Here is a 72,089-nt window from a genome sequence, read left to right on the forward strand (position 1 = left end):
AGTAAAATTTTATAATATAAAAGAATAAACCTTAATGCTTCATTACACGTTGTTTATTCGAAAATTGCTCTAAAGTTCTATTTTTGTGGGATAATTATTGCAAAATTTTCCCTTCGACGGTATGCATCACACGTTCAGGCCACAGTCTGTAGATCCTTGCTTTTTGGTACCAAATCAGTGTGATACCTGGCTGCGTCATTGTTATAATTATCAGCGACATAATAAGTGTCTTTTTGCACTTAGCGATCGCGGTAAAGCAATATTAATATTATTTCCTCTGTTTTCTCAAAGTAAATATAAGTGCCCATCGTAATTTTCCGTCTGAGGGCGTTGCTACTCCGTATATTAAGCAATGACGTGTATGCAAGATGGTGGTGGTAAGGTCTTATGGGACCAATCCGCTGAGGTCATTGGTCCCTAAGCTTACGCACTACTTAAACTAACTTACGCTAATGACAACACACACAACCATGCCCGAGGGAGGGACCCGAACCTCCGTCGGGGGCAGCAGCGCGGACCGTGACAAGACGCCTAAGACCGCGCTGCTACCCCACGCGGCTCGTATATGCAAGGGACTAGGGTGATATTCGCGTCTTTCCGACGTGCGCGCGGTGAATGCGAAACAGGAATACGGCGACGTTATTACCAAGCGCGTCCGAGCAGAACCAACGTGCTGTTATTCTTTTCTTGGATCCCGAAGAACAAATGCTGGTAGAATGATGAATGTGTGTGGGGCAGCATGTTGTTGGAAACCATCGTCGTGGAATGCTGCACGACGAGGCGTCCTTCTGCTTCAGGATATCCCATGTCTCCATATTGTAACTGTCGTATCGGTGAAGCTGCGGCAAGTCAAGTGGGAGACACTCCAGCACTCGGCCTATAGTCCAGATCTCTTCCCGTGTGATTTTCACGCCTTTGATCCCTTTAATAAGACCTTGAAGGGTCGACGACTCCCGTCGGACGAGAATGTGCATCAGGAGACGGTGTTTTACCAAACGGTTATCCTCAACCTGGTGCGTCTGTGGGACGATTGGCTCATTGCTCACAGCGATTTTAACTGATTGGCATACCGACTCTGGACTGTACGGCCTTCGAGCGGAAACTTTTTATTCTCCCCTTTATATTAATTGTATATCGAGCGGGTTCGCGCCTGAAACGAGTATTTTAGCGTTTTCAGCAGTGAATGTATTGCTTTCTTTTACGTGTAGCGACTGTAATGCTTACTACTATGAACAAATATCCAGGATAAATAAATAAAAATCGACAAAATTTCATTAGGTTCCGGTTCAGTGAGTGTTATTTGTGTTATCATACAAAGCCAATTTTTTTGCAGCTACGAGATTCTGAGTTTCTCAAAAGAATCTTCACGTGTTGCTGGCGACGTATAAATCTAAATATGTTTTTAAATTGTTGTTTATAGTATGCCCAAATTTTGCTTACATTTGGAACGTGCATCCGGTTTTGTGCTCCTTAATTTCTACTTGTATCTCATCTGTGTCTCAAGAGCGTGTCGATTTTGCAGTGTTATATCGCAGTTTTTAATTGATGTGCTGGAATGATATTTTTGCCAGTATTCTTCATGTGACGTTGTTGCATCGGTTCCTCACATGGAACTACAGAACTTTTCTCTATTCTTTGATTTTAGCTGCTGACTGTCAGCTACAACTGTGTTACATTATATGGCTCCAGGAGTAACTGGACATGAAAGAAGGAACAGAGATCAGAGTTAAACATTAAATTACGACGCGTCTTCTTAAATTGAGTATTTCGGATTGGATATGACTGGGGAAAAACAGGGACCGTAGACTTATTTGGAAAACAATCCTGGCATTCGCTTGGAGCCATTTAAGCAAACTACACACCATTTAAAGTATTACAGATAAAGGAGATTTGGACCAGCTCCCTGTGCAGAAGAACCAGTATGTTAACCTCTGGCGCAAATCGCCCCATAACTTGACATCAATGAGGCAGGAACTGAGTCGTCAGAAGAAGGCAGAATTCGTCTCAGATGAGGTACGCCGCGCGGAGTGGCCGCGCGGTTTGAGGCGCCATGTAACGGACTGCGCGGCCCCTTCCGCCGAAGGTTCGAGTCCTCCCTCGGACATGGGTGTTTGTGTTGTTCTTAGCATAAGTTAATGTAAGTAGTGTGTAAGTCTAGGGACCGATGACCTCAGCAGTTTGGTCCCTTAGGAATTCACTCACACATCGCACATCAACATCAGATGAAGTGCGAATAACGGAAAATCCGGATCAGGATACATATTGTTGCTCACCTCCTTGACGGCACAAGATTAGTTTCTTAGATGAGCGAACGGCGCTTAGTGATTGTACACTGCTGGTCACAAAAAAAGCATCTCCATCAAAACTGCAAGTAATAAACGGCTTTTTTGGCATGAACTGTACTACACTCTCGGATATGGAAACCACGAGCTTTCCAGCACAATCACACATCTACATCTACAACTAAATCTATATACTCCGCAAGCCACTGTTAGGTGGATGGCGGAGAGTACCCTGTATCACTACTGATCATTTCCTTTCCTGTTCCACTCGCAAATAGAACGAGGAAAAAAGTACTGTCTATTTGCCTCCGTATGTGCCCTAATTTCTCGTATCTTGTCTTCATGATCCTTACGTGCAGTTTATCTTGACGCCAGTGGAATCGTTCTGCAGTCAGCTCCAAATGCTCTGGCTCTCTAAATTTTCTCAGTTGTGTTTCTCGAAAAGACGGCCGCCCTCCATACATCTATTCCTATTTGCGTTCCCGAAGCATCTCCGTAAAATCTGAGTGTTGCGCGAACCTACCGGCAACATATCTAGCATCCTGTTGGTGAACTGCTTCGATGTCTTCCTTTAATCCAATTTGGTACGGTATCCAAAAACTGGAGCACTACTCAGGAATAGATCGTAATAGCGTCTTCTATGCTGCCATCTTTAAAGATGAACCACACTTTCCTAAAATTCTCCCAATAAACCGAAGTGGTCCATTCCCTTTTCATACCTTCTTCCATTCCATTTCATATCGCTTTGCTACGTTACTCTCAGATATTTAAAGAACGTGACTGTGTCAGGCAGGGCACTACTAATGCCGAATCCGAACATTACGGGTTTGTTTTTCGTACTCATCCGCATTGAAACACATTTTTCTACATTTAGATCTAGCTGCTATTTGTCACAACAACTAGAAGTTTTGTCTAAGTCATCTTTGTATCCTACAAATCACTATAAAAATGGTTCAAAATGGTTCAAATGGCTCTGAGCACTATGGGACCTCGCTTCTGAGGTCATCAGTCCCCTAGAGCTTAGAACTACTTAAACCTAACGAACCTAAGGACATCACACACATCCATGCCCGAGGCAGGGTTCGAACCTGCGACCGTAGCATCACGCGGTTCCAGACTGTAGCGCCTATGTAACCTCCCCACCGTAATTTTAAAGAAAGGACGATGCTAATTAGAAATGCTGATGGACATTGCTCTAAGCGTAACCTGCCCACAATGAAATGTACTGACAATGGCAACAAAAATGTGAAATACGCAATCTGACTCAAATATAAATCCTTCAAAAAATTAAAGTCCATTCAGTGACAAGAAAATTCAATTAAACCGAAATATCGGTCTTTGGCCCTGTGTAAAACAATCAGAATTAAAGTCTTACCTCAGAATAAATCAATGTCACATATCTGCTCTTGTTGTTGCGCACCGCTTGGAGGAACTGCATTGCAAATAATAATATTCTCTTTTTTTTTTGTGATTTTAGTGGAATTTTTCTTCAAAAGAAGTGGAATGAAATGGGAAGTGCAACGAAATCTTGAGTTCAATAAAAAATTAAACTTTTGAGAAAATGCTTTTGAAATAAAAAAATTATTATTGGGAGACTTGTTGGAGAATAATTACAATAAATAAAATTTTTCATTATCTAATGATTATATTAATTAACAGTATACCTTATTCCTCATCTTGACCAGTGTTGCCGACCGCCTACATCACACAACCGCACTGGGCTGCTACTACTGACCGACCGCTCTGCATGACGACTATTAGGGTACTGCTCTCAACTAGACAGAGCTACAGACTCGCAACGACTGCTACTAACAGACTCGCAACGACTACTGACTGCTACTGAGAACCGCTCGCAACACTCGCGCGGTCAAGCGCATACTCTCTGGTCACAGATGCTACAATGCCTCGCCATCGCTGCTATGTTACATACGTGTTTCATAACCCTCCACTGGGGGGGCAAAAATTTGGCAGCGATGGTGAGTCATTTGGACTTGCCAAGCGCGGCAAAATTTTTCTTTAATTAACAAAATTCTACAACTTACAGAGTATTTAAATGTTGTGCACACGCACTAAGTACAAAATATACCAGACAAAGACAAAATGTGAATACAAAACATAGTAGCAAATCAGAAAAATGTATATACAAAATTTTTGACAGATAACAAAGTGCACAGGCACTGAAAAAAATTCTTTAGCATATGCAGAACAAATAAACAGACTGGCAAAAATATTATATTGACAAGTGACATAAGTGTATTCGCATTGGAGTTCAGCGAATCGAAAAATGTATAACCTATGAACATAAATGATGTTACCAAAAAAAAATTTTTTTTTTTTTTTTTTTTTTTTATGTGACAAGAATCAGGATAGGAAAGGGAAGGATTGCATCATGGTTGTAGCACTTTAGATTGCACACAGCTGCTCTGAAAGTCCATATCTTTCCACAGAAGTACAACACCAAGTGACACAACTTGAAGTTCTTTTCCCATCAGAATTTATCAGTGTAGCAAAGACACTGAACTGTCGTAGTAATGTTCCATGTTTTCATTTTGGCAGTACATTAGGTACACCAAACAGTGGGACCATAATAACGTCTTCATTGCTCACGGTAGTGGACAGCATGTCGTGTCAACACCACACTCTTACAAGGCACACCAACGTAGAATTAGTGCAAAAACCAAATATAGTGCTCCATGATCACTAGGATAAACAGGACAAATGGACATTGCAGTAATTCAGGGTAGTCAGCTTATGAGGTGAAGGACATCAAGTCACATAATATTGACAATTACAGACTTAATTAGTAGTTTGTGGCATTCATAGCCCAGTTATTGAACATTTCTGTACCAAGTGTGTAGTATTACAGAAAAATGTTCATTAATTGTTGTACATAGAATCAGTAGCCTTCTTTTCCTGGTTACAAAGCATTATGAAATAATCGCATTCTTTTCAGTTACAGAGTATAATTAAGAATCATTAACCTTCTCCTAATTACAGTTAATTAATCATTTGTCATACCAATAATCATTAGCCTTTTCCTAATTACAGTTAATTAATCATTTGTCGTTAATTAATCATTTGTCTAATTACAGTTAATTAATCATTTGTCTAATTACCGTTAATTAATCATTTGTCGTTAATTCATCATTTGTCTAATTACAGTTAATTAATTGATCATTTGTAATTTCAATATAGTAAGAATTATTAGCCTTAATTAATTACAAAGCATTATTAAACAGTACCATAGTTAATTAATTATGTGTCATTCCAATCTATTAAGAATCATTAGTCTTTTCCTAATTACAAAGCATTATGAAACAGTCACATTCATTTCCAACAACAAAGTATGGCATCGTTAATTAATCATTTGAAATTCCAATATATTAAGAATTATTAGCCTTCTCCTAATTACAAAGCATTATTAAACAGTCACATTCATTTCAAATTACAAAGTATCAACATTGGAAACAAGAGCTAATCAATGGCATAATTAATAACAATTCGTGGAGTGACATTAATTATTGGCACTCAGTGGCCAGCAAGTATTGAATAAAATCATCATTCAGCATTATTCAGATTATTACGAAGTCATTATTAAAAATCAGTTAATTACAGTCATAGCATTAATAATCATGGGCATTACAAGTACTCATTACAATAAACAGTGTTCCTCATTCAGTAGTATTCAGACCATTACAAAGTCATTATTAAAATCAGTTAATTACAGTCAAATCATTAGTAATCACAGGCATTATAAGTGGTAACATTACAATAAACAGTGGCAGTTATTAGCTAGTGACAAAGCATTATTTTGAATATAGTCTCATTAAGAGGTCATTAATCAAGTGACATGCTATTCAGAGTTGATCAGTATTATTCAGAATTATCATAAACTAGTGACATTATGTGGGACTGGTAATACATTTTTTGGTAGCAATGCATTGCGTTGGGATCGATAATTAATTGCTGAGGCATAATACTTTTTGCTTTTGACCTATTGCTGCAAATGAGGATAGGTAACGTCATTCGTCATGAGTCAGCTGTAGCAAGATTATGTAACAAGGCAGTATATGTGATCACATTTATAAATGATAAACACAAATGGGTAAAAATATAAAATGCAAGTACTAGAACAGGTATAATAAGTAACAGGTTTAGTAAGTGTCATGAAAAACTTCTCCTGGAAAAAATACAAAAACGGATTATTGACCTGAAAGAAGAAACGCACACTATGCTGAAAAGTAGTGAACTTCGAATTAACAAGCAGTGAAGTGTGTATAAAAATGTGTTCCATAACTGTCCTTTCCAAAACTTTCAGTCATCCTACTATGCAATGTAACACCTGCTGTCAAAGCAAACCGCAACAAATACTTAAATAACTACGTAGCATAAATACATTACTTCAACATTATTCTCATCTGTAAAGAAAAAAAACTTCATTATCCATATCATCAAAACTTCATTATTATCATCACCTGTAAAGAAAAACTTCATTATTCATAATACCATATCCTTCATCATTATTCATCAGTATTCACTATCATCTGCAAAAAATCACTTCATTACTCATTACATAACTATTCCTTATCTCTAGCATATTTCATCACTAAAACTAAGATGTGTAGTTCTCTCTGACAGCCTGCATCAATCACCTTGTATTCTGAAAGAAAAAATTAGTTAAGACTGCTATTCTGTGATGAGTATAGTATATTCTTGTTAATGTTTGTTAATCCTGATCCATTTACTCTTCCTCATAAAGTTATTGCATCTCCTTTCGTTTATTCCGTAGGTGAAATTCCCATTTATGTTAAATTTATTTCTTAGAATCAACATTCCTTTCTGAAATTGATGAACAAAGATTAATGTCCTGCGTTTAAATCATATACCCCCTAGATAATGACTGGTTTATGGTAACATAATTAACCCTACAGCATAACATGACAGAAAACGTAATATGTTAAAGACGTTGACAGTGTTCAGATGCAAAAATGTACACAGAATAATACAATGCAGTAGCAAAAAAAAATGTGAAACAGTCACGATGTTGAGATGTCATAAGGCAAAAAAAAAAAAATGTCAAAGTCGACTGGTGTGTGTTATATCTTAACTATTTCATAGTCCATACAAACAAAACTGGAGTACAGTCATATACACAAAAAAATGGAAAATGTGCACGGTCTGATGTGTAACGACAAGAAAAGCGACCTGCTAACCTTACCTTGCCGGGCACTTGCCAAGAAAAAATACGATAATCATCAGTAATTAGTCACGTGAAATAATTGCATTAGTAAATGGCATCATAGTGTGTTGAATCATACAGTGGTTTCACTCAATAAACGGTTTAATGTTTGAGATATGGTGATTGCCTTTCGATTTTCTGGTTCTCAAAGTTTCGACGTGTACAACATTGGGGTGAGGGATGCTGCGAATCCGATATGGACCTGCGTATAGAAGTTCAAATTTACTGCACTTACCTTTTAATTTGCTGGATAAATAGTGGGTACGTACTAGTATCTTCTGTCCAACGTGAAAGTCGCGGCGTGTACAAACCTGTTTTTGCTGTCTTCTCCGGCGCTCTGCGGCACGTTTGATGTTCTTCAGCGCAATGTCAATTATTTCGTGGTGTCGTAGGCGACGACTTTTGGGAAATTCTATTAATTCTTTAATTTTATTCGGTGGTTCAACGTTTTTCAGTATAACAGTCGGAGATAGCATAGTGGATTCATTTGGAATGGAATTAATTACATCTTGGAATGAGAGTATGTGTGTATCCCAATCAATATGTCTTTTGTGGCAGTATATTCGGCACAGCTTACCAATTTCCTTCATTAATCTTTCACAAGGGTTCGAAGAAGCGTGGTACTTGGATATATAAATCGGAGAAATGTTTCTGGCTCGTAACATGCGTGTCCATACGCTACTACGAAATTGAGATCCATTGTCAGAAATTACTTTCATTACATGCCCTACATGAGATAGAAAATGTTTTACAAATGCTTTCGAAACAGTTTTAGCAGTAGCTTTGCGTAATGGAGTGAAAGTAACAAATTTTGAAGTGAGCTCAACAGCGACAAAAATGTAGCAAAAACCTCTGTTAGTTCTGGGAATCGGACCAAAAATATCTACTGCGGCCATGTGTCTTAATTTAACAGGTATAATGGGATATAAAGGAGGAATATGTGAAGTGGTGTCTGATTTAGCTTTCTGGCAAATTTTACAAGACGCTAAAACTCGTCGTATACGTTTCTCCATGTTGGCAAAATAACAGTTCTGTCTCAGTATAAGAAAACATTTTCGTGCTCCGTAATGTGCGTAGCTTAAATGAGTGTACCAAATTAATTTGTTAACCAGTTCGTCAGGAATGCATAATAACCAATTGTTGCTGTCAGGATGAGAGCGGCGAAACAGAATGTCATTGCGTACAGTGTAGTGGTTCCTAATCGTAACATTATTCCTATCTTGCCATAGGTGTTTAATTTCTTTCCACACATTGTCTTTACTTTGCTCCTTTGCTATGTCCTGTAATGACGATGAAATAAAGTTTTCAAATGCAACTTGCTGAATGTACATGACACTGAAATTTGTTTTGCAGAAGTTGGTTGCTACGTCTTGCTGATTGTTGCTGAGAGAACGCGATAGTGCGTCTGCTATAACATTTTGTGTACCGGGAATGTGAACTATTGTAAAATTAAATTCTTGTAAATATAGTTTCCATCTACTTAATCTATCATGAGTAAATTTAGCCGAAAGTAAAAATTGTATCGTTCTGTGGTCTGTGTAAACGGTGGTATGTCTGCCATAAAGAAAGTGCCTAAATCTCGTGAAAGCCCATACAACACATAATGTTTCCAATTCTGTAACAGAGTAATTTCGTTCAGCAGATGACAAAATGCGACTTGCAAATGCGATGTTTTTAATTACTGTAGAACCATCTTCTTCATTTTCCTGGAAAACGTGTACGCCTAAAGCGGTGTTAGAACTGTCGGTGGCAATGGAAAAATTTCTAGTAAGATCTGGGTGCGATAATAGTGGAGCATTCAACAAAGCATTTTTCAAATAACATTCTCATGAGCAAAATTCTGCGTGTCAAAAATAATGTTTGCGTTACTGTAATATGCAATCTGTGCTCTATCTGGTTAAAATCTATCGTATGTGTCGTTATTTATTTTACGGGAGGATGCTGTGGCATATCCACTATATGAACTGTTCTGTTATTTCTTACTGACGTGTTACGCTATGGATGACACCTATTGTCTGTTTCATTCATGATTATTCGTTGTTGCTGATGTTGTTGCTGCTAATAAGATCGACTGTTATTAAATGTACGCTGAAAATCGTGCTCATCATTTTTTTTTTTTTTTTACGTCTGTCATGATAGTAATTTCTATACGGCGCATTGCGATAGGAATTAAAATGGTGTGTTGTCTGTACGTAGTTATTTCTTTGCTGCCATGCGTTACTATTTGTTGGAGCTGGGACTATACGTGCACGCGGCGGAACATTAAAGTTTGGTTGACCTTGTAGACTGCATTGTTGGTTACGTATGCTAAGCGGTTGACTTTCATGCTGTTGCGGTGAAAAACATCTATTGTTACTAAAATGTGGTTCCTGTTACTAATAATTTTACACATACTGATGATTACGATTTTATCTGTAATTAAAATTACGGCGGTAATTGTCATTACGGGAGTGCCTACTGAAAATTGTCACATTCGGTAAAATATTTCACATATCCGGTTTTCGTTACTTGTTTCTTAATACTAGGTAGAGCAATAGTTAAAGAGCAGTTTTGATAGATATAAAGGATAGTAGAAGAGAAGGCAGCAGTGCAGAAAACTAAAGATGAAACAGCACTACTACAGCTCGGGGCCCTATGCTCGCTACGGCACATATTCATTAAAGCGTAATGAATCCCCTGAGGTCACTTACGCACTGCAAATAATTTTTAGCTTTTGTGTTATAGGCAACGGCGGTACAAATTCAGAAATAAATTGCTGTCTGCATGCTAATTCTAGTTTCTTCATTACAGGCAATGCTGTTGAAAGTGCAATAATAAATTGTCGCCTCAGGTTCAAAGCTAGTTTCTCCATTACAGATAATAGCGGTGAATGTACAAAGATAAATTGTCGTATACAGTGCAAATCGTGTACCTGTACGCTGTCATTATTAAATTCCTTACATTTTCTTACAAATGCAAATTGCTCGAAATCTACGTTCTCGTCCCTCAGTTTGATAACACGTTCAGGTTTGTGTGTGAATCTGTTCGTCTGTGTCATTTCGGATTTCAAGTTGCGTAGCTTTTCGGATTTTAAGTCGCGTGGCCTTTCGGATTTTAAGTCGCTTAGTTGCTGTAAATTGCTCACATTATACACGCTGCGTGAGTCAGACAAATGTTCGCAAAGTGGCGTCTGCTGTGCTGTGTTATTAACTGAAATATTTTTCATCTCTGTTACTACTTGTTGTAAACTCGATAACTTTCTACGCAACGTGTTATTAGACGAATCGATCTCATTAATTGTCTGCTGTAAATTTTGAAATTCAGGTGTTTGGATAAATGAAACCGGTGCAGTATCGTCTGATTTATTGTCATTAGTATTTTCGATAACATCAATACGACTGGCCAATTCATCACATTTTTCAGTCAGTATTTTAACCTGATCATCGGTTTTAGAATCAGACGCATTAATCTGTTTTTGCAACTTGCGCGTAGTTTCGCTCAGTTTTTTAACATCAGCTTTGATGACATCGCAATCCTGTGTTAGATCTAGTTGTTCGAATCTATCTGTCACTGTTTGAATATTTACTGTGTGTGTATCTGTTTTTGCTTTAAGATCAGAAATTTCATCCTGTAATTCCGCGTTCAATTGTTCTATGGTATTAATTTTGTCGGACACTGTAGTAATATTATTGTCTACATACGTCTTCGCTTTCGCGAATATTTTACGTTTGTCCTCTTGTCTCTGTGCAGTGATTGTTTCCATGACTTGTCGTTTTACTTTGTTTTGATCTTGAATAAATCTGCGGAAACGCGTATTACTGTTCTGTATGTGTTGACTAAAGCGCTCGTTAATCTGAGTGTTCTGCTGTTCGAATTTCGTGTCTATCTTTGCGTCCATAGTGCGCGAAAGTTCTACCGTCATTGCTCTAAACTCGTCCCGTAATTGTGCAGCTTTTTCAGAGCATTGTTTAGCGACTCCGCTAATTTCGTCTCTGAGTGTTTCTGTTGCGACTGTTTGCATTTCTCTTAGTTCTTGCGCAACAGATTTAATTTCTTCGCTATTTTTTTGTGAACACGCCTCAATTTCCGCGCGCAACTGTTCCTTAGTGTCATGACACTGCGCGGCAACAGCTTTAATTTGTTCACTAAGCTGCCTCGAATTGTCGTCAAATTTTTTATTTTGTTGTCTGAGCTGTTCATTAAGTTGTTTGAGATCTTTACTACTGTTGTCTTGTTTTTCGTTCTGTTCACTAAGTTGTTTGCTCATTTGTCGCAACAAAGCCATAATTGGATTCGACTCAAGGTCAGCATTTCTATTCTCTGTGCTGTTCAATAGTGGATCTGGAATTGTTTCACTTTCTGTAACCATTTGGTCATTTTGAAATTTACAAAAAGGTTTGTCAGTCAAATGTAAACTATCAGTCATTATTTCGCAATTAAATAAATCCGCCCTACTTTCACTACACTGATCATTTTCATTCGAAAAATTCGTCTGTACATTACTTGGATTTTCTAAATCGGGTGTGTTAAACTCGGCAGCGCTCATTACCATAGAGCATTCTGCGTCATCAATTGTCGTCAAGTTAACAGACGAGACAATTGAGTTCGTTTGTTCATCATTAAGGTGAAAGTCATCTTTAGTGGTTGGAATGCACTGATTGTTAGTGAACGCAGGATTGTCATCATTACGTTGCGTATCACAATTACTATCGGTCACGTTGTTTAAGTCGGTAATTTCATTCACAATACTTCGCGATACACTATTCACAGTCTTTCGCGGCATTTTTACAATAGTCAAAATTTTTCACAAAACAAATGAGCACAATGCAAAAGCAACACACAAATACAACAAAGCAACAAATTGCCGTTGACCTGTAGAGAGAAAGTCACAAGATTAATAAAAGCGTAGTGCCAAATCCTAATTATATCTAAGCAAATAAGAGCAGATATCTGACTGTTGCTCAAAAGACTCTCAACGAAATACGATCCTGGACTGGGTGTCGCCAAGTGTAACCTCCCCACCGTAATTTTAAAGAAAGGACGATGCTAATTAGAAATGCTGATGGACATTGCTCTAAGCGTAACCTGCCCACAATGAAATGTACTGACAATGGCAACAAAAATGTGAAATACGCAATCTGACTCAAATATAAATCCTTCAAAAAATTAAAGTCCATTCAGTGACAAGAAAATTCAATTAAACCGAAATATCGGTCTTTGGCCCTGTGTAAAACAATCAGAATTAAAGTCTTACCTCAGAATAAATCAATGTCACATATCTGCTCTTGTTGTTGCGCACCGCTTGGAGGAACTGCATTGCAAATAATAATATTCTCTTTTTTTTTTTGTGATTTTAGTGGAATTTTTCTTCAAAAGAAGTGGAATGAAATGGGAAGTGCAACGAAATCTTGAGTTCAATAAAAAATTAAACTTTTGAGAAAATGCTTTTGAAATAAAAAAATTATTATTGGGAGACTTGTTGGAGAATAATTACAATAAATAAAATTTTTCATTATCTAATGATTATATTAATTAACAGTATACCTTATTCCTCATCTTGACCAGTGTTGCCGACCGCCTACATCACACAACCGCACTGGGCTGCTACTACTGACCGACCGCTCTGCATGACGACTATTAGGGTACTGCTCTCAACTAGACAGAGCTACAGACTCGCAACGACTGCTACTAACAGACTCGCAACGACTACTGACTGCTACTGAGAACCGCTCGCAACACTCGCGCGGTCAAGCGCATACTCTCTGGTCACAGATGCTACAATGCCTCGCCATCGCTGCTATGTTACATACGTGTTTCACCTAGAACCGCTCGGTCACCGCGGCCGGCTACAAATCACTCAACTTCTACACCTTCCCGTACAGCACAGCACTGTCAGCAAACAACCGCAGATTGTTGCCCACACTGTATGCCAGAACATTTACATATATCGAATGATGGACGTTCGCCATCGGGGATAACATACTGGGTTCTATTACTTAAGAAATAAGCGACCAACTCACATACCTGGAATCTTATTCCATATGCTCGGATCTTCGTTAACAGTGGGGCACTGTGTCAAATTCTTTACTTAAATTAAGAAAGATGGATTCTGCCCGTTGTCCTTTATCCATAGCCTGCAGTATATCATGTGAGAAAAGGGCAGGCTGAGTTTCGCAAGAGCGACTCTTTCTAAAAACCTTGCAGATTCGTGAACAGACTCTAAAACTGCCAAGGCTGAATCTGGTGGCCAGTAAAGAATCCATCAATTAACTTGGTCTCACGTAGACCTTTTACACGAGATATCTTCCCTGAATACGAGAGTTGGAACTTAAGTAGTGGCAACTATTTATTCACAACCGATGCCAAAGAGTTAGATGTTTGCGTCTGTTACTGTCCTTCAAAGCAGTCACCACCTTTGTGTAGAACCAGTTGCCAGCGATGTGGAAGGCGTAGTATACCGTTAGCAGAGCCTGTTCTGTTGATGGTGCGAATGGAGCGGTCTAAAGTTATGGTGATTCTCGTGTACGACTGTGATGGTCTTATCCTAACGTATTACGTTCCCCCACGGCAGACCTTCAATGCACAATATTACTGTTCGTTTTTGGAGCATCACTTGCGATAAGCTTTGCGAAAGAAGCGGCTACCCTTTCTGCGCAACCCACCCATCATTTTGCATGACAATGCGCGGGCGTATACAGAGCAAGTTTGGCTGCTCTATTCGGTAGATGGGTCTGGGAAGTACTGTACCATCCACCATACTTTGATTTGATTCCGAAGATGAAGGAACCACGTCGTGGCATTCGCTTCAGAACTGTTCCAGAGTTTCGACAGACAGTAAGTAGTTGACAATATTTAAGTTCCAACCCTCGTAATTAAATTTCTACCTCAATAGAGAAAACATTTTTGTCAGTTGCAATTAACTTTTTCTCTCCTGTGGCGAATAACCTGTCTTTCCGATACACATTCCATGACTCGCTAAATATCTCGGAGCTTTCTACTTCGGGTTTCAGCCAGCTCTCGGTCCCAAGAATAATTTGAGAGCGAGAACTTTTCTGGAGACCGGTAAATTCGGAAACTGTGTTACACAGAGTAGCTAAGAGAAACACCATCTACATTCTGTATATAAGGAAAGACTACACAGCGCGTTTCTCATTCACATTTATGTGTTGGTTGTATATGGTAATGAAGGGATATGTCTCGTTTAAGAACACTGATGAGCCAAAACGTTATGATTACCTGCTTAATACTTTGTTTGTCTGTCTTTGGAACGAAATACATCTCTGCTTCTGCGTATCAGGGATCCGACAGTTTGTTGGTAGGTTTGTGGAGATAAGTGGCATTAGATGTCTACGCACAGGTCAAGTAATACGCGTAAATAATGGGCCGCAGATGTGCGTGCGCGGTGATGGCACACGATAGCGACCCACATGGATCCCATAGGATTTACATCAGGTGACTTTGGTCATCGAGACGTAAACGTGAGTTCACTATAATGTTCCTCAAACCACTGTACCATGGTTCTGGCTCCGAGACACGGACAATTATACTGCTGCAAGATGACATCGCCATCGGGGAAGACAAGTATGATGGGATGCAGTTGGTTAGCAGGTGTTAGCGTGTTTTAGATTACTACCTTAGTCCCAAGCAAGCGCAGGAGAATGTCTCCCATAGCACAATACTGCTCCCACCAGCCTGAATCCGTGGCGCGCTGCAAGTTTCGAGCCGCCTTCCACCTCGATGACGGCGTTTGTGAAGACGACCATCGGCCTAGTGTAGCAAAAATGTAATTCACTCGAAGAGCCGACACGTTGTCATTGATCGACGGTCGAATCCCGATGATCCCGTAACCACTGTAATTGTAATTTACGATGTAGTTGGGTCAACATGTAAACACGAATGTGGTCTGCTGCAGAGCTCGGTGTTTAACAATGTACGATGAACCGTGAGCTCCGGAACACATGTGCGTGCACCAGCATTGTGATCTTTCGGCAGAGATACCAAAGATCACCATTTGTCCCACTTTACAGAGCACACAAGCGTCCGAACCCCACGTTCTGTGAAGAGTCGTGGAAGTTAAACCATTTACCGCCTAGTAGTAGTTTCACTATCCTCCTACTTCTTTCCGTAGATGCTCACGACAGTAGCACGTGAACATTCGACAAGCTTCGCCGTTTCCGAGATACTCACTCACAGGCTCTGCGTGATAATACTCTGCCCTTCATCCAAGTCGCTTATCTTAATGCATTTTCCCATTTGCAGCCCATATATTCGCTAGTGTGGCCGGCCGGGGTGGCCGAGCGGTTCTAGGCGCTACAGTCTGGAGCCTCGCGACCGCTACGGTCGCAGGTCCGAATCCTGCCTCGGGCATGGGTGTGCGTGATGTCCTTAGGTTAGTTAGGTGTAAGTAGTTCTAAGTTCTAGGGGACTGAAGACCTCAGAAGTTAAGTCACAATGTTGTAGCTGATCAGTGTAAGTCTGCCACCACGTTTCACGATTAGACGTCAGCAGAATCATAGAGTAATTGAACTTTTATAATAAGTTAAACGCAGTTTACTTCTTCAGTCAGTACTTGCTAATGAAATTAGGTAGATGAGTTTCAGCAGCAAGTGCCTTGCTCATGTCTTGCATTACTGGGTCACGATTTTATAACAACTTACTGAGGTGAGCGGAATGTGTTTTAAGCGTTTATTCTAGAGGCCATAAAACGGATTTATTTACGAATATCGAGATTTTCACTGTTCATGCTTCCGGCCAAAGTGAGATCCTAAATGAAAAGTTTGCAGTTTGTGCAAAAATGCTCCACAGTTTGAGATTGTGCAATCGCAAAATATTCACGAGTAAATTAGTTGCAAATCTATCTCCCGGGAAAAATCTATCTTCTAGTAACTAATGTAATTAAGTGACTTCCTGGAATCACTGGTTAAACTCACAATATTTTCAGATTTTTTATACAAATATTATAATTGTCTGTCCTTGTCTGAGTAGGCTGTTTTATATTCTATCAGCTGAAACTCCTTGTGCAAAATAACTGCTAGAACAATGGAATTGTATTGCTTGTGCTCATTAAATGTATTTATTAATATGCTTAAACGCAAAAATAGACGTTCTTAAAAGTGACTCATTTGATGATTATTTGGCTGGGTTCGCTTTGCGAGAAGTGGAGGTCAAATATTCAAAATGGTTCAAATGGCTCTGAGCACTATGGGACTTAACTTCGGACGTTGTCAGTCCCCTAGAACTTAGAACTACTTAAACCTAACTAACCTAAGGACAACACACAAATCCATGCCCGAGGCAGGATTCGAACCTGCGACCGTAGCGGTCGCGCGGTTCCAGACTGTAGCGCTTAGAACCGCTCGGCCACTCCGGCGGGCGGTCAAATATTCATCCCGTCACTCTGAATTATGTATGCAACCGTTTCTCTGAGTCAATTTGGGCGAAGATGATGATAGTTGCATGATGTAGGCCATGACAGTTTTCTCCCTCGTCCTTATGTAACTAACTTAGTGTCACCGTAGTAACGACTTATGTCACGAGAGGTGGAACTTAAACGCTAACCTTTCTTTCTTCTTTGGTGAAATTCCATTGCAGTCCTTGTAGTCTCAGTCCTAGAGAACTTTTATGGAGTTTGAGAACAAGGAGGGAGCTTACAGAAGCTAAGCTGCGAGAGCGGGTCCTGTGTCTGGGCTGGGTAGCTCAGTCATTAAGAGCTTTGCTGGGAATAGCAGGATACTGTGTTAGAATCACGACCCAGAACTCAGTTTTTTGACAGGAAGTTCTGTCCGTGACTCTTTCTGAGTTGAGTGCACCCCATTCAATGCTTCATGTGACGTAAAGCAATGAAGGAAATTTATTGATGAGGGTCAACAATCAACCTTTCCTGTAAAACGCTGTCAGACTAAACATGTACAAACGCGACTACTGAAATTTCAGAGCTATTTACAAGGATGTAATAACTCATGTGGAAGTAAGAGTTTGTCGAAGTTTGACTCATGAGGTCGTGCTTTTCATTAACAGCGGATAAGTCTGTGCTAGAGGTTCTCTCCAGTCACCGATATCTGGAAGCCGACTCTGAAAACGGCTCAGAGAATTTAAGTAAAGCGAGTATTTTCAACATGCCTCACAGACGACAATGTGGTGGTCGAACCCAGGAATCTGGGGCAGCTACACTACTAGTCATTAAAGCTGCAACATGAGGATAGATAAAAAATGTAGGAAGGTATCTATTACCTGCGGCTGCACTCCCACATCAATAGTTTTGTTATCATTAGTGGTGATACGTAAGGTATTGTGTGTGCAATAGAGTCGGCTGCCGTCACGTGTCTCCTGCCTGACTGGGTAAGCATAGCTCCTGATGTGCTCGCCCCACCCCCCTCCTTTCCCCCTAAATCATAATGTGACGGAACAACATGTACAATATGCAACAAATTCAGTAATTCTTTAACATGGTTTATATTCACTGACGTAAAAAAGGTGTTCCATTCCCCACTTCACCTTCTTGGCAGTCGATTTTTTTTTTCCTTTTCTTTCAAAATTTCTATGTTCTTTCTTTCCGCTTAAACTACCTACATGGAATATTTCATCGACGTCGGTTCAACGGTTTAGGCGTTGAAACGTAACATTTAATAATATTAGTATGCAAGTAGAGATTAAACATATTGAGGATTGTGTAAGCATTGTATTCATTACATTGAATCTTTTTACGTAGAATACATCAGCCAAAAAAAGCATTTACAGAAGACAGAGCAAGAAAATCAAAGAGTAAACAGCTTTCTCAAAGCGTAAATAGTTTTTCCTAATTTACGTAACATTCTGCAAATCAGTATTTACACAGTTCAGTCACATTAATGTGACCACTTGTAAAAAGCCTAAAAATCCATCTTTTGCAAAGCGGACCATCTGCGAGACATGCTGGAAGAGAGTAAATGAGATTCTGGATGGTACCAGCAGGGATGTGGAGACATGCCGACTCCAGTGTTGTGGTCAGGTTTCTCGGTTGAGGATCCATGGCACGAAGAGCTCGATGGAAGTGGTCCCACAGATTCTCCATTGGGTTTGGTGATCATGGCAGTAGGATAAACTTATCCTGGTTGTTCCGAAAGAACAGATACCAATGATGACCATACAGCTTCTCTAGAAAGAAATGATAATTAATCGAAACCCTCAGCTGCCAACAGGTGTTGCTGATATACCTCAATGGGGACAGCTGAATATGTGTGCCCCAACCGTGATGACTGGGTGTTGTGTGATGTCCTTAGGTTAGTTAGGTTTAAGTAGTTGTAAGTTCTAGGGGACTGATGACCATAGATGGCAAGTCCCATAATGCTCAGAGCCATTTGAACCATTTTGTGCCCCAACCGGAACTCGAACCCGGGATCTCCTGCTTACATGGCAGACGCTCTATCCATCTGAGCCACCGAGGGCACAGAAGATAGCGCGACTTCAGGGACTTATCCCTTCCACGCTTCCCGTGAGACCCACATTCCCAGCTGTCCACAACCTACATTCGTAATGTTCCTAAAGGATATTTGCCCATTCACTCATTACTCGCGCCAGCTAAGGTGACGATTCCCGTAAGAGTTTGGGCAAAGTGTGCGCATTCGCACAGAAGGAGGTCAGTGGCCGGGTAGCCATTAACTATATGAAGATAATAACTGTTCCAAAAGAACACATACCAATGACGACCATGGAGCTTCTTATCCTGGTTGTCTTCGAATCATGTACGTACGCAGCGAGCTGTGTGACACATTGCATTGTCCTGCAGGTAGACGCCATCGTGCTGTGGTGAAAACGAACTACATGTGGGGTTGAACATGGTCCCAAAGGATAGACGCATATTTGTGTGGATCCAGTGTGCCTTCCAGAATGACGAGATCACCCAGGGAAGGCCTCGAAAACATTCCCCAGAGCATAGCCTTCCCTACTCCGGCCTGGAACCTTCCGTCGATTGTTGTAAGGTGTTTGCTTTCAGACATTTCTAGAGTACGCGCCAACAGTCATCTATGTGACTGAACATAAAACGTGATTCACCTGAAAAGATCACCTGCCGCGACCCAGTGGACGTCCGGTTGCGATATTGTTGAATAATTCCAGCCTTCGTCACCGATAAGTAGCAGTCAGCATGGGTGCATGAACCAGGCGCCCACAGCAAGTTCACTGAACAGTCGTTGAGGAGACACTGTTGATAGCCCCTTGTCTCATATGGGTGATCAGTTACTCAAGTTTAATGTGGGTGGACCATGTATGCTGCAGCACATACTTTCTAATGTAGCCTATGTCCTTCCTCAGGGTTCAAGCTATGTACACAGCAAATTTCATCGAAATTGTTTCAGCAGTTTAGTCTTGAAAACGCAACAGCCAGGCTTACTTTCGCAGTTTTAATATTAGTATGGATTTATTTGCTGCTCACATACAGCAAAGTTCAAGCTACGTACACAGCAAATTTCATCGAAATTTTTTCAGCGGTTTAGTCGTGAAAACCCGACAGACAGACTTACTTTCGCATTTATGATATAATTGTAGCTGATGTGGGGATGTAGAGTGTGTAGATATTAGCACGCAGAGCTGCCACCTATGGCAGCAACAACCGCTCAAACTTGGCTTTTCATCGGGTCAAAGCGAGCTTTCATAAGACATACGGGCATGTCACTTCATGCATCTTCAACTCTTTGCCATAGTTCATCAGTGGTGACGGCCAGAACAACGATCGAACACTCCCTGTATCGGGATAGTGTGGATAACGTATCGTCGTACATCACGGAGATCTCGAAGATAGCACGAAAGTACCTGCATTAACACGTCAGAAACGTAACATCTGCTGTGCAACTTACGAGCCTTGCAAATCGCAGGTGATTGTGTTGTGTATCCAACTCCACCTCATACGATCAAAGCCAGCTGCTGTGCCCGAATGACAATGAGAAATGCAACACCTGTATTCCTCGGTGCCTCCACACATGGATACGGCAATTGTGACGATGCGCGCACAACCGAGGCTCTCCCGAAAAAACAACATAGTCCCCCTGATCTGTCCAGTCTAGTTGTTCTTTATAACAAATGCTCATCATCTCGGCCGTCGTTCATCAACAATACGTGTAGTCGTCGAACAATGTTGTGAACAGCACTGTACGGCATATCAGTAGGTGTGACGGGAAACTGCCCTCGGATGTTATTTCTTAGCGTTCCTAATGAGGTCGAACGATCGTGGTATACTTGCCACTTTAGGTAACCTCACAACCAATATTCAGACGGATTAAGGTCTGGGGATGGGGGAAGCAAAGCATGAAGGAAGTAGCGGCTCAGCACGCGATCATCACCAAACGATGTGCGCAACAGATATTTCGCACGTTTAGCAATATGTGGAATCGGAGTATCTCGCAGCCGTCACGTTGACAGTTTGAAAAGCAGCAACCCGCATTTCATCGAAGAAAAAGGGTCCAATCACGATTGACGTGGTAAATCCACACCGCACCGTGACATCTTCGTCATGAATTGGGTTTTCCACGACAGTTGCAGGATTTTAGGTAGGGAAAATTCTCCAGTTGTCGGTGTCGATGGGTCCTTGTAGTGTGTATGGGCTTCGTCGGCCCACAACACGTTATACAACCAATCGTTATCTTTTTCCATTTTTTGAAGTGCCCGCATCGTAAATGCTATCCGCTTCACAAAATTGGTGGCTAACAGCTCACGGTGCCGCTGGATTTTGTATGGATAGTATTGGAGAGTACGCCTTAGTGGTATCCAATAGTAAAGCATGGAATGCCGGTGCTACGTGTGACATCGCGGATGCTAATTTCACCATGCGAAGATGAATCCGATAAAGTCACCATTTCTTCTTCAACTGTCCAAGCAGCAGTAGCACTTGTGTCTGGTCTTCCACTAGTGGGGGCATCGGCGAAACAGCCTGTAGATTCGAACTCAGTGATAATTTCCTTCACAGTGGCACTTGTCACAGGAAATTAACCCGTTCGAATACCCTTCTCATGGCTATAGGATCGCAAAGAGCAATAGCGGATTCTCCATTCTGATAGTAAAGCTTCACTAAGAGTGCCATCTCTGGTAGAGTCAACATGCCGGCCGGCCGGAGTAGCCGAGCGGTTATAGGCGCTACAGTCTGGAACCGCGCGACCGCTACGGTCGCAGGTTCGAATCCTGCCTCAGGCATGGATGTGTGTGATGTCCTTAGGTTAGTTAGGTTTAAGTAGTTCTAAGTTCTAGGGGACTGATGACCTCAGCAGTTAAGTCCCATAGTGCTCAGAGCCATTTGAACCATTTTTCAACATGCCGCGATAGCTGGCGCATCTGACTCCCTCTCTCACTACAGCTCATTTTCTACACGAATGTCCAGCGGCGTCCCTGACGTGTTGCTGTTCAGCGCCTTCTGTTGGCCGGCATTTGCACTCGTCTTCGGTTTCAATAAGACCCCATATCATTTCAGGCATGTGTGTCGAGTTCTATTTCTTTACCTACATTATTCCGTGAATTACTGCATTTTCAAATGTTAACGAACTTTTGGGTCACCCTGTACTTCAAACTCCAGATACCCGGGATGTTAATCCGGCTAACGCTATAGTGTTTGACACGATATGTGGGTAAAATATGACCTTCATAATGACCGTGTTTTCAAGTGAAATGTATCAAGGATGCTCAGTGGAATACAGGGTGCCGAAGATAATGATTCCCGAGCAATTGCGAGTTGGGCGAAATCTACAACAGCTGCTAGGTCATAGAAATAATGATAAGCAAAGGATCTGCAATTGACGCCCGTTAGTTCCCTGTGGTATGCTTCAGTGTGGTCCCAGCTGAGTTAGGCTTCTAGAGAGGAGGAGGCATTGAATACGCTAAGGTGGAGTCATCGGATACAGAACTATAGATAGTAGAGAGCAGGATATTGGAGCTTCACCGCATCAGACGAAGTAACTCTAATCAAGAACACCTGCCAACATAACTTAGAAGTAGATACCCTCGATGTAGCGAAGCAACTCACGTCACTGAAAAAGCAAGTCTTCTGGCCCAGATTGTATACTAGTTAGGTTCCTCTCAGGTTGCGCTGGTAGCGCAGCTCGATACTTGTCAAGAATATACAGCCGCTCCCTCGATGGAAGATCCGTACCTGAACAGTTGCACAGATCACACCAATACTCAACAAAGGAAACAGGAGCAATCCGATGTATTACGCGCCCATATCGCTGACATCGATCTGCACCAGGATTTTGGAACAATAATGTGTTCGAACATTATGAATTGCTTCGCAGAGACCAATCTTTTGATGCATAGGCAGCACGGATTCAGAAAATACGGTTCTTGTACAAGTCAACTAGCTCTTTATTCACACGAAGTAATAATTGCTGTCGATAACGGATCTCAAATTGATTCCATATGTATAGATTCTCAGAAGGTATTTGCCACCGATCCTCACAAGCAGCTTTTAATCGCACTGCGTACCTATAGAGTATCGCGTCAGTTGTGCAACTGTATTCACGATTTACTGTCAGAAAGGTCGTAGTTCGTAGAAACTGACGGAAAGTCATCGAGTAAAGCAGAAGTGATATCTGTTGTTCTCTCAAGGAAATGGTATAGGGTCTCTGCTGTTCTCAATCCATATAAAAAAATTAGGAGACATGAGTAGCCGTCTTAGATTATTTGCAGGTGATGCCGCTGTTTGCCGTCTAGTAAAGTCATCAGAAGATCAAAACCAACTGCAAAATGATTTAGACGAGATATCTGTATGGTGTGAAAAGTGACAATTAAATAACGAAAAGTGTGAGATCATCCACATGAGTAGTAAAAGGAGTCCGGTAAGTTTCGGTTACACGATAAATTACACAATCGTAATAGCTGTCAATAATTGGGTTATTCGTCTAAGTAGCTAGAGATAACAATTATGAACAACTTAAATTGGAACGATCACATAGAAAATAATGTGGGAAAGCTGAACCAATGGCTACGTTTTATTGGCAGAACACTTAGAAGATGCAAGAGATTTACTAAACGGACGGCCTACACTCGGCGCTCCGCCCTCTTTTGGAGTGCTGCGCTCTGTGGATCCTTACCAGATAGCATTAACGGAGTTCATCAAGAAAGTTCAAAGAAGGGCAGCACATTTTGTATTATCGAGAAATAGGAAAAGAGTGTCAACGGACATCATAGGGGATCTGGGGTGGAAACCATTAAGACAAAGGCATTTTTCGTTGCAGCGTAATCTTTTCGCGAAGTTTTAATCACCAACTTTCTCATTCGAATGCGAAAATATTTTGTTGGCTCCAACCTACGTAGAGAGAACTGATGTTCATAATAAAAGAAGAGAAATAGTAGGTTTCACGGAATAATTTAAGTTTAGATTTTTCCCGTGTGTTGTTCGAGAGTGGAACTATAGAAAAATAGTCGAAAGGTGATTCGATGAACATCTGCCACGCACGTAAATGTGAATTGATGAGTGGTCATGTAGATGTAGACGAACTGTGTTAAGGTTACTCCAGATGGTAAAATATGCGTCACATATGGGGTAGCGCAAGTGGTAGCCGTCTAGGCATGTTCGTCTATCTTCAATGACGTCACTTCCACACTCTCTGCTTTCAGATGTCCACCTTTTCAACGAAAAGATAGAACCATTGTCTCTTGACTGTCTTACGATACTGCTCGTGCTGCTAACGCCACAGGTGGGCATTTTCATATGCTCTGTGCTTGGGTATGTTGTCGCTTTACGATGCAAGGCAGACGTGCAGACACCGGACAATGCCTGCCATCGCGCTGGCTTCCCCTTTTGAGTGGCACGAGTCACTCTGCACGGGTTGTGTTGAACGAACAGGAGGGGCCTCCGGCTGTATCCGCGCGCCCGTTGGCCTTCACTCCCCCATCCCACGCCGCTCGATAGTCGCCGCCTGTGAGTCGCTGCCACGCCCTTCCACGTGGCTGCCTGGTCTCCTTAACACTTTCCTCAGACGTTTTGCGTTTAGAAGGAATGGAAGCAAAGGCTGTTGCACTCTCGGCGCAAAAGAGAACGCACAAATGACGACAGGCAAAGATTAGTAGAGGTTCGCGGGTCTGTTAAAAGATCTATGCGCGAAGCATATACTGCCACCGTCATACCTTAGCAATAGATATGGCAGAGAACCTGGAAAAAATCTGGTGTTATGTAAAATGGCCAAGCGAGTCTAAGACTTCCATCCAGCAACTCGTTGACCAGTCTTATGTGGCAATAGAAGACAGTAAAACGTAAGCCTAAGTTCTAAATTTCGTGTTTAAGAGCTCGTTCACCCAAAAGAATCGTACAGACATACCGTCGTTTGACAATCCCACAGACTACCGTGTGGACGACAAAGTAATATCCGTCCCTAGCTCAGAGAAGCAACTGAAAGCGTTGAAAACAAATAAATCGCAGGTCCGGATGGAATCCCAGTTCGGTTTGAAAAAGAGTATTGTAAGGCATTGACCCCTTACTTAGGGAATCTCTCGCCCAGCACGAAGTCCCAAGCTACTGGAAAAAGAGCAGGTGATTCCTCCATAAGAGTAAAAGAATGGACCGGCAGAATTACAGACCAGTATCCCTGTCTTCGGTTTGCTGCAGAATCATTGAACATATTCGCTGTTGGAATGTAATAAATTTTCTTGTGACTGAGAAGCTCAAGTAACGAATCAGCTTGGTTTGAGCGAAACTCAGCTTGCCCTTTTCTTGCATGATACACTGCGTGGTGTGGTTGAAAGGCAACAGGAAGATTCCATATTTCTAGATTTCCCCACTGCAGACTGTTAACAAAAGTACAAACATATGGAATAGGTTCCCAGATATGTGAGTGGTCCGAAGTCTTCTTGAAAACAGAACCCAGTACGTTGTCCTTAACGGCGAGTGTTCGTAAGAGACAAGCGTATCGTTAGGAGTGTCCCAGGGAATTGTGATAGGAGCGTTATTATTTTAAATGTACAGAAATGATCTGGCGGACAGGGTCGGCAGCAGTGCGGTTGTTTGTTGTGATGCTCTGGTATACGGTACGTTGTCGCCGTTGAGTGACTGTAGAAGGATACAAAATGACTCAGACATAATTTCTATATGGCACCTAGCTCTAAATGTAGAAAAATGTAACTTGATGCAGATAAATAGAAAAAACAAATCAATCGGAGCTTATTGTTCGAATACAACACTAGTACTGTGATGATTGACAGAGTCACGTCGATTAAATATCGAGGCATCACGCTACAAAAACTATATAAAATGCAGTGAGCATGTAAAGGTTGTGGCAGGAAAGGCGAATGGTCGACTTAGGTTTATCGGTAGAGTTTTACGAAACCGAAGTTCATTTCTAAAGGAGGGCTTTTAAAGAACGATAGTCCGAACTGTTCTTGAACAATGCTTTCTAAAACCGTGCTCGAGTGTTTGCGATCCGCACCAGGCGGGATTAAAGGAAGAGATCGAAGCAATTCAGAGCTGCTAGATTTGTTACCGATAGATTAGAACAACGCGCAAGTGTTACGGAGATGATTCAGGAACTCAAATGAGAGTCCCTCTAGAGAAGGCGACGTTCTTTGCGAAAACGCTATTGAGAAAATTTCAAGAACTGGCGTTTAAAGCTGACTAAAGAACAGTTCTATTGCCGCCAACGAACATTTCACGTACGGACGACGAATACAAGATACGAGGAATTACTACTCATTTTATTGTTGTGGTCTTCAGTCCTGAGACTGGTTTGATGCAGCTCTCCATGCTCCTTCATCATCTGCAAACTTCTTCATCTCCGTGTAACTACTGGAACCTACATCTTTCTGAATCTGCTTACTGTATTCATCTCTGAGTCCCCCTCTACGATTTTTACCCTCCACGCTTTCCTCCAATACTAAATTGATTATCTCTTGATGCCTCAGAACATGTCCTACCAATCGATCCTTCTTTTAGTCAAGTTGTGCCACAAATTACTCTTCTCCCCAGTTCTGTTCAGTACCTCTTCATTAGTTACGTGATCTATCCATCTAATCTTCAGCATTCTTCTGTAGCACCACATTTCAAAAGCTTCTGTTCTCTCCTGTCTAAACTATTTATCGTCCATGTTTCACTTCTATACGTGGCTACACTCCATACAAACACTTTCTGAAAGGACTTACTGACACTTAAGTCTATACTCGATGTTAACAAATTTCTCTCCTTCAGAAAGGCTTTCCTTGCCATTGCCAGTCTACATTTTATGTCCTATCTACATCGACCATCATCAGTTATTTTGCTCACAAATAGCAAAACTCAACTGCTACTTTAAGTGTCTCATTTCCTAATTTAAGTCCCTCAGCATCGCCTGATTTAATTCGACTGCATTCCATTATACTCGTTTCGTTTTTGTAGACTTTCATCTTATATCCTTCTTTCAAGTCACTGTCCATTCCGTTCAGCTACTTCCAAATCCTTTGCTGTCTCTGACAGAATTACAATGTCATCGGCGAACCTCAAAGTTTTTGTTTCTTCTCCATGGACTTTATACCTACTCAGAATTTTTCTTTTGTTTCCTTTACTGCTTGCTCAATATACAGATTGCATAACACTGGGGAGAGGCTACAACCCTGTCTCACTCCCTTCCCAACCACTGCTTCCCTTTCATGTCCCTCGACTCATGTAACTGCCATCTGGTTTCTGTACAAATTGTAAATAGCTTGTCGCTCCCTGTATTTTACCCCTGCTACCTTCAGAATTTGAAAGAGAGTATTCCAGTCAACATTGTCAAATGCTTTTTCTAAGTCTACAAATGCTAGAAACATAGGTTTGCATTTCCTTAATCTATCTTCTGAGATAGGTCGAAGGGTCAGTATTGCCCGCGTGTTCCAACATTTGTACGGAATCCAAACTGATCTTCCCCGAAGTCGGCTTATATCAGTTATTCCATTAGTCTGTAAAGCATTCATGTTAGTATTTTGCAACCATGACTTATTAAAATGATGTTTCGGTAATTTTCACTCCTGTCAACACCTGCTTTCTTTGGGATTGGAATTATTATATTCTTCTTGAAGTCTGAGGGTATTTCGCCTGTCTCATACGTCTTGCTCACCAGATGGTAGAGTTTTGTCATGGCTGTCTCTCCCAAGGATGTCAGTAGTTCTAATGGAATGTTATCTACTCCCGGGGCCTTGTTTCGACTTTGGTCTTTCAGTGCTCAGTCATGTTCTTCACGCAGGATCATATCGCGCATTTCATCTTCATCTATGTCCTCTTTGATTTCCATAATATTGCCCTCAATGACATCGACCTTGTATAGACCCTCTATATACTCCTTCCACTTTTCTCTTCTTTGCGGAGAACTGGGGTTCTCTTTCTCCAAAGGTCTTTTTAATTTTCCCGTAGGCAGTATCTATCTTACCCCTAGTGATATATGCCTCTACATCCTTACATCTGTCCTGTAGCGTTGTGGCCGAGCGGTTCGAGGCACTTCAGTCTGGAACCGCGCGATCGCTACGGTCGCAGGTTCGAATCCTGCCTCAGGCATGGATGTGTGTGATGTCTTTAGGTTAGTTAGGTTTAAGTAGTTCTAAGTTTTAGGGGACTGATGTTAAGTCCCATAGTGCTCAGAGTTATTTGAACCATTTGTCCTGTAGCCATCCCTGCTTAGCCATTTTGCACTTTTTGTCGATCTCATTTTTGAGACGTTTGTATTCCTTTCCGCTTGCTTCGTTTACTGCATCTTTATATTTTCTCCTTTCATCAATTAAATTCAATATCTCTTCTGTTTCCCAAAGGTTTCTACTAACCCTCGTCTTTTTACCTACTTGATTCTCTGCTGCCTTCACTATTTCATCTCTCAAAGCTACCCGTTCTTCTTCTACTGCATTTCTTTCCCCCGTTCTTGTCAATCGTTTCCTAATGCTCGCTCGGAAACTCTCTAAACCTCATGTTGTTTCATTTGATCCAGGTCCCATCTCCTTTAATTCCCACCTTTCTTCAGTTTCTTCAGTTTTAGCGTACAGTTCATAGTCAATAAATTGTGGTCAGAGTCCACATCTGCCCCTGGAAAGTCTTACAATTTAAAATCTGGTTACTATATCTGTCTTATCATTATATAATCTATCTGAAACCTTCTGGTTTCTCAAAGTTTCTTCCACATATACAACCTTCTTTCATGATTCTTAAACCAAGTGTTAGCCAGGATTAAGTTACGTTCTGCGCAAAATTCTACCAGGCGGCTTCCTCTTTCGTTCCTTACCCCCATTCCATATTCACCTCCTACTTTTCTTTCTCTTCCTTTTCCTACAATTGAATGCCAATCCCCCATGATTATTAAATTTTCGTCTCCCTTATCTGAATAATTTATTTTATCACATCATATTGTCACGTAGCAGAAGGTGTAATTAGATGAATGACGAACGCTAACTTCACTTAACGAAGGTTTATTCAGCACTTGAACATACAAGAGCGCGGAGCGAACTGCCTCCGGACAGAACACATACAGTATATATACAGCTACAGAACATTCCAGCACAATGACTCTTGACTTTTGGGGACACCTCTAGAATGTACTCGAACTGAATATAGAAATTAAAATGGCACAGGCTAGGTTAGATTTGAACTTACGACCCTCCAGGCAATACTTTAGCATCATAACCACTACAGCACGGAGCTACTTAGGTTCTTCTGCGACATGGCTCCCTCCTTAAGAGAACAGCGTCTCGGTGTTACGTCGTCCTAGTCCGGGAACGAGCCATCGATCCTGCATACTCCGACTCCTGATGACTGATTCTCACCCTGGCGGTGATCTTCTTAGACCTTCTTTTGCCGCTACGCTCTTCGTCACCTTTCCGCTTGTTGCCTGTCGCTGGAGCTTCGAATTTACCATGGGTTGCAGAATCCTTATAGGGCTTCATTCGAAGGACGTGGAGCGTATCTCTGATATTTCGTCGTCTTGTGTCTGAGTCGAAATGTTCAACTTCATAAGTAACATCAAACAAAGTAGCGCCTGAGAAGCTTCGCAGAGAGACCAACCTTCCGAACAGGAGTGAAGATCCAGACGAGGTCACCAGGCTGGTAGACAGCAGGGCAGTGACTCACGTCATACCTTCGGCGATCGTTTTCTTGAGCCTACACGCAACAGTATTGTACCATAACCACTACACCACGGTGCTACTCAGCTTCTTGTGCGAAAATATTTTATGTCACTGCTGCTCGCTGAGCATGACGCTACGTCGTAATTCTAAAAAGTCGTCGTTATGATTGGTCACTTGAGGAGGAAGGAACGGGAACTTTATTACACAATGATAAGCCAAAGAAACTGGTACACCTGCCTAATATCATGCAGGGCCCCCGCGAGCACGCAGAAATGCCCCAACACGACATGGCATGGACTCGACTAAGGTCTGAAGGAGTGCCGGAGAGAATTGGCACCATGAATCCTGCAGCGCTCTCCATAAACCCGTAAGAGTACGAGGGGCTGCAGATCTCTCCTGAACAGCACGTTGCAAGGCATCCCAGATATGCTCAGTAACGTTTATGACGGGGGTGATTGGTGGACAGCGGGAGTGTTTAAACTCAGAGGAGTGTTTCTGGAGCCACTATGCAGCAGTTATGGACGTGTGTGGTGTCACATTATCCTGCTGGAATTGCCCAAGTCCGTCGCGACGCACAGTGGACATGAATGGATGCAGGTGGTCAGACAGGATGCTTATTTATATGTCACCCGTCACAAATGTACCTAAACGTATCAGGAGTCCCATATCACTCCAACTGCACACGCCCCACACCATTACAGAGCCTCCACTAGCTTGAACTGTCCCCTGGTGACATGCGTGGTCCATGGGTTCATGAAGTTGTCTCCATACCGTACACGTCCATCCGCTCGATACAATTTGAAACGAGACTCGTCGGACCAGGCGACATGTTTCCAGTCATCAACAGTCCAATGTCGATGTTGACGGGCCCAGGCGAGGCCTAAAGCTGTGTGTCGTGCAGGCATCAAGGGGACACGAATGGGCCTTTGGCTCCGAAAGCCCATATCGATGATGTTTCGTTGAATGGTTCACACGCTAATACCTGTTGATGACCCAGCACTGAAATCTGCAGCAATTTGCGGAAGGGTTGCACTTCTGTCACGTTGAACTATTTTCTCCAGTCGTCGTTGGTTTCATTCTTGCAGTATCTTCTTCCGGCCGCAGCAGTGTCGAAGATTTTATGTTTAACCGGATTCCTGACATGCACACCGGATTCCTGACATTCGTGGTACGCTCGTGGAACGGTCGCTCGGTAAAATCCCCACTTCATCGCTACCTGGGAGATGCTGTGTCCCACCGCTCGTGTGCCGACTATAACACCACGTTCAAACTCACTTAAATCTTGATAACCTACCATTGTAGCAGCAGTAACCGATCTAACAATTGCGCCAGACACTTGTCTTATATAGGCGTTGCCGACCGCAGCGCCGTATTCTGTCTATTTACATATCTCTGTATTTGAATATGCATGCGTGTGCCAGTTTCTTTAGCGGTTTAGTGGAACTGGTTGCCACGATGGATGGGTTGAGGATCTGCTGTTGTCCATTGCTTCTCACGTTTTCCGTCATGACTGATGCTCATCGACGACTGAGGAGGCAGTTACTCGCCGGAAGCGCTCGCGTCACGTGTCGTTCGTGCGGCCTGTTGGAGTGGCACTAGGATGGGGCAAGCCTGTATCTATCCTCTCTCTTCATGTTATTAGGATGTTTTATTATTTCTACGGTTTCTCTGATACTGAGTTTCGTCAAAGGCGGCTGCTTGGCCAGTACGCAGTTTTCGTTAATTTTAATTTCCTTGCCACAGTCTTACCGGTGCTCGGCCACTGTAGATTTACTGTGTTGCCCCAGACGAATGTGCCCTTATTATGTCCTCTATGCGCATTGCTATCGTCCAGACGGTTTCAGAGATGTATACATCTCCACACTAACATTCTACCTTGTTCTATCTGCCTTGTGTAAAGCATCTATCGTGTCCTTGGTGGAACCTAGCACATCCTGGATCTTGCTGCGTCTGTGGTAGACAGGCTCGTCACCAGCCCGGCGCAGGAGTTTACCTATCCGGCCAGTGACGTTCTAACGTAAGCGCGCGGTTGGCTGCAGTTTGTAGATTTCTTGCCTATCTCGCTTTCCTTTGTTTGTTGCCATGGCTGTTTGGATTGTTATATGGTTGTAGCCATTGTCCACGAACGTTCTGCGTAGCGTTTTGAGTTCATGTGCTATGTTCTGAGCATCGCTTGGGCACTGCGAACCAATGGCCGACGAACAGATAACTGAATTCTGCGCTGGTTAGTGGTTCAATTGGGCGTGCAAATATCCCCGCTGGCAGCAGATATAGTCATCGAGGCCTTTGAAGCAACGGCACTTTCTTCACATTCTTTACGCCCACGACGCGGTTTCAGATACGTGGACGATACGTTCACCATATGACCCTCATGGTGAAACGGAGCTACAGGTTTCACGAATATTTGAATATTTGAATAAAATGCGCGGCAAGATGCAGTTCACGCTCGAGGTAAAGAAGACGTGGAAGCATACGGAATGTCAGACGGCACTCGACACAGTTTATCGGAAGCCTACACTTAAAGTCAGCGTTGCATGCGCCAATCCAACCAAGCCGACAGCATCGCACATACGAAAACGTGGGCGATGAATTCGTCTGGGGCAACACGGCAAGTCTGCAGTTGCCGAAATCTAATTTACCGACACTTCGTACTGGCCAAGGAGCGGGCTTCGACGAAAAGCGAGATCAGAGAAGCTAAAGAAATAATAAAACACCCAAACAACATTGACAGAAAGGTTGGATCCAGGCTGGTTTCCAGCCCCGACAGGCCGCACCAACAACACGTGACGCGAACGCTACCAGCGAGTTTGCATCAGCAGGCGGAAAACAGGAGCCCACGCCTCAGTCGTCGATGAGCTACTATCATAGCACACAGTGCGAGAAGCAACAGACAGGAGCAGTTACCCACTCCATCCACCGTAGGAACCTATTATAATGAAGTTTCCGCTCCTTCCACCTCAAATGACCAGTCATAATAACGACCTTCCAAAATTAAGACGCGACGTCATGCTCAGTGAGCACCTATCACATAAAATGTAAGCGACTCCTCGCAGCTAGTGCACATCAGTAGATGCAGAAGGAGGCCGCTGTAACCGTGGCCGAAATATTGGTTCCTGCAGTGTAGTTTTTTTTCAATTATTTCGCTGTACGAGGCTCAGAGAACCTTTATGTCATGTGCATAATATGCAAGTACAGGACTGTAGTCAAGAAAGAGCAATCACACTAGGAGCAGTCTTCCGCGTTGGGACCACTGTTTCCGCAGGGAAACATTCTGCACTCGATACTCGGTCCATATTAACTGTTGCCGAAGGAACGGGTACGTTCCAGCCACTAGTAGCCCACCGCCGATGCGGAGCTGTCAGTGAGTCACGCCTACCGGCGGAACGGCCGCGATGGAACGCTTCGAAGGAACTACGTCGTTGCATGCAACATCGATCGCAGCTCTCTGTAATCTGTAAAAGGTTACAAGCGGAAACCCTGTGGCTGTGGCATGGCACAAATGCTACTGATTTGTTTAAAAGACTGATATTCTAACTGACCGGCACGGGTAGCCGCGCACGTTAGCACGCCGTTTCCGGGATTCGGGGAGGTGCGCCGGCCTCTGATCGAATCCGTCCGGCTGATTAACGACGTGGGTCGGTGTGCAGGCTAGCCTGGAAGTGGTTTTTAGGCGGTTTCTCACGTCCCGCCTCCGTTACAGGATTGGCAAACATTTCGGAAATGTTCTCACACTTTCACATGGGAACACACTAAAGACAGATGGGGGAAACAAATTCCATCTCAGGAGGGTAGGGGAGGGGTGGAGTGTAGGTGACAGCAATGGCATCCGGCCACCCTCTCCTCTACCCCTAACATCCAGAATAATGTGCTGACACCGTGAAGAATGGGATGAAGACCAGGAAAAAGATGAAGTTTGAAATTGTAACCACAAGAAGAAAAGCAGTGTATAAAAACTGAACAGTGTTCTTACGAGGTGTCATATGAAGACTCGCTTTCCTGTTGGTGAATCACATGGACATACAAATAAAACTTTTTCCAAGAGGGGGGCGAAATTCAAAATTTACTTGTTTTGATATAACTGATTCGATGAGTCTGAAAATGTATTGTGCCCCACCAAAAACTGAACTTAAGATATACAAAAAACTAAATTTATATCAAAAGAGTGACAGTTATCTATTTACTATTTTTAGGGTAGATTGCTTTGGTATCCATATGGTAGGTGTAATTTAAAAGTACATGCGAAGCACACCTTTTTACGTTATTAATATGAATACCACCTTCTTGGTTCAATGATCTGAAGTTACATCCTCACATGATTAAATCTATGTACCCAGAGTGTCCAACGAGTTACGAAATAAAGATATATTCGTAAACGTAATTCATTTATATTCCAATGAAGTCAGGCTGGAACGGAAAATTAGATATCTCAAATAGGAAAAAAGAATGACAGAGTGTACTGCTGGACATCAACAAATGTACATCAGTAATTTCCCTCGAAGTGGAGAGGGAAACACGGAATAAAGTTTAAAATATAACAGGAATAAATAAACCATCTCTGATTTATTCCAGAGGCAACCCGTTACGGCATTCCATTATGCCACCATCAGGCCCTCTGTGACAACATATTGGCTGAGCATATATTGCCAGAAATAATATCAGCCAAAAACGAACCAGTAATATATATATATATGAACGAAGAGATATGGGTTTTATCGACAAACAAAGTGTTATAGATGGAATCACAGCTGTATGCGCTTTTTTAAAATTTCACTTTATCCATCCTTACTATGAGGGACGATAGGATGACAGCCGATATATATCTTCGCCCATGGACTTATTGCATTACTTTCATAATTACTGTTTTTGCGCGTCGACAGGCATAACGAACATGAACAAAATGTGTTTTGTAAGCTACATCTTTTTAATTGTTTAGGTACCTCAGGATCAATACACGACTAGATGAATGTGGGGAAACTTCACAGAATCATCCTCAGATTGGCTGGTAGAATGAACTCTGAGCAATCTAGCACAGCACCAAGGTAATCTTCGTCTCTCCAGTTTGTCACATTATTGTGCAGCACGCCAATTGGAAATGGAAAACTCGCAGGTCTGTGACTGCATGTGGCTCCGCGTTTCACCCACAGACTCTGAGAAGGTCTCAATCCTAGAGAGCACAGTTTTTCGATCTTTCACTATCTACTAGCGCACTAAATACTATTTCCTTTCTTCAGCTGACATGTTTGAGATTACATACAGAGGCACACGCCTACAATATAATATGACTGAGTTCTGCAAAGGGTCCACAATAGCTTTGTCGTGTAAAACTGAATGTAGAATCAGCAACCCATATTGAATATTCTTTCTCACAGGCAGATGGTAAACTAATGTTGTGATTCTATTGTGCATCAGTGAGGAGGGGGGCGTCCTTATGGGACTGAGGTTGGACGACGTGCACGTATTCTGCTGCCGCGTATATCTGCTGGAAGTCGCCGACGGCATCCGAGTGCCAGCGTGCAGGACCGGCTCCCTTCTGCAGCTCGGTAACGGCTGAGTAAGGCAGCAACAGAAAAAGATCGAAGACAATACTTCAACAAGGTTCTGCCGGGTGGTTATAATTAAAGTGGAGCTACTAGTGAAGGTCCACTGTGGAATGTAATTATAGTATAGCAGCGAAGCTTGGTAGATATACTAACGCAGTAATGTGGAACCGATTTACATTTGAAGAAAATAGTTCCAGGTTTGGCTACCAGGAAAATCTGGCGCAGTACATTTCGTCGATATCTCCGATGCTCATATTGAACATATTGTGTAAGTGGCAGTTAATAATAGAGTCAACATTGTGCCTTTCTCATTGGTTTGACTTTTTCTCCCCATGTCCCCTTCCCAATACATTACATATAGGAACATTTTATACGTATTTCTTGTATTCACAGCGCCAGGTATGCACCTGGTGGCTACAATTTCAACTAATTTTTTCCAGCGTAAATCGGTTTCGCATTAACGCATTAGAATGTCTACCAAACTTAGCTGCCTTGCAATAGTTACAGCCCACATTGAAACTGTGTGAGTAGCTGCACTTTAATTATAACTACAGAGTATAAAGGTTCGTATGCATCTTGACTGCAAACCAGCGCAGAAACTGGAGTCACACCAACGACTTGGTGTAATTTCCCATGAACAGAGTTACAACTAAGAAAATCAAAGTTGTATACTGAATACGAAAGCTGCAGTACTTCTCGTCCGGTTCACAATGTTGAAATTTAGTGCAGTCGCAGACAGTGACTGCAGGAAACTCGGAAGAACCACCCCCTCTCCCTCCCTCACTTTCGCCTTTGCGGACACCTATAGTGAAACCTAATCTATTAAAAATTTAATAAGGTAAATAACGTATCTTTTACTTAACAGGTGTAACGCAATCACAGCGTTATTTCACAACAGTACGGTCGAATAATCGCGCATATGGAACTAAGTTTATTTGTAAATAGGAGTTCAATTACATTCCTTCGATCAGCTACCGCAAGATAGCACTGCAGATAATGCCGACAGCTAACGAAGACGCCAATGGAACAGGTAGAGATACACGACCTCTGTTGTATAGCGCAGTCCATTGCATTTCTCAAGAGATTCGAAGTTCCATTGTTGTGCAGCAGTATTTCGCCAATCGTTCATAAGTACTTGTTATATAGGCATTTCATGGGAAATAGCTAGATGCCGCAGTGGCGAACAGTTCAACAATAAAGAGATTAATCGCCTGTGTTATGGTGACGACGAACGAGTCGTCGGCAATGTTGACTGGTGGCCAATGCTAAATAGAAACATACAGGGTGTTACAAAAAGGTACCGCCAAACTTTCAGGAAACATTCCTCACACACAAAGAAAGAAAATATGTTATATAGACATGTGTCCGGAAACGCTTACTTTCCATGTTAGAGCTCATTTTATTACTTCTCTTCAAATCACATTAATCATGGAATGAAAACACACAGCAACAGAAAGTACCAGCGTGACTTCAAACACTTTGTTACAGGAAATGTTCAAAATGTCCTCCGTTAGCGAGGATACATGCATCCACCCACCGTCGCATGGAATCCCTGATGCGCTGATGCAACCCTGGAGAATGGCGTATTGTATAACAGCCGTCCACTATACGAGCACGAACAGTCTCTACATTTGGTACTTCCCGGCGGGGTCAGGGATTTTCTCTGCCTCGTGATGGCTGGGTGTTGTGTGCTGTCCTTAGGTTAGTTAGGTTTAAGTAGTTCTAAGTTCTAGGGGACTGATGACCATAGATGTTAAGTCCCATAGTGCTCAGAGCCATACATTTGGTACCGGGGTTGCGTAGACAAGAGCTTTCAAATACCCCCATTAATGAAAGTCAAGAGGGTTGAGGTCAGGAGAGCGTGGCGGCCATAGAATTGGTCCGCCTCTACCAATCCATCGGTCACCGAATCTGTTGTTGAGAAGCGTACGAACAGTTCGACTGAAATGTGCAGGAGCTCCATCGTGCATGAACCACATGTTGTGTCGTACTTGTAAAGTCACATGTTCTAGCAGCACAGGTAGAGTATCCCGTATGAAATCATGATAACGTGCTCCATTGAGCGTAGGTGGACGAAACTAAAATGAGCTCTAACATGGAAATTAAGCGTTTCCGGACACATGTCCACATAACATCTTTTCTTTATTTGTGTGTGAGGAATGTTTCCTGAAAGTTTGGCCGTAGCTTTTTGTAACACTCTGTATAAATCACAGCAGTTTTGTCAGTAATGTCGATAAGATGTTGGCTGCATGGTCTGGATCTGCAACAAGTCGTTGGTAGAAAATGATATATATTGTACTTAACTGGTTGTACAGGATTGTTCTTGGCTGCATACATGTAATTATAAACAGATAGCTATTGCGGCCTCACTTAGGCTATACGTTACGAAGCACCTTGTTAGAGGTTGCTTCCCATCAGCTGAAGGCTATGCTACTTTACTACTTGACGTCCAGAGCAAGAATGGACGAGAGCTCGCCAGAAACTTGATACAAGCCGCGGAGCGGCGCTAGCGGCGCTGGTCGCGACTCGCGCGTCCAACGATACTAATACGGACCGCGATCGATAACTGCAACCCCTAACAAGTGTGGTACCGAACTTTGATACCATTTTCCTCCCCCGCAAATCTGCGAACGGCGTTGAATATGGCTGACGACCGCCGGGTGGCGGACGCCCATGCTGACGTAGTCGAGGAGGTGGGGAGCCTGACTGCAGACGAGGCATGCTGCCCACCCGCACCCTGCCATTCGGACCGAGGGGAGACAGGAAACGCCTGGAGACCTATTCCAAGGAGTACGTCAACATGAGGTGTCTGTGCTTCAACTATGGGAGGAACCGAAGGGTGGACCTCCATCGGGTCGGGGCACCCGACCGGCAGCAAAGACTGGAAACCAGGAAGTGCAGACTGTTCTGCGGCGGTGGACGGCGTTGGAACCGGAATTTCACTGTGCCCTATCACAGTTGAAGGCACCTGGTCCATATGGTCACGCTGGCACTGCGGGGGCGACTCCGGCGCGAGGCATGGCGTCCGCGCTGGCACGTCGGGGCGTGGCAAAGGCGAGGAGAGCAAGCAAGAGGTCCTCGCGGGGACAGCCCCGTCGGTGCCGACCTTGGAAACATAGGGCAAGAGGCACAGACCCCACGACTAAAGAGGCGCATCTGACTCTGATGCCTGCGTACCTCACCAGATGTGACAAACATGGCGCGGCCAAGATGGCGAAGAATGCGCCTTTTCAGCAATCGGTGATTTCCGCGGAAATGACGAAAATAGACAATATCATCTGGCAAGAATTTGTGGGTCTGCCGTGGCAAAGAGACACGGTGCGTAGGATGCAACAAATTCATCAGAGTTCTGTGAGGACGACCATGCAACAATTCAACCGGCGAAGCACTGTCGCGTGGCTGCGATCGATATGTAGATAAAAACAACAAAAGAGCGTCCTCGCGAGAAAGATTCGCCCAATTTAGACATTTGCGACTGAAACGTCCGAGCGAATCTTTCAGCGGCTCCGTTCGATTGAGGGGAGAACGGTGTTGAAGTTAAATACTGAATACCATTAGCTTCACAAAAGGTTTCGAACTCTGTATACACAAATCGAGGTTCATTGTCGGTGACAATGACTTGTGGCAATTCGTCTATGCAGAATATAGAAGACAAGGCTTTGATGGTAGCAGACGATGTCGTTGCTGACATGCGAACAACAAATGGAAAACCGCTAAAAGAATCAAGAATTAACCATCGTGCGTCCCAAAAAGGACCACTGAAATCTAAATGTAAGCGACTCCATGGCAACGTTGCCTTAGGCCAAGAGAAAAATTTCTGCGGTGGTGCGGATTGGTTTTCTGCACACACACAGAACAAGAAGAACAAATCTTGGTTATGTCAGCATCAATACCAAACCAGGTACAGTGACGGCGAGCTGACTTTTGTCCGTACGACCGTACGATACCCCAGTGACCTTCATGAAGAAGTCGTAGCACAGCTGACTGCAAAGAACGTGGACCAAGAACACGATACTGATCGTTCTCCGTGCGGAGCAAGATGACACCACGTAAGTCGTTGTCTGTGCACAAAAAAACGATAAACCAACGGATCTGCAATCCGATTTTTAGACAAAGGCCATTGCGTTTTGACACAACGGAAAACAACACTTAACACTGGGTCGTTAGCTGTTGCTGTGGTAATACGACGAAAGTCAACAGTAAAACTTTCTACATCATTTTGCACATCAATAAACATACAAGCCTTTTCGGAAGAGTGGAACAGCGGGTCTTCAGCTATTGGCAATCGGGATAACGAGTCGGCGTTATCGTGCTGGGCAGTAGGCCGATGCAAGATGTCGAAACGGTACTGCGACGCAAATAGTGACCAACGAATAAATTTTTGAGCCGTAAGCGGAGACACGGGCTTTGACGGGTGAAACAAAGACGTCAAAGGCTTATGGTCGGTGAGAACCGTAAACTTGCGACCATATAATAAGTCGTGGAATTTCGTAACTCCAAAAATCAAAGCGACAGCTTCCTTCTCGATGTGCGAGTAGTTACGCTGCGTAGAGGAGAGTAGCTTCGATGCAAATGCGATCGGGCGATCGCGCAAACCAATTTTGTGACCAAGAACAGCTCCGATCCCGAAATCGGAAGCGTCAGCCATGAGGACAAGAGATTTTGTAGTATCCAAGAGCGTAAGACATGTACTAGATGACAAAGCAGATTTAAGCTCCTGAAAGGCACGTTCGCATTCAGGCGACCAATTGAACGGAACGTTCTATCGACATAGTCGATGTAACAGTGCTGCAAGAGATGATGCGTGAGGCAAAAACTTGTGATAATTGAGCTTTCCAAGGACGGATTGTAATTCTTTAACTTGGGTGCCTTGAGAGTTTATTACGTGTCCCAAGTAGGATAACTGTTCAGAAAAAATGTACACTTGTCCTTACTGAGTAAGTCCATTCTCCCGTAACGGTTCAAATAAGTGTCTCAAATTACACAAATGTTCAAGCTGCGTAGAAGCAGAAACTACGATGTCATCTAGGTAATTACACACCGAAGGAATCGACGCACAAAGCGACTGTAAGTACTGCTGAAATAGTGCCGGTGCAAAGCCACATCCGAACGGAAGCCTAAATTTGTAGAGACCTAAATGCGTATTCACGACGGGAATCTTCTGGGATTGGTGATCCACAGGAATCTGCAAATTTAACTTAGAAAAATATTTGCAAATCTAACTTAGAAAAATATTTGTCTGGACACAATTTTTTCAAACAAGTTTTCTGGACGTGGCAAAGTAAACGTTGCAACAACAAGTTGAGGATTGACGGTGGCTTTAAAATCGCAATTTGCCTGATGGTTTCGTTAAGATAACCAACGGTGAAGCCAATAGTGATGCTGTCACTGGTTCAATCACTCTTTGTTCCTCAAGCTCATGAAATGTTTTAGCGACTTCGTCTCGAAGCGCGTGAAACACTGTGCGGGCGCGGAAAAATTTAGGCTGTGCGTTGTCCTTCGGTTCCATATGCGCCTGAAAATTTTTCGTGCAACCTAAACCTGGCGAAAATATGCCAACAAACTCTTAACATAGTTCGGAAACACTATTGGTGGGAACACGTTTAGTGACGGCTAGTACGTCATCGCGCACAGTTAAATAGGATACATCAAATAAATCAGGACCAAAAATATTTACAGATGAGCGTGAACATAGTACATGAAAAGAAACCCCTTGATTTTGTCCACGGTACGTCGCTGGCAAACTGCACAGTCCTAAAACCGGGACACTTTGACCACTGTAGGTAGCTAACATAACATTTGCGTTACGCAGTGGAGGTGAAGGAAGGAATTCGCAAGTTTTACGACTAATGAGTGAAACACACGCACCAGTGTCCAACTGGAAAGGAATCGTATGATTCTGAAAGTTCAAGTCTACAAAAAGTTTGTTGTGCCGTCGGCGAAAAATTGCGTTCTGAGAAGCAATGTTCACTGGCAAATGTTGACGGGCAGATCGTGCGTGGCGGGACTTCTTACGTCGGCGTGCACTGGCATCACAGGCAAAATTGTCACACTCGGGCAATGTCACAGGTACTGGAGGCGAATTTACAACATTTATCACCATTGCTTGTGGCTCGTGATAGGAAGTCTTATTTCGGAAACCGTTCCGGCGGAAGCTACTTTGTCCGGAAACGTGATACGGAGCGTCAGATTTTTGTCTTTTGAGGCACACTGCCTGGACATGTCCCTTCTTGTTGCAAAACTGGCACGCGGCCTTGCGCGGTGGGCAGTTCTGGCGCGAGTGCTTTGAGTTACGTTTCGGGCATGAGCGCAAAGCAGGCGGCTTCTGCCGGCGCAGAACAGTTGTCTGTTTCCTGGAAGTGAATTGGGCAGGCGCTCGCCGAGGCGGTATAGCATCATGTATGTGTGATGCGCGCGCAGCTGGCTTACTAACCTGACAGACAGCGGGGGGCTATTCAAAAGAATTTTGCAGCAAAGTCCAAAGTGTCCTGTCCAACACTTGTTCTAAAGTGGGGTTCGATAATTTAAGAATTTGCTCTCTAATGCGTGTGTCTGACAAGTTTTGCGCAATAGCGTCCTGTACCATTATGTCAGAATATGATATGCCACAAGAACATGAAAATTCACAGTCCCGAGTGAGGCCTTGCAAAGTGGCTACCCACTCTCGGTAATTCTGCTGAGGTGCACGTTTTGTGCGGAAAAATTTGCACTGCTGAGCGACAGCAGTCACACTTTCCCTGTAATAATCAGTTAATGTCTGAATAAGTTCTTCGAAACTGTGCTGATCTGGAGAACTTCTCGGGTAGGGTTGGAGGAGAATGAGGTACGATGCCACGCCGACACAAGATAAAAGCGCTTGCAGCCGTGTTTTACCTTGGATGTCATAGGCAGCAAAGTGGAGTGAAAACTGCACGTGCCACTCCTGCCAGCTTTCCACGCTGGCGTCGAACGCGCGGAACGGCGGGGCTGTGGCCCCATCTACGGCCGGCTCCTGTGCAGCCGGTACTTGTTGCACAGCTTGTTGTTGTCCCTGGACGAGCTGTCCCAAGACTTGCAGTAGTGAGATGGCCTACTGACTCTGTAATCGTAACGGTTCTGCCAACACATTTTTTTCCTCTGGATTTGCCATCACAACGAAATCAAATAATCACAAATGGGAGTAGGAAAAAATGTCATGCACTCGTCTATCACACCATGCAGAGAGGATGGGTGGCGCAGCCGGGTATATAGTCTATAATAAATAGCTCTGCTTTCACTGCTCCGCTCTCCAAAAAATCTGTACTTTTAACCTCGTCGCCAACTGTTGTGACGACGACGAACGAGTCGTCGCCAATATTGACTGGTGGCCAATGCTAAATAGAAACATATAAATCACAGCAGGTTTGTCAGTAACGTCGATAAGGTGCTGGCTGCATGGTCTGGATCTGCAGTGACTAAAATAATTAGAATTCGTTGGTAAAAAAATAATATATATTTTGTTCTTAACTGGTTGTACAGGATTCCTCTTGGCTGCATACATATATTAATAAACAGATAGCTATTGAGGCCTTACTTAGGCCATACGTTACTAAGCGCCTTGTTAGAGGTTGCTTTCTATCAGCTGAAGGCTATGCTACTTTACCACTTGACGTCCCGAGCAAGAATGGACCAGAGCTCGCTAGAAACTTGATACAAACCGTGGAACGGCGCTGGTCGCGACTAGCGCGTCCAACGATACTAATACGGACCGCGGTCGATAACTGCAACCCCTAACAAGTATGGTATCGATTGTTCATACCACAGCCTGTTTCCGCGAATGCGCATCAGTTGCAGACAAGAAGAGATTCGGGGGACCGGCTATTCAGAGCGACGCTAAACTCGTTGATATGATGGATGTGATGTTACGATCGCCATCAAAAAGTTTGAGGAGACTGTGAGGTGGCCGATATAGATCGCTTCACGATTCTATATCAGTTCAGTTGCATTTATTTCTTAAAGTAGCAGAGTACCAGGCATTGCCTGGGTATGTATATACAGGGCGAGTCACCTAACGTTACCGCTGGATATATTTCGTAAACCACATCAAATACTGACGAATCGATTCCACAGACCGAACGTGAGGAGAGGGGCTAGTGTAATTGGTTAATACAAACCATAAAAAAATGCACGGAAGTAGGTTTTTTAACACAAACCTACGTTTTTTTAAATGGAACCCCGTTAGTTTTGTTAGCACATCTGAACATATAAACAAATACGTAATCAGTGCCGTTTGTTGCATTGTAAAATGTTAATTACATCCGGAGATATTGTAACCTACAGTTGACGCTTGAGTACCACTCCTCCGCTGTTCGATCGTGTGTATCGGAGAGCACCGAATTACGTAGGGAGGGATCCAAAGGGAACGGTAATGGACCTTAGGTACAGAAGAGACTGGAACAGCACATTACGTCCACATGCTAACACCTGTATTCCATTTTATATTAGTCCACCTCCTCCATCGTTTTCTCTCTGTCCACCTACCTTTTCAACCCATCCTGTCCCTCTCCTGCACCCTCTCTCTTTCTGTCCACACCCTTCACCCCCGCCACTCCAGCTCGTCCTCTCCCCTCTCCCTGTTCATCTCCTCCTCTTTCCTTTCTCTGTCCATTTCCGCCTCCCCTCGGCCTATCTCTTCCTTCCCTAGTCTATATCCTTCTCCTCCTCCTTCCTTTCTTTCTTTGTTCATCTCCCCCTTTCCCCTCTCTCTTTCCATTTCCCACTTCCCACTCTCTGCCCATCTGCGCTTTCCACCTCTCTCCATCTGCTCCTTGACCCTCTGTCCATCTGCTCCTTCCCCATCTCCTCCTCTTCCTGTTTATCTCCTTCTCCCCGATCTCCCTGATCATCTCCTCCTTTTCCGTTTCTGTGTCCTTCTCGCTCTCTCTCTGCCAATCTTTTCCTCCCCTGGACAAAGGGAGGGTAGTTGAGGAGATAGACAGAGAAAGGGAAGAGGAGGGACGGAGAGAGACATCCCTTCTCTTGCCTCTCTCTGTCTATCTCGTCCACTCCTCCTCTCTTTGTCCATTGCCCTCTCCCCCTCTCAATGTCTGTGCTCTCCCCCCCCCCCCCCTTATCTGTATCCATTTCCTCCTTCTCTGTCACTGCCTGTCCATCTCCTTGCCCCCCCCCCCCTTTCTCTCTCCATGTCATCAGGCTCATCTTAATAGGAGACCAGTGGTTTTTACCCCACAGTATTTCTTTCCCAAATTGTAACTAATATGTGTACCAAAATTGGCTGAATTTGTTCCAGGGGTTTAAGATGAACTTCTTACCCATGGCTTTGATTGGTCAAATATATTTCACATACATATTTCTTACGAATTTGTACACATATATCATCTGTATCTTTAGCGAATTTAGTCCTGCAGTTTCATTTTTACGCAGCTCATAGTGTTTCACAATGTATCTGCTTTACTTTGTGCTGTATAGTGATATGATTTGCACGTAAATCCAATGGTGTGCGGGGCTACTGCCTGTGAAAAGTATTGTGAATACACTTAGTAGTAAAGAAGTAATAATTTAAAACGTCATACATGATACGGTTCAGTGGTCTATTTGAAGTTGTGAAGTTACGAATTCCAGGATATATCATGTTTACTGTGAAGTGTAGCAGAAAAGGCGTTGCTCATGTTGGGTGGCAATTCTTGGGTGGTCCCCAGGGCCTACTCAGCGGTTTCTGGGATTTAATCCCTGATGTGTGGCCACATTGGTGCCTAGCCCACAAGCGTCCACTTGAGATGTACCAAGTGTCTACACAACATTTATTTCAACAAAAAATTCTGCCTTTCCGTTCCAATGAAATGTGAGAAATTTATCTCAACAGTATTCCTTTCTAGACACTGTACGTGCTATATCCACCAGTAGTGGAAGACCGTTCAAACTCGTTACTAACTTAGTAAATCATGAACGCGTGTTTGTACGCCATGTTAGGGAAACTCAGGGTGGTTATAATTAAACTTTGGTTTCTTGTGCCAGTATTGACGTAAAACTATTTACCGTACGGGTACCAAACTTTATAGGAATAATGTCCACATTGTTCGTTGCAGGATTTGCTTGCTTAGTAGTGTTAATATTATGACTTGCCATTAGGCGCCGGTACTGGTAAGGCGAATTATGGTTGAAACCAGCATCAGTGTGCATTATAGTTGCAGACAGTCAACATGGGTCTGGACATGGTTAGCAGGGCTTTACTCGTAAAGCTGTTTTACCAAACAACAGAAGTACTAATGTTGATCTTCACGAGTATCGACGCATTAAAGGAATACGGAGAGGTCCTATTACCGTACTGCGATTGAAGAACGTGATCCGGAAGTTCGAATTAACTGGCGATTTTGGAACTGGTCCTTAGACAGGCCGGCGGCCAATTGCGCCACCTTTGTTTGAGGAAATTAATGTTGCCTTTGCTGAGAGTGCTGGACGGATTGTGCGATCTTCAGGCAGTTCACGAGTTGTGTCAAGACAGCTGAACATTACATGGCCCACCGTTCGACAAGTGCTGCGAACAACTGTGAAATGGTGAATAAAATCTTACGCAATGGCTGTTAAAATACCTTCAATCAGAAATTAAGGACCTCTTTCGTATCAGTAGAGATGCATTTTCAGGTGATTGGTTTCTTTATTTTTTTTAAAAAAAGACAGTCGTGGCGCGGCAAAGTAAAGAACACATACCATCTTAGTGTATCTAAAGTTAAAGCCCACCGGCCGCTTCACGAACTTCTTCTTCTGTGCGGATGCACAAAATGTGCCCGAACTCTGGGAATCGGCAACGCGCCGCGTGTAACGAGTATAATGCTCGGGGGCACTACGAATGTAGTGCGGGACAATACGTTGAGAATGTGGGTTTCGCGGGAGGCGTGCCAGAGATAAATCCCTGCAGTCGCACTATTCTGTGTGTCCTCGGTGGCTCAGATGTATAGAGCGTCTGCCATGTAAGCAGGAGGTCCCGGGTTCGAGTCCCGGTTGGGGCACACATTTTCATCTGTCCCCGTATGTCATTGTAAATGCTAAGAGCCAAGTCCCGCCGTTCACCGTCAAGATTAAACCAATAGCAGGCTAATGGCATCTCTACTGGGGAACCAGACCGTCGTGGATGCAGATGTTTATGACATTGGGCGACGTTTGTAATCTGGAACTTAACGAATGTTACCCTCTCAGTGAAAATTAAACTCTATTTATTTCAGTGGTTTATTCGTTAGTTCTCATCCGCATGTCCTCTCACAAAGTTTTATTGTCCTACGATCACTCGTTGTTCATGGGGGCCATTTCAAGTAGTGATAGTTTGGTTACAACCACCCCGTATAATCAGGAACACACTGCCTTACACCACTGTGATGGTTTCTCCGTTATGCGCAGGGTGGCACATTGTTAATGGAATGTTGCATAACTTGCAGAGCTGTTTATTGTGTTGATCACTAGGTAGCTCAAACCGTCACTAATGTAAATTAGTTTCAACAATATTTGTTCTATTTAGGATTTCGTTTGGTAGAGCTTAGAAAACAATGCATATTAAAACTTCGTGCATATCATGTTCAGAGTGTGTAGTAACTGAAGACGCCGGGTAAAGAAACGTGTCTAGTGTAATGTACACGCTTTCTGTCATTTGTTGACCTCAATGGAATCACAGAGCTGGACCTAGGTCTTTCATTCAAAAGGCGTAGTTTCACCTTAGTGAATAGTCAAAACTCAAGTATTTGGTCAGTCTGAAATTAACGTATCTTTTATGAAAACGCCTTGCATTGTCAGAAAATTGGAATGTGGTGAGCCGTATCGCTTCGTCGAAAACTGGGCTCTGTTTTCATTGAAACAATGTTTTGCACCAAGACAACAGTATCCAGATTGTTTCACTCCTTGACACAGATGGACTGTTTTTTTGTTGGTGCAGGACAATGTCACTCGTCATACATCTAATAAAACAATTCATTTCTGAAGTGGTGCTTCGAATACGGTGAAAAGGGTTCGTACATGCTTTCCGGAAAAGGGCAACGGTTTTCAACATGTACGCTGATGTGCAAAACTTGAGGACGAAAGTGCGAGTGACTTTCGCGTGACGTGTCAGTGTAAGTAACATAGCTCGATCAAACTTTGACCGTGCGGAGAAAGAATTGCTACGCTATTGTGCAGAAGACATGCGCAGTGAGACGAACATGAACTACACTGTTATTCTAAGACAATAACTACCGTGAAGTCATCGCGATTTATGATGGTCACCCAGACATTATAAAAAGCGAGATATGAAGGTAATGTGTGCACCATGGACTCAGAGAATACTTTTGAACGTGCTCCCTTGCTGACCATAAGATTGCTATTTCTAGCGAGTTCTTGTGGTAGGCCGTTCTGCTCCTTCGCCAGTGCGGCTGAGGATTGCAGAATGGTCGCCGGTGAATGTGGACGCGCTGCAATACGTCTCCCCACGGCATCCAAAACGTGTTGGGTGGGATGTGAGTCGGGGAAACGGGCAGGCCAATGCACTCGTCGAACATCCTCTCGTTTCTAGAACTCCTCCATCAGCGCAGTTCGACGCGATCGCGCATTGTTATCCACAAAAAGGAAGTCAAGGCCGAATGCATACCTAAAAAGAATCAGCTGGGGAAGGTATACAGTGACAGAATAACGTTGACTGGTCAGTTAACAGTGCTCAAAGATTTTGAGGTCAGGACGCCCATGGAACATTATGCCTCCCCACACCATACGACACTGACAGCCTAAACGATCACTCTTGACAAAGTTCCCAGATGTATTACGTTTTCCCGGCTCTCACCAAGGGAGGATATGCCAACAGTTAGTGCGCAGACTGAATCTGCTCTCATCCGAGAACAGTAGTGAGCCCACTCCTCGTTTGTCCAGTCTCTGTGGCCTTGACACCATAGTAAACGGTGCCGCAAATGTGCACATTTCAATGGAACACAACGTGCTGGTCATCGGGTAAAGACAGCACCCTTATGACCTCGTCGTGCCACTCTGCCGCGTGAGATTGTGTACCTTGCAGTCTTGTCAAGTGTGGTTACATTTGCACCCGCTGTATGACGTGGATCCCTTTTCGGCTGTCACACAATGTAGCGGCCATCTGCTGTTGTTGTTGACGGCGATCGATCACCTCCTCTCCTTCGGGCAGGAGTGCTTGTGGTTCGGAACGCCCCCAACACACATGAAAAGTGTTGTGAACAATACCAAACTCCTGTGCTACACTCATCACACTTCGTCCTTATCTCAGTTTTCCGGTGGTTCTTACCGTGTGTTCTCCGGGCCATGTTGTAAGGAATAACATCACCACAGTGAACGATAACTGCTCTCTGATTGACACAGAATTTTTCCCGTTCCTCCAACTGCCTCGGGTTCCGGGGCCGACTGGCCATTCAGCCCTACAATCAAGCTGACCTCTCCCGTGTGGCGTCCGGCTTTCTGTGAGAGACCTATGGCAACATGCTCTCGTAGTTACATTCATTTCCAGTGAGTAGTTAATATGTTATTTTACTTTATCTAGCTCATCTCTGTGTCCTGCAGAGCAACGTACACACAGTGCCTGAAAAACCTTTTAGAGGCTTCCATTTCACTCACGATTCATTGTTGCTATAATGCATATGAAACACTTGAAATGACAACATTTACAGATCAATATCAGAAGCGGTTCTGAAGAACCAGGTATCAACCCATGCTGAAATACCCATATTAATACGTAGTGTAGCTTCCACGGGCAGCAATCCAGTCGCCGACTCTGGCATCGAGTTGATCGTGCAAAGGGCGAATAATGTCGTGGGTTATTCCACGCCTGCTCGACCAGTTCAAGTAGTTTTGTAAGAGTTGTTGCTTGACAAGTCGCACGCATCGCTTCTCGTCCCACCATATGCCACACGTGCTCGATTCGACACAACTCCCGGAAATCGTGCTGGCCAAGGCAGTTGCTGCCCATCATGAAGAGTGTGTTCAGTTTCATGGGCAGTGTCTGGGCAAGCATTATTCTGTTGGAACAAAACATCACCTTCCTTTTGGAATAACGGCAAAAAATGGGTGTAACAACATTCTGCACCTATCGACCGCTGGTTAGCCTCCCCTCCAGAAACATCATAGGCGAACGAGAGCTGTAGCTTATTGCACCCCAAGGCATAAGGGCTGGGATGGGGCGAGTGTGTCTTGGACCAATGCACTCTGCGAGACTGTGTCACCAAGTTTACGTCGTATGCGCCAACGACCATCACTTGCTTGTAGGCAGAATCTGATTTCATTGCTGAAGCCCACAGCGCGCCATTCCAAGTGATTCTCTTACGGCACCGGTCGAGCCCTGCATGTCGATGTTGTGTCGTGAGTGAAAGACGGTTTAGATCTGTGTGCGTCCACTGTCCCACTGCTAATAATCATTTCGCAACGGTTCGTGTTGACACGTCTGGGATCAAAAGTCGTCTTATCTGTGCTGTGGTTGGTGTACGGTGCATCCCTGCTGCCTTTGCATTACGACGATCCAGGCGGGAGTCTGTGCTGTGTGAATGTCCAGAACTTCGTCTACGGGTGCGAGAATGTTCACGTGACCGCTGATATCAACATCGTTGCACAATTGACGCAGCATGTCCAACTTGTATGGCAGTTCTTCGAAAGGACTACCCGGCGCTCGGAAGGCCACAATTTGACTACTTTTTAACTCTCCCAGTTGACTGTAGGAAGCACGAATGCGTCTCCGTGGCTGGTTGCTAGCTTGATTCACGCGTTTGAACCACACTGAGCCTTCTGGCTGTGAGCTTTTCATAGACGGCGCCCTTCTAGCTGTGGCACTACGTTATCTGTTGGCGCACAACACTGAAACTATTATCAGTGCATCTGCTATTCCTCAGATGGCATATGCCGTCTTCCCAGTGTAAGAGGTCCATGACTAAGTAATTTATCGGTAGCGCACTCGAGCAGATGTAACTTCGATTGAATGCTCACACGCTGCCTGCGATATGTATGCTACACAGAGCGGTGTCGGCAGCAGCAGGAGCAATAGCTCGCAGTCGGGCGGTTGGGCCAGTCGCGGAGAGCGATGGCGGTGCCTGAGCGACGTAGTATAAGGTAAAACCAAGAATTACTATTCATAGCTGCGCGCATATGTAATTTGTAACAACTGATTTTGTACTATTGTTATATCAAGTCCCATGTAAATGTTTTTTTAAATCTTTTAATAATAATCTTTCTTATAAAATTTACTTTTGACAATCATTTATCGGAATTTAAAGATCTTACTAATTTCTCTTATCCATGGACATCCCGATTATCGTAAAAAATAGCATTTGTTTCTTTTTATACATGACTAATCTAGCGGCCAGCATTGCACTGGGCTGTGCCAGAAAAATTTCTTATAGGAGCAGATATATACGCGTTATCTGATGACATAATTGAGGTAAGAATTTTCAGTTTATTCAGAATGACTTTTCAGGGCCATGACGCAGCATTTCTGACGTCCAGATTTACCAGTTTAGATTCACACTCAGTTAATTATGAAAGGTTGAGTATACGTCACAATTTTATTCAGAGCTTAGTCACCCATTTATTGCAAGGTTATGGAATAAACTGTTGGAAGGTTACACCAGGTTACTAATGTTTTTCCGACAGTGTACTTGATTACGTTTTTAGATATGGAACTTTTAGATCATCCTGTTCTTAAGCTAAATATCACTAATCCATAGCGGGTGTTAATTCGCATTGTTAGCATAAAAACCTATTTACATAAGCCTTTACTTTTGCAGCTGTAATTAACAGGAAACGACATTGTCAGAGAGGTTTCCCTAGAGCTAAAGGTTTTGTAGCAGTGAGCTATTAAGTTTGCTGTGGTAAAAACGAGACATTTTGTATGCATTGCAGGTTACATAACTGGTGCAGCGTGCTGCTGCAGCTGGTACTTGGGGGGCAGTGATTCCAGGTTACACGGGTGGGGGACAGATTAAATCCCGCCTGTATTACTAAACATTGCGACCTTCGGCGTGTAATTTAATTTCTGCCCTGTTAGCGCTGGCCGGCTCCACACACAGTGCGTCCCGTACCTCCTACGTGCAGACTGACCACTCTGCAAAGGAGCGTCGCTGTGGTGACAGTGTTGCCCAGTCCGCCGACATTCCCCAGTCAGAAGTTTGATGATAACTTTGTCCACAGCCATCGTGATATTTTTAAATGAAGCTGTTGCCTGTTACAATATTATTTATTGCGACTGTAGTTTCGATCTGTGATCATTTTCACGCACTGTGAGATGTTTGCAACCGGCTCAGTAACACGAAGCTATGACATGCTGTGTAAGACCAATTGCATGAGGTGCTGTGAATTTATTTGTTGTTCCATGTACCATACACATTATAAACTGGTGAAATAATGCTAGCAGGATATATGAAATTTAAATTTAAGTGTTTATATTATTATTTCGCCAGATTTCACTTAACAGTTTCCTAATCAGATCGAGGGCAGTTCGTCTGGACACTTGGAGACGGGTACAAGTAAAATTAGATTAAAACATGAGAGACTGAAATGTTTGAAAAAAAAAAAAGTTCGAATGTGTGTGTAATCTTATGGGACTTAACTGCTGAGGTTATCAGTCCCTAAGCTTACACACTACTTAACCTAAATTATCCTAAGGACAAACACACACACCCATGCCCGAGGGAGGACTCGAACCTCCGCCGGGACCAGCCACACAGTCTATGACTGCAACGCCTTAGACTGCTCAGCGAAATGTTTGACCTTTTCAGTGACATAAACAGATAGGATACAAGGATTCGAGAGTGGAAAGCCACTGGGCCTGATTCATCAAATAACATTAAACAATTTTATTTGCCAGCAACAGTTCCAGATAAACACACGTTGTCACTTTGAGCTTAGAACCAATAAATTTAAACTGTTTTATTTTATAATAAGAATATTTAAAACAGCAATGGCCACTGGTCTTTAAAATTTTATCACAAGTAAAACACTAGCTATAAAGATACAATTTAGAAACGATTGACAGCTTTTACACACTCACTGATTTATAAAGCAAAGGCTTTTGAACAACAGTAAAAGGCTCTTAATGCCTTATTTGCCCAAAAGAAAATAAAGCACTAGTTATTTAAGCAACTTGAAATCGGTGGCGGCCATAGGTGTTTACAAGGGAGCATAATTCATTTAATTAAACCACTTGAATACGGTAAAAGGCTCATAGAAATTTGCGGCAAACAAAAGAGATAGTCACGTGTTAGTGAATTATTTGAATTTCCTTGAGCAGTGTCTGATATGCCACCCTGCGTAATGTTCAAGAAAAATAGACTAAATTACTTTAGTTAAACACAGCCAAGTTTTACTAAATTGTACAAAACTCGAAATTTAAATACAACCAAGGCATTAAAAAAATTTTCACAGCAGCCTGTATCTGCGACATTACAACGAGAACTTCATCTGAACTTAAAAATTTTAATTTAAATTCATTTCTTATGCCAGCAAACTTTTAACAACTGGCAAATGAAAACTGTTTCACGACAAGTTGTTTACAGACCAGCGCTTGACCAATAGCGCCTGCTGTTACAACACATTCAGGAAGACCAGCTGGTACAAAATCCACTGGTTCACACCGTTCCTTTGCAGCGTAACTTAGTACGCCCAAATAACAGCTCAGAGCTCTACAACAACAGAAAGATATATGAATACATGCGCCGTCCCGTGAAAAGGCAATTTGCTGCATGTGAACTTGCAAGTAACCGACTCGTTAATAAACTCGGTAGAACTGGCTGTGAAGCGTTGAACCCTTAACAGAAAAGGCAGTCGTCTTATCCTGCTCGCACTAAAGCCCGCACGTAACAAGACGTAAGCCTGCAGTTCAGTATTGACCGTGTATATTTAAACACTGGCACATTAGCAGATCACTGGGCGGCTGCAATCTCCCGGTGGCTTATAATCATAAGTGTCAGGCTCGGTAGTATATGGTAAAGGCCGACGAAAAATGGTTTTCAGGAAAACAGTTCGGAGAATTATACAAATTATTTAATTATAAACTCCTAAGGTATAATGTTTGTAACTTGAACCCACCCTTCTGTTGGTCCGATCTGCGTAAAACAATATGGGATGGTGGGCCTGCCTGCCTTGATGCAAACACTTTTTGTTTATTTACTTCTGAAAAATAGTTTCAACGAAATACCGCGGTCGTCAGTGGTGTTCTTCATTCTCAAAAATGCAGAAATTTGCATCGCTAAAATACATTACCAAAAGACGTTATTATGTGTCTGCTGTTCAGTTTCACTTATGTCGTGAATAATTTTATAGCGTCTTTTTTGTACTTTAAAGTTATTGCCCAGTTGCATAGTTTCGCTATATTTTTCCGATTTCTTCGGCATACAACATATCATTTGGAAAGGTATGAGCAGCTGTTATTGACAGATATGAAAAAGTGAACTTACAAGGGGCAGTGTTATTACAATTGAAATTTGTCATTGTATTCTGATACAATTTTGGTGGGCACTAGGTTTTAACGACAATCTCATTTACTCACATTATTTGTTCTGGTTTTAGTTACTCTGAAAACACCGAAAAAATATAGCTTTTCGCCTTGGCAGTACTTCAAATAATACTCTCTTTTACTGTTTACTGCGTCGTGAAAGGTGTAGCGAGAAAATTCTGAAAGCTGTAGAGGGACTCCTGACAACTTATGTTCCTTACTTAGGTCTCTACATGGGAAAGCGAGTAATTACGTGTGTGTTTGTGTGTGTGTACGTGTGTGTTATTTCTGTTCTGTGTCCTGTATCAGTTCTCATTTGTGCTGCTGCAGAGTGTTGGCTTTCATTTATTACGTTTTTGCCTTTTCTTCTAACGTTAATTTCCGCAGTAAGCGGTTGCTGTGTTTCAGAGCAACAAAAAGCCAGCCAATTAACGTGAGTACATGACAAATTACGTTACAACCTATGCCCCACCAAATCGTATCACGATATTAAGCATATTTTGGAGCTCTGTTTCTGGGAAACAGCGAGCACTCATGAGTGCTTATCGTCGCCACTAGAGGGCTGCTTCTCGCCACTCTCTGCAGCAGTCATCACAAAACTTTAATGGCTTGATGATGATCGTACCCCGATCGACACCAGTCACTTGATAAATTAATTTTAAATTTTGACAAGTTACATGCAGCCCAGGATTGTTTTTGTTTAAAAACTTGTATCACAATACATATTTGTTAAGACAGACACTCATACATTTTCATATGACATGCTGTATGCCCAAGAAAACGGCAACAAACATAACAACTATGCAACTTTTAAGTAAAAGATATGAATAATCTTGTGGTCGAAGCAGTTCCCCTGGTTGCGTTTGTTTCCTAATATGTAATAAGGAAATGTGGTTCTGCCTTGAGCAAACATAACTTTTATTTTATTAATGCACATACATGTTCTCTATCTGCAGTGGGTTTTATTTATTATCTGTTGAACAATATACGGAGAATTTATATATTATGATATTTACCAGTTTTTTGAGATTATAGCACTTACACTGAAATATTAATATGATGAATAAATATATACCCGATTATTAAATATTGGTATTCACAAGTCTGTTTGGTATTTGCAGCACAGTTACAATTATTGCATTCCAGCATGTCAGCTGTAATTAATAAGCATTTATCATCGTTTTGTTGTGTAATTTCTCTAGACTTTTTAAGGCCTAGAATGATATTTTCGTTGTTTTCTTTCTGTAGCCCTCCTATTGTGTTTTGAAAACATAGTTTCGCTATTTTTAACTAGCATTTTTAGTTTGTAATACTGTTTTTCGAAAAATGTGTTCAAATGTATTATGATTAGGCTTTACGAAATTTTGATTGGGGAAGGGGAGCAGAAGCAATGGAACCCTGTTCTCAACTCTAAAGGAATTATCAGGAAACCAAAACACACACACACACACACACACACACACACACACACACACGCACAAAGGCAGATCATTGTAAAACTCAAAATTTAGGCCCAGAACAAGATGAGAGAACAAGTGAAAATTACAGGTACACAGAGAGTGTAAGAGAGTGTGTTATGAAGCTCCACTCAAAGACCCTTTAGAAGCACAAAAACTCGACATCTACAAAAAGTAAGTACATACATTTACATATATAGTCTGCTCCCTTTCCCCAATCAACATTTCATAAAGGGTAATCACAATTAGCATTTTAGAAAAATAGTATTTTAACCTCAGAAATGCTAGTCAACGAGTAAAATAGTGAATCATTGTTTACAAAATAACATAATATAACGACAGTAGTGCTACAGAAAGAGAAAAACGAAGATATGGTATTAAGTCTTTAAACGTTGAGAGAAATTACGTGACAAAATAATGATAAACGCTTATTCATTGCAAATGACATACTGGAACGCAATAATTGTGGCTGTGCTGCAAATGCCAAATAGATTGTGCACACCAATACGTAATAATAAGGCATATTTTAATCGTGTTAATATTTCTATCAATACTTACAGTGCTACAAATCCTATAATCGCAAAAATCTGGCAAATATCATAATGCATAAATCCTTTGTAGTAGGTTCAACAGACAATAAATAAAACCTGGCGAAGATGGAAAATCTTCTCTCAAACATGTATGCGTAGTAATACAAGAAAAATTGTGTTTGCTCAAGGCAGAACCAAATTTCCTTATTGTTTAAAAAGGTATTATAAAATTATTTACACGCTATCGGGAACTAAACAAAACATGTGTAATACCTCGAAACGAACGTAATTTCTGATATTCATAGTTAAAATTAAAGGACAACACATTTGCCTTTTGAAATGCCTAAAAAGGGATAAACTTTTTGGTTCAATGATAACCTGTTTATTAAGGACAACTGATGTCTTTGAATGTAATTATGCATAATACTGACGTATTCTATAATTAATCCACTTTCGTCAAACGGAGTAATCATACAGCAAAAGCCTTCTCGCGCACAAACGCGAACAGTATGGACAGTATAAATTACACAATTGTAAGGCCAACATCACGCGAGGGGAGCAGTGTGATCTCAATCACCAACATACTGACAAACAAATCCCATCAAAATCACTCAACGTTCGAGTTACAGTTGTAAAACAAACGTACGTTTCTTAGAAAGGATCCCGATTGTGCCTAAGAATCATTTCCCGCAAGTATCTGATACGCCAATCGACTAGACCAAGAATGAGTTTTACGCTGCCTGCTTACCATGGAAAACAAAGACTCCGCTTTTACGAACTATTCTCGCTTCCAAAGTACTGTATTTAGAACAGTAATAATGTTTTTTTCGTAATGTATTGCAAGGATGCTAATTTTTGCATGTTTTAGAGTAAAGAAACCCACTAATGATGGCGGTATTTCTCTGAAACTAGTTTGAGGAAGTAAATAAACAAAAAGTGTTTGCATCAACATGGACCCACAATCCCATCTTAATTATAACTTCTAAATTCTTGTTTTCGAAAGGAAAGTGGAAAGATAGCCTTATCGAACAAAGAAACTTGAACTGTTAGCTAAATGCTTCGAGGAACTATTAAACTGTGATCAAATGAAAACGAGACTTCCAATTTCACTTCCTTAGGTTTTCACAATCGAAGGCAACAGATGAGAAGGAGCTTATAGATATCATTCAGGACGTGAAAAAGAACAGAGCAGCGTTTAATATGGCACTGTCGCGGAATTGTGGAAACTGGCTGATGGAAATCAGTTGCAGACGTTAAAACGAGTGTTTCAGACTATATGGCTAACAGACGAAATCCCAAACCACTGGAAGTACGCATTAATTCGACCTTCAAATAAAAAAGGCGATAAAAATGGCTGCCAATACCTACAGAGGAAACATCACTGTTTCTAGCTGAAGCGTTTAAACAGAAAATGATAATGAAAAATAATGCGTCTGAGAATTTAACCCACATACGATTGTGATGAAATTACTGATTCCCACCAGAAACTACTTTTCATGAACGTAGCGCATTATGGAAATGAAACCTGAGTACTTCAACACCTTGCGTGCGTATTTTAATCTGCTCTGGCTGCTCTACTCAGTTTCAGTCGTTATTACGATACTCGCATTAGCAACCATCAGCTGAAATAAAAAGTAGCGGAGTGAGTGCGTGCGTGTTTGTACTTGGATATGCAATGAACACAGTAGTTTCATTCTTCAGTAATAGCCTCTACAATACCTCGAAACGAATGCAATTTCTGATTTTCATAGTTAAAATAAAAGGACAATGCATTTGCATTTGAAATGGCTAAAATGGGGTAAACTTTTTGATTCAGTCATAAATCTGACTGTTAAGGATGACTGATGTCTTCGACAGCAATTTTACATAATATTGACGTATCGCATAATTAATCTATATTTGTTAAATGGGGTAATCATACAGAAAAATCATCCACGTGAACAAATGCGAACAATACAAATAGTACAAATTACACAGTTCTAGCGCCACTATAACACGTGGAGTACCATGAGACCTCATTACCAACATACTGACAAAGAAAAACCATCAAAATAACTCAACGTTCGAGTTACAGTTCTTAAAAAACACACGTTTCTTAGAAAGGGTACTGACTGTATCTAAGAATGAATTTCCCAAAAGTCTCAGACACGCAAATCGATTAGACCAAGAATGACTTTGACGCTGCCTTCTTACCATGGAAAATACAGACTCCGCTTTTATGAACTGTTCTCGTCTCCAAAATATTTAAAACAGTTATTTATAACATTTGTATGCTCCACCGTTAAGAATAGATAATGCATTATCCACCGGTTCGAAACAAGTAGCACATGAATCCATATAAAGCAACTTGGTAGAAGCCCTAATATAAACACGTGGCGCTATTCTGATTGTCTCATGTCGCTATGTTTGCGGAGCTCCAAACGGCATACGGCTGTTGACAAAACAACTCTGTTTCAAATATTGAAAAGTTTAGTGTGCATAATAAAACAAAAAACATAACGCTGTAAACAATAAAAACAGAAAGTAAAGTTAAATTCGAGGTGCGAACCTCGGTTGAACATGGAGATGGTGTATCCCCAGATTTGTTCAGTTTTGTCCTTGAAAAAGTGATCTAAGTGTGGGAGGAAAAAATAAATGTGGAGTAAATGACCAGGTAAAAGCGGGCTATAAAATATGTAAGAATCTTTCAATTAAATCTCTAGCTTTTGCCGACGATCCTACTGTACTGGCTAAATACATTTCAATGGCAACAAGAAACATCAGCATCTAGAAAAGAATTGCAGAAAAAACAGAGCTTCTGATATCTTACGAAAAAACAGAGTGTATGACAAATATAAAAGACGATCTAAATTTCATGATCACAGACTGAGGATAAATTAAAAGAATGCACTAATACACGAGAACAGCTGTGACCGAGAGACTAATCAGTTCAGAAAAAGGAAGATCCTAATGACCTTTCAGATGATTAAAGATGTATCTTCTCTAGAGCAATGTTACAGCGTTAAACGAGTTCTAGCTCAACGCCCTCTTATCCTCTCACGATGACTGTACGATCTGCACAGGTCTTTTTGTTTTTGTTTAATCGAATTTTTACGTTGTTCACAAACTGCAGCATCTTATAAACTTTGCACGCTAATGAACACCATAGAAATGTGGCCTTTTCCGGATTTACTTCTGACCAAAAAGCGATTCTGGAACTTCAAGTCGGACATTTCTTAATCCTACCTTCTGAGTTCTTGTGGTGACATTGCCCTAACACATTTTTATTTAGAAGTCATGTACAAATTTTCATAGGCTTTGCTTTAAAAATGTTTTCATATAACGAAATATTTTCATAATAATTTCCTTCCCCTACCCTTTAGGGGTTGAATTTCCAAAAACACTGAAGCACGTATTTTTTTAGTTCCAACCAAGAAGTCAAATACCAATTCTCATTGATGTAGCTTTAAAAGGCTTTAGTAGTTCTTTAATAATGTTTTGTTTAAAAAGATATCACCAACTATGTAACCCTTGTAGCGGTTAGATTTACAAAAACGCTGAAACACGTATTTCTTTATTTGTGACCGAGAAAGCAGACACCAATTTTCGTAGCTCTAGCTTCAAAATTGCTTTAATAGTGATATTTTTCGAAAAAAGCTTTTCATTCCCTATCTCACTTCTTTAGTGGAGGAATTTTGAAAAATCCCTTCTAAGACAGCTCCTGCGGTATAAGCTCAACACCGTCTGCAAATTTCAAGTTTCTGTGTTTAGTTGTTTGGGCTGGGCGATAATGAGTCAGAGAGAGAGTCAGTCAATCGGGACATTGTCTTTTATACACAGAGATTACAGTAGCAAAACCGGAATATTTACATGTAACTGAAAACCTGGAGAAAGGAGTAGTGGCAAGCTGTACGAACAATTAAAGTAAACGTAACGATGAAAAACCGTATGTTAATGTTTTATGGACGTCACATTCGGATGAATGAAAACAATATACGCATTTTTGAACACGTCAAACAAAAAAGATTCATTATGCAATTGGCTACGAGAAATCAGAAATAATCTGAAAGTCATGAAGTTGACGAAAATGAAATTCTGAACGAGGTATGTTTTGAAAGGAGGTTTTACAATTCCATCTCTAATGAAAACTAAAAACGAAAATTGTAGCAAAGTTGTCAGCACTCTGAACGAATGAGAAATAATTGCAAAAAAAAGAAACGAACTTAAACAAGAAGCAGCTACTTATGCGGTCTATAGGAGACCCAAATCGAGTTAAAATAGGATGATTGATTCGCTCTATACTTCCAGTCAACCCATTGTCAATACTGCGGCAGGTCCTGCCCCATTACCGGAAGAGCTTGTCGAGGCACGATTTCCACTACTATTACCTTTTGTGGACAAAACCGAGTGTCTGTTGAACAATAACACAAACCGCCCAGCTCTATCGCTGTTTAACAACAGAAGAAATCGCCTTGGATGTAGCAACCTTACGGACAACACATCTAAATCTGTATCTGTTTTGTTGGGTCTGGGAAATTGTTATGAATCCCGTGTTGTAGCGACAATGCATTCCAGATCCTCGTTTACCTTACGTATATCTCACTGGGACTTCACTGTCATGACGTGGGTTTTGAATTATAGTTTTGCCACGACTTGTTTGTTAGTCGACGGTTAAAACGTGCAGCGAATAATACAATCATGCTCCCAAATTAAGGCTAATGGTGATACATGGTGAAAAGACGCTCTGGTGGGCGATTTGCGGGTTTAAATCACCTCGGAGTATGACCATGCGGTGCATTTGACCTGCGGTCGTTGCAGCAGTCCACATACGCAGAGGTGTGTTGGTGCATGTCAGAGTACGGTGCAGCGACTTAGTGTGCAGACGTTTTCAGACGTGCGAATGGCGACTGTGTGTTGAGAATGGCTCAAAGAACACATATTGATGACGTTATGAAAGATAGACTACTTGGGCGACTGGAGGCTGGTCAAAGACAGCAGGTGTGGCACAATGTGTGATCTCAAGATTATGGCAACGATTCTAGCAGACAGGAAACGTGTCCAGGCGCTACAGTACGGGACGTCCACAGTGTACAACACCACTAGAAGACCGATATCTCACCATCAGTGCCCGCAGACGGTCACGGAGTACTGCAGGTAGCCTTGCTTGAGACCTTACCGCAGCTACTGGAACAGTTGTCTCCAGACACACAGACGACTGGACAGACATAGTTTATTCGCCCGGAGATCTGCAAGATGCATTCCACTGACCCCTGGTCACAGGAGAGCCCGTAAAGCCTGGTGTCAAGAACACAGTACATTGTCATTGGAACAGAGCTCCCTGGTTATGTTCACGGACGAGTCCAGGTATAGTCTGAACAGTGATTCTCGCCGGGTTTTTATCTGGCGTGAACGAGGAACCAGATAACAACCCCTTAATGTCCTTGAAAGGGAGCTGTATGGAGGTCGTGGTTTGATGGTGCGGGGTGGGATTGTGATTGGTGCACGTAAACCCCTGCATGTCTTTGGCAGGGGAACTGTAACAGATCAGGTGTATCGGGACGCCATTTTGTACCAGTATCTCCGCCTTTTCAGTGGTGCAGTGGGTCCCACCTTCTTCCTGATAACGCACGGCCCAACCGAGCTGCCATCGTGGAGGAGTACCTTGAAACAGAAGATATCAGGCGAATGGAGTGGCCTGCCTGTTCTCCAGACCTAAACCCGATCGAGCATGTCTGGGATGCTCTCGGTCGAAGTATCGCTGCACGTCTTCAAACCCCTAGGACACTTTAGGAGTCCGCAGCTCGTGGTCGTGCGGTAGCGTTCTCGCTTCCCGCGCCCGGGTTCCCGGGTTCGATTCCCGGCGGGGTCAGGGATTTTCTCTGGCTCGTGATGACTGGGTGTTGTGTGATGTCCTTAGGTTAGTTAGGTTTAAGTAGTTCTAAGTTCTAGGGGACTGATGGCCATAGATGTTAAGTACCGTAGTGCTCAGAACCATTTGAACCATTTGACACTTTAGGAGCTCCAACAGGCACTGGTGCAAGAGTGGGAGGCTATACGCCAGCAGCTGCTTGACCACCTGAACCAGAGTATGCCAACTCGTTGAGCAGCCTGTGTACGTGTGCATGGTGATCATATCCCATATTGATGTCGGGGTACATGCGCAGGAAACAGTGGCGTTTTGTAGCACATGTGTTTCGGAACGGTTTTCTCATCTTATCACCAATACCGTGGACTTACAGATCTGTGTCATGTGTGTTCCCTATGTGCCTATGTTATTAGCGCTAGTTGTGTATAGTGCCACGTTGTGTGGGACCACATTCTGAAGTTATCCTTAATTTAGGAGGATGAGTGTAGTATCCCATGGGAAAATGGCAGCAAGGGGTGGGAAGGAACACCAGTTACACTCATTTAAATCGTGTCGATATGTGTTGAAGAGGCTCTTCCGGCAGCCATTGAGGGAAAGGTGTGGAACCAAGTGCAAATTGTAGGCAAACTTGGAACAAACGATGCCTGTCGTCTAAGCTTTGAGGTCTACTTCAGTCATTCGAATATCTGGCAGAGATGGTTGATAAGGTTGCTCACAGTTTCAATTGTGCCGACTATTGGCACATTTGTAGCACTGTGAGATTTTTGGTTGCAATGTTGACGCCACCTGTAGGCCGTGCTGGGAAGACGTGGGCCTGGAGCGAGGCAGACTGAAGAGATCCGAGAACGAGATAGTTCGACAAGCACTTCTACTGTGGACCATGAGCTACTGACCCGGTTAGGAAAAATGGTTGTACTCGGCCTGCTATATGGTCTGGTGACTTGGCCCCACAACTACATTGAAGAGCCAAAGAAACTGGTACACCGACCTAGTATCGTGTAGAGCGGCCGCGAGCATGCAGAAGTGCCACAACACGACGTGGCATGGACTCAACTAATGCCTGAAATAGTGCTGGGGGGAATTCACACCATGAATCTTACAGGGCTGTCCATAAATCCATAAGAGAACGAGGGGGTGGAGATCTCTTCTGAACAGCACGTTGCAAGGCATCTCAGGTATGCTCAATAATGTTCGTGTCTGCGGAGTTTGGTGGCCAGCGGAAGCGTTTGAACTCATAAGAGTGTTCCTGGAGCAATTCGGGGCGTGTGGGGTGTCGTATCGTCCTGCTGGAATTGCCCATATCCGTCGGGATGCACAATGGATATGAATGGATGCACATGATCAGACAGGATACTTAGATACCTGCAGAGTCGAATCTAGACGTATCAGGAGTCCTGTATCACTCCAGCTGCACACGCCCCACACCATTGCAGAGTCTTCACCAGCTTGAACAGTCCCCTAGTGACATGCATGGTCCATGGATTCATGAAGTTGTCTCCATGCCCTACACATCCATCCGCTTTGAAACCAGACTCGTCCGATTAGGCAACATATTTCCAGTCACCGTCCAATGTCGGTGTTGACCGGCCCAGGCGAGGCGTGGGCCTTCGGCCCCGAAAGCCCATATCGGTGATGTTTCGTCGAATGGTTCGCACGCTGACACTTGTTGATGATCCAACAATGGAATTTGCAGCAATTTGCGGAAGGGTTGCACTTTTGTCACGTTGGACGATTCTCTTCAGTCATCGTTGGTCTAGTTGTTGCAGGATCTTTTTCCGTGAGCAACGATGTCGGAGAGTTTGTGTTTTACCAGATTCCTGTTATTTACGGTACACTCGTGAAATGGTTGTACGGGAAAATCCCTACTTCATCGCTACCTCAGAGATGCTGTGTCCCATCGCTCGAGCGCCGAGTATAACGCCACGTTCAAACTCACTTAAATCTTGATAACCTGCCATTGTAGCAGCAGTAACCGAGCCAACAACTGCGCCAGACACTTGCGTTGCCGACCGCAGCGCGTATTCTGCCCGTTTACATATCTCTGTATTTGAATACGTATGTCTATACCATATCTTTGGCGCTTCAGTGTTTGTTGGATTGCAGCTGGTGTCCATTGTTACTATTGACGGATGTGATGGTTCAAATGGCTCTGAGCACTATGGAACTCAACTGCTGAGGTCATTGGTCCCCTAGAACTTAGAACTAGTTAATCCGAACTAACCTAAGGACATCACAAACATCCATGCCTGAGGCAGGATTCGAACCTGCGACCGTCGCGGTCATGCGGTTCCAGACTGCAGCGCCTTTAACCGCACGGCCACTTCGGCCGGCTATTGACGGATGTGAAATCGACTCCTCGACGGTAGTGTATTCGGTCAGAGTCAAACTTTCTGGAGGGGAGTTATACTCGTATTTGTATAAAGCTTACGGCAATACCATGAACTGTGAAATTAACGCTATATTTTTTCTATACTTAAAGTATTGTCCGGGCTAAGCTGTACTTCAGTGCTGCGTGCCTGCGTGGTAACTGCAGTAACGGTGTTTGTCATGTGTGACTAGTCCGACTGTTATTTTAAAATGATTTAGATACTGTGCTCACAAGCGGCGTCCCGTTTATATCCTTGTGAAGTTTGTATGGTTAATAGTCGTTAGCACTTGTATTTAGCATACGTTCTTGTAAGTGCAACTGAAATTATGAGCAAGTGGCCGAGACTAGTGTATCACTAATTTATGCAAGTGAGATAAGGCTCAGTGAGTTTAAGGGCAAATTACTATTAAAGCGCATTTGTAATATGGTGGGCTGGTGATCCTTCGAATTGTTAAAACTCAACTGCCCAGGCTGAGTCGAGTAATACACTGCGGTGACAGAAGTCATGGAATACCTCCTATTATTGTATCAAACCTCCTTTTGCCCGGCGTAGTGCCGTATCTCGACGTGGCAGGGACTGAAAAAGTCGTTGAAAGTTCCATGCAGTAATATTGAACCGAACTGCTTCTGTAAGGAAGACATCGAAGCAATTCAGAGGCGGGCTTCTAGATTTGTTACCGGTAAGTTCGAACAACACGTAAGTGTTACGGAGTTGCTTCGGGAACTCAAATGGGGACCCCTGGACGGGATTTTCAGGGAACACTATAGAGAAAATTTAGAAAACCGGAATCTGAAGCATACAGCCGAACGACTTTACTGCCGCCAACATATATTGCGCTTAAGGACAGCGAGAATAAGGTACGAGAAATTAGGGCTCGTACGGAGGTGTATAGACATTCGTTTTTCTATGTTCTATTTGCGAGTGGAACAGGGGAAGGAATGACTAGTAGTGGTACATGATATCCTCCGGCACGCACGGTAGCTTTCAGGGTATCTATGTAGATGTAGATATAGTCGTCGATAATTGTGAAAATGTTGTCCGTGGAGGATGTTGTGCATGAACAGACCTCTCGCATAAATGTTCGATAAGATTTACGCAGGGCGATATGCATGGCTAAATTGTTTGCTCAAACTGTCCAGAACGTTCTTCAAACAAATTGCGAATTATTGTGACGAGGTGACATGTTTCGGAACATGGAAGTCCATGAACGGCTGCAAATGGTGTCCAAGTAGCCGAACATAACAATTTCCAGTCAATAATGGGTTCAGTTGGAGCAGAAGACCCAGTCCATTACACGTAAACACAGCACACACCATTATGGAACCACTATCAGCTTGCACAGTGCCTTGTTAACAATTTGGATGTGTGGCTTCGTGGTGACTGAGCCACACTCGAATCGTACCATCAGTTATTACCTACTGAAAACGGGGCTCTCCAGTAATCTAGGGTCCAACGGATATGGTCACGAGACCAGGAGAGGCGCTGTACGCATGTCGTGTTGTCAGCAAAGACATTCGCATTGATCGTCTGCCGGTATAGCCCATTAAAGCCAAGTTTCGCTGCACTGTCCTAACGCATACGTTCGTCGTACGTCCCACACTGATTTCTGCAGTTATTTCACCTAGCACTGACAACTATGAGCAAGCGCCGCTGCTCTCGGCTGTTAAGTGAAGGCTGTCGACATTGCGTTGTCCGTGATGAAAGGTAATGCGCGGAATTTGGTATTCTCGGCACGCTGTTGAACCTGCGGATCTCGGAACATTCAATTCCCTAACGATTTCCGAAATGGAATGTCTCGTGCGTCCGGCTCCAACTACCACTCCGCGTTCAAAGTCTGCAAAATTCCTGTCGTGCTGTCATAATCAAGTCGGAACCATTTTCACATGAATCACCTGAGTACAAATGACAGTTCCGGCAATGCACTGGCTTTTTATACATTGTGTACGCGATACTACCGTCATCTGTATATGTACGTATCGCTGTCCATGACTTCGTCACCTCACTGTATACAGGGTGTTACAAAAAGGTACGGCCAAACTTTCAGGAAACATTCCTAACACACAAATAAAGAAAAGATGTTATGTGGATATGTGTCCGGAAAAGCTTAATTTCCATGTTAGAGCTCATTTTAGTTTCGTCAGTGTGCACTGTACTTCCTCGATTCACCGCCAGTTGGCCCAATTGAAGGAAGGTAATGTTGACTTCGGTGCTTGTGTTGACATGCGACTCATTGCTCTACAGTACTAGCATCAAGCACTTCATTACGTACCATCAACAGGTTAGTGTTCATCACGAACGTGGTTTTGCAGTCAGTGCGATGTTTACAAATGCGGAGTTGGCAGATGCCCATTTGATGTATGGATTAGCACGGGGCAATAACCGTGGCGCGGTACGTTTGTATCGAGACAGATTTCCAGAACGAAGGTGTCCCGACGGGAAGACGTTCGAAGCAATTGATCGACGTCTTAGGGAGCACGGAACATTCCAGCCTATGACTCGCGACTGGGGAAGACCTAGAACGACGAGGACACCTGCAATGGACGAGGCAATTCTTCGTGCAGTTGACTATAACCCTAATGTTAGCGTCAGAGAAGTTGCTGCTGTACAAGATAACGTTGACCACGTCACTGTATGGAGAGTGCTACGGGAGAACCAGTTGTTTCCGTACCATGTACAGCGTGCGCAGGCACTCTCAGCAGCTGATTGGCCTTCACGGGTACACTTCTGCGAATGGTTCATCCAACAATGTGTCAATCCTCATTTCAGTGCAAATGTTCTCTTTGCGGATGATGCTTCATTCCAACGTGATCAAATTGTAAATTTTCACAATCAACATGTGTGGGCTGACGAGAATCCGCACGCAATTGTGCAATCACGTCATCAACACAGATTTTCTGTGAACGTTTGGGCAGGCATTGTTGGTGATGTCTTGATTGGGCCCCATGTTCTTCCACCTACGCTCAATGGAGCACGTTATCATGATTTCATACGGGATACTCTACCTGTGCTGCTAGAACATGTGCCTTTACAAGTACGACACAACATGTGGTTCATGCACGATGGAGCTCCTGCACATTCCAGTCGAAGTGTTCGTACGCTTCTCAACAACAGATTCGGTGACCGATGGATTGGTAGAGGAGTACCAATTCCATGGCCTCCACACTCTCCTGACCTCAACCCTCTTGACTTTCATTTATGGGGGCATTTGAAAGCTCTTGTCTACGCAATCCCGGTACCAAATGTAGAGACTGTTCGTGCTCGTATTGTGGACAGCTGTGATACAATACGCCATTCTCCAGGGCTGCATCAGCGCATCAGGGATTCCATGCGACGGAGTGTGGATGCATGTATCCTCGCTAACGGAGGACATTTTGAACATTTCCTGTAACAAAGTGTTTGAAGTGACGCTGGTACGTTCTGTTGCTATGTGTTTCCATTCCATGATTAATGTGATTTGAAGAGAAGTAATAAAATGAGCTCTAACACGGAAAGTAAGCGTTTCCGGACACATGTACACATAACATATTTTCTTTCTTTGTGTGTGAGGAATGTTTCCTGAAAGTTTGGCCGTACCTTTTTGTAACACCATGTCTACTACAGGTTATGGTAATTCACCAGAAGTTAAACGAACTGTGCCTTTTGCATGTGAGAACGGTTGTCTTCTCTTATTGGTTATTGCAAAGCATTGTGACACTTTTAGGGTGAACATAATAAACCCAGCCCTGATTGGTACGGTAGAACTGTAACGGTTGTTGCTGAGCACTAACTCAGATTTCTTTTCAGATTATTTGATCTCTTGTATTGTGTACACTTTTACAGTATGTAACCACGATAGTTGTACAGTGAACCGTATGACATATAATGCCAGTTAGTAATATTATATGCAACTGTAAAGGTTGGCCAGATGTCCCCTCCACGGACGGTATAAACAATCTGGTTGCTGGAGTTTGTTTTTGAATTAACTGTATACTATAACTGTCCAATTTAATTGGAGGATCTAGATATTTTAGCGCCCTTAATTCCTTAGTTGACCTTAAAGTAATTTATTAAACACTGGTGTACTGTATTTGCTTTAACAGTAAATCATTGAGCTGCAGTTTCTTTTGATTTAAATCAAGCTACTGTTTCATATTGAAGCTCATTCTTAACTACTTGCCTATTGTATTGTAGTATAGCACTGAGCTGATATGTGGTCACACTTAAATTCGGTGTAAACTAATGGTTGTTGAAGTAAATTTTCCATCCTGTTTCAGTTTTCCTTAAGTTATATCTTAACTAAGTAAATCTTTAAAATGGTTTTACATTTTTTTAAAGCGTATCTTAACGAGTTATACAGTTGATTGGTCAAGCTTGACTTTGAATGTGAGCACATTCTCTTCACTTTAAAAGAATTATTTCTTGTTTTAGTGTATCTGTTGTTTTTAATAAATGTACTAGATTGTCATTCTGCATATTATTATTCACGCAGGCCTCGCTCCACAGCCCCAGAGGGTACACAACGAAGCTTCCAATTTACACCATTACCCCCCAAACCGATCCTGACAACGTTGTTCTGAATGGAGTGGAAGGCTCGAAAAAGAGACTTCGAAGGATTTCTGACAAACTAAGGTGCAACTTCCTATATTTGCGTTCTAAGGTTGAGAATAGTGTCTCCCTAAACAGGTTAGGTGTGCATTACCGTTAGAGGCTACTAATGAAGTATCTGAATGTCTAGTTTGTTTTTGTGGCCATCCTCCGCAGCGAGCAAGTAAATACTTGTTTTGTAAATAAAACTGCCTTTTCGTGCTGATAATTTATGTATCCCATACGCGTTTCGCCTTATCTTGTCTAAGGCGTAATCATTGGGATCTATAAAGATACGGTTTTGTTAGTTTTAGATTATTAAACAGTTCACGTCTCGATTTTTTTGTAAAAAAGTAATTACCTACGATTTGCTGATCCGCGTTTCCTTACATCTGGTCTGGAGGTCGCACTACCACTTTTATTTCTGCCATATAAGCATAAATTTGCGTTATGACCTTCTTCACACTGTTCACCATGTTTCTCACTCTTTGTTGTGTCCTATACCAGAAATTAAGAAGACTTCATCTGAACATCCATAAAACTATACAACACATAAAATTCAACAACATATGCAAATGTAACGACCTTTTTCCTAAATATATCAATGTAAAGCTTAAAAACATTTCACCCAGCACCCAAAAAGCAATGTAGGCTGCTCAGAAATTGTGGTTAAAATACGAAATCAAATCCCTATACCCTAACAAACGAGAGCTAAATTACAAGTTGTATAAGACACATTTACAACTCTCGCACACCATCAATAATATGACGATTTTCTCCCATCTGGTCAAAAAGGTTGAAAAGCACACAAAAACTGCTGTACAAATACTGGAGACAGTTTATAGAAGAAAGATCAACCAACTCAAAAAAACTCCAGTCCAGCATAATATCTTTACACACAGCCAAGAAAAACACTCACACAAATTCTACCCAAGATTAGTGAACCTTACTGACACACAGTTAAACAGTAAAGAAAGACAGCTGTTGGAGAAAGTACTAAAATACAATGTAAATTCAGAAATAGATGGAGATTCCTTAGAAAATTTAATTATAGAAGCAGAAAGTGTTTTGACAAGGGAAGATAAGAATGAAAACAGCAGTGTCAACATTGGACTAACTAGAGAACTAGGAAAAAAAGAAATCCAGAATATAATAACCAGTATAAAAACACACAACACAAAAACAACAAAAACACAGAGTCTGCAACACTCAGAAAACTTAGGAGAAAACTTCAAAATGAAAATGTTATCATTTCAAAAGCAGACAAGGGGAAAACAGTAGTACTGATAGACAAAGAACAATACATTGAAAAACACAAGAATTCATCTCACAAAATAACATTAGAAAATTAAAATCAGACCCAACAAACAGATTCCAGACAAAAGTAAAAAACACTTTCGATAACACAGAGAAAAGAAAGATGACAAAGATCAATCCCAATGCACCTGTCCTCCAAAGCCAACCAAAAATCCACAAACCAAATCTTCCTGTGATGCCAATACTGGATTTCAGAATGTCCCCCACTTACAATCTGGCAGGATACATGTTAAAATTACTGTCTGAAATTTCGAAGTAGAACAACACAGAACCATTAAAAACACTACACTACTAATACAACAGATAAAAGATATAAAAATGCCAGGCACAGCAAAGAAATCATTGATAAGAACCTGAAAACTTGTAGTCAACTCCCCAATGAACAGATTAAGGAAATACTCACATTCACAAGCTCATAACAGAACAAAATTACTTCCAATTCAATTATGAACTTTATTTACAAGAAGATGGATTACTAATGGGGTCCCCAGTTTCAGGAGCCTTAGCAAATATTTTTGTAAACCACAATGAACAGATCATTGTCAAAAAATAATAGCAAATGAATACAACGTATTATATTGGTTCAGGTATATGGATGACATCCTTTGCTTAATAGATGAACTACAAGCATCTGATGACGCCATTGGCGGAGAATGACACGTCAAGGGCCAGAACGGGGAATTATACCTTACTCTTACGAGTTTCATGGCAGCCAGCACTCAATACTTCTTTCTTAAAACGACAGACTCGACAAACCTGAAGTATTTTTGCGAGTACCCCAAGGGTATTATAGGACCGCTACTATTTACAGTTTATTTTAATGGTCTAATGGGTAACGTCACAGGGTCCGCAAGGAAATTCGCGGACAAGGTTACTGTCTGTAGGAAGACTGCAGCGCCAGAAGACCGTATCACAAGGCAGGAAGACCTGCAGAGGATCGTCGATTGTCGCAGGCACGGGCCGTCCATTGTGAACGGAAATAAATGTAAGGTATCAGCCGTAAATAAGCGAAGACAACTTTTCGATTAGACTGTAGGCGACAAATGACTGGGAACAGTAACTAACTTATAATACGTAGGAGTACCATTTGGGTCGATCTAAATTGGAACGACCACGAAAAACAGATATTAGGAAAAGGAGATGCCAGATTGCAGTTCGTTGGGAGAACCTTTAGGTAATATAATTCTCCTACGAAAGAAAAAGGTTACAAAACAATTGTTCGCTTCTTGAGTACTGTTCATCAGCTGAGACCCTTACCGGTCTGGTTTAATAGACGCGATCGAGAAGGTACAACGAAAACGGAGCGTTTCGTCGCGGGATCGTTTACTCGGTGGCAGCGCGTGAAACAGTGATATAGTGAAAGCGTTCACATTCGGATGTCATATCTGCTGGTAAATGTTCAGGGTTGTATGGTCGTGGTCAACGAAACTTATCCATTCCTAAAGTTTCATCGAGAGCTGCACTGGATATCATCGGAGGTACACCTGGTTTTTATAAATTATAGGGTGCAGCAATAAGTCGTCCTTTCTTAGATTTTATTGCGCATATCCAGATTTCGACTAGTAGCTAGCGATTCTCAATGGATTTGGTAATAAAATCTAAAAAAAGGATGACTGATTGCTGCCCTCTATAATTTATAAGTCACATAACAGTCGCTGAGAGCACCCACTTTCCGAATGGAAGGTAACCTTTGCTTAGTCTTGCCGACCATTGCGGAGCCACGAACATCTCTGAAGTTGTCAAAATGGTTCAAATGGCTCTGAGCACTATGGGACTTAACTGCTGAGGTCATCAGTTCCCTAGAACTTAGAACTACTTAAACCTAACTAACCTAAGGACATCACACACATCCATGCCCGAGGCAGGATTCGAACCTGCGACCGTAGCGGTCGCGCGGTTCCAGACTGTAGCGTCTAGAACTGCTCGGCCACTCCGGCCGGCCTCTGAAGTTGTCCAACGTATCTCTGGACGAAACGTTAGTAACAGAAAGGTTTTATGGACCATGACCGTAACACCCTAAAGGTTTACCAGCACTCACGGAGATGCTTAAAAAAACTCCAGTGGCAGACGATACAAGTGAGGCGTTGTACATCACGAATGGTTTTCGTTGAAATTTCGAGAGCTTATTTTCCAGAAGTAGTCAGACAATATCTTACTTCTTCCCACAAACATCTCGCACAATGATCGGGACGAGAAATTTAGAGAACTACAGAAATTAGATGCCATACGGAGCTCCGCCCATGAACAATGGTCTTTGTCGTTGATGGGGAGGCTTGCGTGCCTCGGCGATACAATAGTCCTACTGCAGGTGCGATGGCCAGACAGACGGGTGGTTCCTGAACAGAGGCAGAAGCCTTCAATAATTTCAGGCACAACAGACTAGATGATTGAATGGTCTGACCTTGTAACACCAACCAAAACGGCTTTGCTGTGCTGGTACTGTGAGCATGTGGAAAGTGGCAGCTGTAATTTTTACCGAAGGCATCCAGCTCTACTGTATGCTTAAAATATTCCGGAGGTAAAATAGTCC

The 72,089-nt window shown here is 42.6% G+C and overlaps 2 non-coding genes across 2 annotated transcripts; one reads left to right on the forward strand and one right to left on the reverse strand.

The window, feature by feature from the left end:
* Positions 1-18,849: 18,849 nt before the first annotated feature.
* Positions 18,850-18,924, reverse strand: Trnat-ugu. The gene has a single exon. It is a non-coding gene; the product is annotated as a tRNA-Thr (tRNA).
* Positions 18,925-45,956: 27,032 nt separating this feature from the next.
* Positions 45,957-46,030, forward strand: Trnat-ugu. The gene has a single exon. It is a non-coding gene; the product is annotated as a tRNA-Thr (tRNA).
* The last annotated feature ends 26,059 nt before the right edge of the window (positions 46,031-72,089 follow it).

Source organism: Schistocerca piceifrons, chromosome 3, assembly GCF_021461385.2.
Source record: "Schistocerca piceifrons isolate TAMUIC-IGC-003096 chromosome 3, iqSchPice1.1, whole genome shotgun sequence".
Taxonomy (NCBI): domain Eukaryota; kingdom Metazoa; phylum Arthropoda; class Insecta; order Orthoptera; family Acrididae; genus Schistocerca; species Schistocerca piceifrons.